Source organism: Panthera pardus, unplaced genomic scaffold (genome assembly GCF_024362965.1).
Source record: "Panthera pardus isolate Hobbes unplaced genomic scaffold, ASM2436296v1 HiC_scaffold_24, whole genome shotgun sequence".
NCBI classification, from domain to species: domain Eukaryota; kingdom Metazoa; phylum Chordata; class Mammalia; order Carnivora; family Felidae; genus Panthera; species Panthera pardus.
The window spans coordinates 4,245,599-4,315,008 of record NW_026526810.1 but is presented as its reverse complement, the minus strand read 5'-3'; the positions used below and the strand labels follow the sequence as shown (position 1 = coordinate 4,315,008).

Sequence of the window (69,410 nt, the reverse complement as noted above, 5' to 3'; positions counted from 1 at the left end):
CACAGGCAGGTGTCAGGCAAAACGGGCCATGGCTGGGACCTGCAGTCATCGGGTATGGCAGGGACAGATCAGCGCTTTTGGGGGGGGGGCGGGGAATCTGTCAGCACTGCGGGGGAGGCTGGGCTGGGGGCAGGGGAGGATTCAAACGTAAACAGACGTTGCCAGACGCTCGCTCGCCTGGGTGGCCGAAGAGCTCACTTTTGGGAGAGAAAGATGGCGAATGGGGCAGTTTCCCACTGTCCAGGGAAATGATGAGCATGGAGAGGAGGAATAGAGCAGAGTATTTGGAAACTAACCAGGCGGTGACACAAAGTGGCCCGAGGAAGAAATAGATGCAGAGGAAAGAGAAAGAGAAAGTGCCCGGAAAACTTCAGTTGCAGTAGATAAAAGGTTACAGGTTCGAACTTTGCAAGTAGAGGTAGAGTCAGGAGGCTCGTGCCAGAGGCTGGCAAACTTGTCTCTTTGGGAGATCGTCAACATTTTCAGCGTTTTGGTGGGGGGGGCGGGTGGTGGTGAGAATTTCAGACGTTTGCCCCTGGGGTACTGCAGATATGTTCAGGGCTTCCTTTGCACCTGAGTGTCAGAGAAAAGGCAAATGGGCAGACAGTGGGGTCAGGAGGACAGCAGGGTGTTGGGCCCCCGGCCTGACCCCCAGAAGAAGTGAGCGACGAGGAGGGGAGGGCTGCCTGTTTCACCTGCCGGTGCTGCAGGCTGGGTGTGTGAGTGGTGCCCAGTGGGCATTTTGGGGCAGCGCATGTCTCTGTCCAGTGAGACGCAGATGCCTTTCCTAGGGCAGGAAGATGGCCTGAAGCCTCTGTGCACTTGAGAAGACAGAGAACATGTGTTATGGAAGTCTGCATTTGAGAAAAGCAGTGTGAGTCAAGGTTTTCTTGCCTCCCTCCCTCCCTCCCGTGTGTGCTCACCTGGAGCCTTTGCCAGCCTGTGCTCCCCAAGCCCCACCCGCGTCTCGCCAGGGTCCCCCGGGGTTCCAGACCTCTCCCCAGCATCAAGGTCGTCCGCATCATCTTTGGTTCAATGTCTGCCCTCCTCCCCTCCTCTCCCCTCCCTGCTTCTGACCAGCTGCTCGCTGTGGGTTCTCGGGTTCTCGTCACTTCCTCACCTCCCCTGCCATTGTTGGCCTTGGTGGCCCTCCTCCCCTCCAGGCCCTCCTTCCCACAGTCTGAGCTCCTGTGGAGTCTCCTAACTGCTCTCTGAGAGACCCTGGGGCAGAGCCTGGGGGGCTGAAGCCCAAACACCACCCTTGGGGGGTGGTCTCAAGCACTCTCTGACCCAAGTGCTTCTGTGGTCAATAAAGCTTCACTGCCTCCCCATTGCCAACAGATTAAAAGTCCAAACTCTTTAACTTAGCTTAGGAGTCTCTCCGAAGGCTGCTCCGTCTTCTACCGTGACCCTCCCCGCCCCCACCCCCTGCCTGTCCCTGAACAGCCCTTTTGTCAGTGCCCGTGTGCGGTTCCGCGACATGTCACCTGCACCGCCCCGCCCCCCAGTCAAGGTCCAGTTCCAGCCCCACTTTTACGTGGTGCCGTGGCTTACCAACCCACGGCCCTGTCTCCCCAGAGCTTTATTCTCTGAGGTGTCCAGGCCCCGGTGAGATTTAAGATCTAAGGAGCTCAGGCAGGCACAATCCCACCGTCGTGGGCTTTCTTTGGAGGCCTGGGGGCCTGTGACCATGGGGTCGTCTTTGCCTCCTGATTTTTGCCTTCTGTACATCTGCGCTCCCCTCGCCACATCACCCTGGGTGCCAGGTGCAATCAAAACTCTATCACATAAGAGACGTGGAGGCAGTGTTTGGGTTTTCTGGAGGCCGTGGGCATGTTCCTGAGAGGCCTTACCTTGTGCACCGCAAACACATGCACACACTTTTACAAGGGTGCCTTGGACGTTCCTGCCTGTAAGCGTTCTTTCTGTCCCCCATCCCTGCCACTGGAATGTTCCCTTGGCCCCAGGCCAGCGGTGTCCAGCCTCCTACTCTTGCCAACGACACTCTTTTTACTTGCCCTCTTGCCTCGCCCTGCTCCCATCACCCTCCCCACAACCCCCAACCAAAAAATCCCAAATCCCCCTGCTCGTCCCGTGCAGTAGTGGGTTCACCCTGTTCCCTGTGCCCTCAGGCTCTGGGGCCCTCACCTTCTACCACAAGGACTGATCAAACCCTTTCCCGCGTGCCCCTCCCCCCACCCATATCATTACTTCTCTAGGAAGGTGTCACAGCTATTCCTGCCCTCCTCCCCCCTCTTCCCTCCCCAGGCACTTGTTGATGTATCTGTGACATCATCAGAGAACACTCACTGGCCCAGCCTTCCCCGTGAGGCTCCCTCCAGCTTCCAGGTGGACACAGACTGTTAATTCTCTTTGTGCTCAGTACGGGGTCTCCCACTGGGACCAGTGAGGCAGTGACCACTTTTGATAGCGACAATGACGGTAGTATGAGGACGTTGCCGGTAAATGAATTTGGGAGTGTTTTTAAAATGGAAAAGAGTCGAGCAGCACTGTCCTAGAAGGGTCCTACTCTAAAAGCGCTGGAGGACACAGGCTCCTGAAAAGTCTCGTACAAAAGGAGGAGACAGAAGAAGAGGAAAATGAAGGGAGATAAGGAGAAGGGCTCCCAGTATTCCTGGAGGAGGAGGAGGAAGTCCCCCTGAAGCAAAGGCCGGGGGAAGGCCTGTAGCTGGCTGTTCAGAGTCTCTGGGCTTCACAGGAAATGCTGTGATTTCATTCATTTGCTTGGGGAAAAAATTAAAATAAAAAAACCCCACCAAAACAACAACAAAAAACCAAACGGCTGAGCCCTCCTCTGTGCTAGGCAGTGTTCTGGGAACTGTGAACACCCTTGTGGACATAACAGTCTTGGCTTTGGTGTCTGTGGAATTCGTACTAAGAGAAGTCAGACGTCAAGCGGATGAAAGTCCTCCGTTGTTGGGAGAGTTCTAAGGGGTGGGAGCAGTGGTGGGCCCTCAATTGGATCCGAAGGGACAGGAAGGGATGGGGATGGGACAAGGGAGGCCTGGGAGTGAGCCTCAGGAGAAATGGCCAAGGGGTGGGATGTGTCCTGAGCCCATCGAAGAGGGGTACTTTCCTCTCAAAGAGGCCGAGCCCTTTTCCCAGTGTTAGACACCCTCCCCCGTCAGGGCCACCTGCTTCCCAACAAACCCTCCTGGCTCCTTGCAAAGAAGACTGGGGGAAAAGATGGTGATGGGTTTTAGTGGTTTCAGTTTTCTAAGTTTTTGCATTTCTCTTATGGAGAAGGGGCCTCCTTCATGCATGCAGCTCTGATGTCACAGAGAACCTGCATCTGGGTCCAGCTTCATCCCAGAAAAGGGCGCAGTGAGGGCTCGTGACAGCATGGGGAGCGGTCAGGTATGTTTCTGCCCCGTGGGGCGGGCACTCCAGTGTCCTTGTGAGGTGACCTCCGTGTCCTTCTCAGGGAGGTGGCCTGCCAGGAGTTCCCGGATTTCAAGGATGGCTCTTCCTGTGTATGAACGATTTGAGGCCTAGGGTGACGTTAACCTTCTTCCAGAGAAGACTTTCCCTGCTTTTCTGACAGACGCTCGCTGGCAGTACGAGGGCCGGGGCCACCATCATGCAGGCTCGAGGCCTGGGGTTCCCTGAGTCAACCAGAGGGCTCGGAGTGAAGCCACAGGCCCATGGAGGGCTGGCTCAGTTCTGGTTTTCCTTTGCTCTGGGGATGTACGCCTTCGGGGTAGTGGTTGGCGAAGGGGGGGGGGGGGTGCTCAGTAGGGCCCCAGACTGTGGTGGGCGCTGGGCAGTGACTTTTGCCCACAAGCCCATTGGAATCACAGCTTAGTTTCTAAGCAGATTCATCTGGATCCCAGTGCCCTCGAGGCAAGAGCAGATTTGAGAGCTGGGTTTTCTGTTCTGGGTTTTCTTCTCTGCGACTCTGCTCATCAATTCCTCACTAGCTTGTCATCTCTTTGATGCCTTTAAAAAGAGTCTTTCTCTTATAATATCCCATCTGTTTTTTAATTAAAAAAATAATAACTTTTTTTGGGGGGGGGTATGGTTTCAGTGACCTGATGGGCCATTTCCAGAAACAGAAGTCTTAGTTACTTCTCTAGGCTCCTCTTTGCCGGCGGGAAGTTTCATCCAGCAGAGCTCTTTGTGGGGTGGGTGCCGGGGGGGGGGGGGGGGGGGGGGGGGGGAGGTGGGAGGTGGGAGTCGGGGGGTGGGGAGTGGGAAAAGGCAGAGAAAGGCCGGCTGGGCTCTAGGGCAGGCAGACGAGGCAGGCGCATCCGGGCCTTTGGAGCAGGAAGAGCTCAGAGGCACAGCCTCCCGTCCCAAACTCCCAGGAAGGCTTGGAGGGTCCGGCATCTGAGCCACCCCAAGGGAGCCTCCAGAACCGGCACCTTTGTTCACCAGCTGGCAAGTCTGTGTTTCTCTAAGGGGTTTTGGGCATGAGGACCACCCACAAGGAGAGAGGAGGCAGGAGTGCTGGATGAGCCTGCAGACCTTGGGAGGATGGGAGAAGAGAGATCAAATTGCGTGCAGATACAAAGAGCCGGCATACTTGTAGGGGACCCCTGCTGAGGCCGTTCGGTAGGATAGTCCACGTTTTTTCTGAACTTAGGCATTGGTATAGAAAAAGAGGCCCAAGTGGAAATCAAATGACATTTACATTTCTTCACATTCGCCTCGATTCTTTTTTCATCCGTGTATGTATTTTACATAGATACAAGTACATACATACATATGTATATACAGCGCCTTCTGACAGTGGCCCGCTTCTGCCGTGCTCGTGGGTGCCTGTGCCAGTGACCCCCTATTTGGCCTGGAGCCCATCGCATTTACATCTCTCTTTTTATAAATATCTAATAAGGAAGAAGACAGAGGCCATGGGGGATGCTGGATCCAGAGGGTCTGGCTGACAGCTGGGTGCTCAGGGGCTGGACATACCCAGGGAGCCCCGGGGACAGGAGCTGAGTGTAGGTTTTTTTTCCCTTCTGTTTGGAGTGAAGTGCCATGCGCGCTGCAACGGTAAGCCATCTCTGCAAACCCCTACCCTTCGTGCATATTTCTAAAATCCTTTGCAGGCATGGTTTAATTACATTTGGAGGCTCCTGTCATCTCTTGGTCCTGCGGCATGCTGGGGGCATAAGTGGGTTTCCTGAGGACCACACTCTCATTTAACCCTTCTCTCCAGGACGTGTATGTAGCTTCCAAGTTCCCATCATTATTAATGCGTTCAAGAACATCCTTTTTCAGGTGTATTGCAACGCCTCCTGTCATCACTTCTAAGGGTTGATTCCTGGAAGTGGGTCACGGAGGGCAAAGATTCTTGGTATATTTGATAGTTGTTTTTGCCTTTACCAGGAGTTGCTACCAGTCAGTACCTCAAGAGGCCACATACGATGATGTAAATCTTGCCCAAGTGGTCCCACCCCCCGCCCCTGTTAATGTGCCTTGTCCTGATTCCACACTTCCCAGCCCTAAGGTAAACTCCAGATGCATCCTGGAGACAGCCCAGGAGGAGAGAGGAGAGGTCCAGGGTGATGGAGGAGACTCTAGACCTCAGAGGATCGGAGAGGAGGGGGCAGATCCAGGGAGGTGTGTCTGCAGGACCTGCTGGTGTCCCCTGGGACAGAAGTCTTTCTCTTTTTTTCTAATGATCACCCTTGGCCTTGGAGTTTATCTGTTTTGGATACCCAGGAAAACCAGGCTTCTGAGCTTGCAGGGGCTGGGTGGAGGGAGGTCCTCCACTTTCCTGCTGTCCTCCCGTGGTCTCTAGGGAGAAACGTGCACCTTGGTGGTGAGCCAGCTGGCCTTTCTGGCATCCAGCTTGGGCAGCCTAGCTGGCAGGGGCTCTCTTCAACTACATAATTCCACATGTCTACTTTCGGTCAGTAAGGAACCCATCTTGATTCATTCATTCATTCATTCATTCATTCCACAAATATTTACTGAGCACCTACCATGTGCCAAGTCCAATTTTGGGCACTGGGGACACACTGATCTACAAAACACACCAAAAACCCTACACCTGTGTAGGCTTCACATTCTCAGGAATGTTCTAGAATCCCTCTCCTCCAAGTCACCCCCCCGCACCCCCAGATTTATTTGTTCCTGAACCAGCACGGTCCCCGCTCTAGGACTTGTATTTGTCAGCCCAGGTGCATGGAGTTTCTTGAACTTCCATCACTAACCTTTTGGGGCTGGGTAGTTCCCTCCGTGGGCAGAGCAGAGCTCCATGCTGGCACCAGCAGGCTTTTGCCAAAGGAGGAATTCAAGCTGGGGGGTGGGCTGTGAGGGGGCCAGATGCAGCCCGTGGCACATTGCCTGGGACTCAGAGGTCAGCTAAGGGAGTGACGGCAGAAGCTTTAAGCTTGAATGTCAGGACCCCAGGTCGTGGCATTGCTGGGGTTTTGAGGTCTATCTTCAGAAGACTGTAGCAATTGAAAAAAGACTTGATCCAGTTACGGTATCTTCTGGATACTTTCATTTGCATTTTCTTTCCATTACATGGATTAAGAAATGGGATATATAACATATTTGCATGATTGCAATTTAGCACTTCTCAAAACATGTACGTGACCGAGCTCCCCTACGACGCGCAAGTCACCAGCAGGCTGCCACCATGAATACAGCGGTTAGTTGAGGGCCTTCCCCATTGCGAGCACATTTTGGGATATTTTAATTGGGAATTGGGGAGAGAGTATATATCAGGTTCTGCCGTGCAACATTTCAACAACGCACTTTGCGTGTGCTTAAAAACATAAACTCTAAAAGCATCCTGGAGGGTTCAGGAAGACATCTTAGCCACTGACAGCCTAGCCTCCGTCCCCAGCCCAGGTATCGCCTTAGGTTCCCACTGGTCATGATTGGTGCTGTGCTGACAGCAGTAGTTTTCTTCCTAAGACACAATTCTCCTCTAAAGGACAATTCTAAGGGTGGAGGGAAAGCACCGTCCCTCCTTCCAGAACACCTTGGTTTTTCTCTTTTAGACACAACATTTGCATGATGTCAGTATCCTCAGGCCTGCAGAAAGAGCTCGGTAGGTGAGAACCCATTGGGTCGCTGTATTTGATTGCTTTTCTGGAGCCCAGTAAAGGGTGCCGTTGTTTCTAGGAGGCCGCTTCTTCCATTTTGTATCCAGCTCCCTTTCTAAGAGTTGGGTTTACCTGGCAGGGGGGACTCTCGGGGTATGTTTGTTGAATTGAAAAGCAATCCTCAATTAGATACCTCCTTGGAACTGCCAACTCTGTCTTCAAATTCAAATGGAGATATACAAAGCTAAAGTTGACATCTCCAAAATGTTTTAGGGCAAGTTTATGAATGTGTAACCCTTCATTTAAATTGCCACCTAATTTTCTCTTTCCCTAAGTTATCAATACCCAGAATTGTAAGTAATTGAGTTTCATTAACCATTCTTGAGTCACTTGTTTGACTGATAAAGGAAAACTCAGGTCTTTGAGATTATGTTAGGGTAGGCCAAAGTGCTCTTAACAAATAGACCCAAGATACAATAGAGCTCAAGGGCAAGAGATGTTTCTTTCTTTCTCACCTAATAGTCCAGGCACATGTCCTGGATGGTTGGAGATGGGGCAGAAAGTATACTGCTCTGTGCATTCCTATAGGACTCACACGGAGAGTGGCTCTGCCATTTTCAACAAGTGGCTTCCAGGGTTGCTATTCTGGTCATCATCACTCCAGCTCATGGGATGTGGGAGCGTATAATGCTTTTCTGGGCTACCTGGAAGTCATCCACACCTTCTTTCCACAATGGAAAGAACGCAGCCCCGTGACTGTGCCTATTGACCATGACAGGGAAACGGTGACAGCTGGTCAACCAGACACCTGACAGTCTTGGAAATGGAGGATGGATTTGGGAGGGAGTAGAGAGATTCGTCAATCTGGGATCTGGAAGAGATCGTCGGGATCTCCTTGTCTGATGGCCAACCCAGCACAAGCATGAATCTCCCCGCTTGCAGAGCTATGCTGCCGTCATGTGTCTAGGCTGACTTTCTGATCTAGGACGTTGAGGAACGCTAGACATCGAGTCTACAGGAAGAAAACAGGAAGGGTCTCTTTCAGACACAGGCTTTTGTCACTTGACAAAAATATGACACCGAGGAGGGAGAAGCGACTTGCACGGGGAGCCCATCTTTTGTGGCCCTGGGGGACTGGGATGGTGCCATATAGTCTTTCCCTTTGGTGTGGCCGCCCTCTCTTCCCCTCAAATTCCTTCTCCCCTCACACCGCCCCCTGTCACAGCACCCCAGTCATCCCGCCCAGCTCCCACCCCCTAGAGGCCTAGCTTGGCCTCTTGCGGGCACTCATACATGGCTTGGACTGCTGTCTTCCCAGTGGCATTGTAAGCTCCGTGAGCGTTTGGAATCTGTCTTGTTTCCTTGTTTCCTTGGGCTTGAGTGCAGTGTAGGGAGTATTCTGTAAACACTTGTAGGCAGTGGCGTTTATAAGAACTTGGGGGACGCTGCAGTGACTTGAGTCGGATGGAGATGAAAGTGACTCTTGGATGTCAGGGATGGACCACACCCCTCCTGCGGCCCAGACCCTGGTGGCTTGGGGCAGAAGAGGAGAGAACAACAAAAGGAAAGGCTTCTGACTTGGCTCAGCAGCAGTGAACCCAGCTCTGGCAGGGTCAGATCCTAGTGGGCAGCGCCCTGAGGCTCGGGGCCGTCTGGACAATGCCAGGGTGCTGGCGGTCTGAGGGATGCCGCTGGAGACTTGACTACCATGTTCCTGGAAACACTAGGTTCAATGGTTAGGACAATAGCTTCCCAGAGCTGGGGATGCGAGGCAAGGCCAGGATACTGAGAATGGACCGCAGCCCAAAGCAGGGCTTTGTGTGGGAGGGCTTTGGGGCACTTCACCCACCTTCCCTGCTTCAGTCCCCCAGGGACCTTTCCGAAGATGCTTGTAGGGGTACAGGGAGAGGGAATCACTTATCTCTTGTATCCCTTGTGAAAAGATACCAGGTGAGCTCAATCTTGCCCTCTCCCAGCTGGAGTTTAAAGGAGTCCCAGCTGCTCCTAAACTCTGGTCATTTAGGGACGGGTGAATGGAGCTTGGCTCTATTTGAGATCAGAGCCTGGGAGCCCAGGATTCCCTGAGCCTCAGGCCCCATCACTTCTTGGAGCAAGTCTTGCCACGTATACTTGGGCATTTGACTGAAAGGGATTCGGCAGTTAGCTGTGAAAGTGTAAACGACATGTCCGGGCTTTTCTTCATCTCTAGAATCCTGTGCATTTCTGAGATGCCCAGACTGGAAGAAGAGGGGTTTGCCTGCTGCCGCTTGGAAGAAAGAGGAGGAGGGGGTTGGCCTGCCCGCCTCCTGCCCCTGCCCCCACCGCCCCAAGCCTCCCTCCTTTCTCCCTCCACAGGCAGGGGCAGATTGGAACAGGGCAGCCTTTGGGGAGCTGGAACCCTCCTCCGGGTAGGTGAGGCCCCCAGGGGCCCAGAAATATCCTACTGGGGCTGGGAACAGCGTTGGGGGTGGGAGGAGTCATCCAGGACCAGAGTTCATGGTTTCTGTCTGAGAGAGACAGCTGTGGCTAGCCGCAGATACAGGAGTAAAAAAGCAGAAAGGCAAAGTGGCCAGAGACGGGTCCTCAAGGGAGGGGGAGTCTAGGGGTTTCTCTAAGAGTCCAGACTGAGAGGCATGGATCTCCGCCCCCTCGCCCATGTGAGGGAGAGGCAGATGAAGCAAAAGAGAAGAAAAACAACCCCTGAGGAAGAGCCACTTCAAGGGAAGGCTGCCCTCCCTTAGGGGTGGGGACAGTTCCCCCCGGGGGCCCCGTGGCTGCCTAGGCTGCATGCACTCAGGTAGATGAGCACATGACGACTAAGCCTCAGACTCCTTCTAGCTGCTTCTCTCTGTGGGTGCTTTCTCTGGGTTTAATCTGGGGATTCAGAGGAATGGCAGGGAGAAGGGAGTATCAGTCAGCTGGCAATGCCAAAGAAACTTCCAAGGCTTTCCACGGACTGGCTTAGCACTTGAAGACTCTTTCCTGTTCTGACTTGAGCTTCTCAATCTTTCCTATTGTTTTTCTCATTAAAAAAAAACCAACCCCGTTCCCACTTCCCACTGATGGTTCAGACCATGCAATTCCTGCCTGTGGCCATGGCCACTCCAGTCATCTGAATGTCTGTTGCGGCCTTTCCATCCGGCCTGGGGCCAGGGGCCCTCTTCCCCTTCCCAGTCCATCACAGCGGATCCTGTACAATTACACTGGGCTCCTGTTCTATTGCCCCCTCTTGTTCTGGCCTGCATTTAAATCTTGTCGTTTAAAGCTCCTGACTATGAAATAATACCTACTTTCTGCAGAAAATACAAAAAACGCAGAAACATATAAAGAGGAAAAAGTCATCCACAGCCCCTTCCTCTGACATAGCCACCCTGTACATCAGGGTGGGTTTGTTGCCCGTCTTTTTTCTATGTGTCCATCTATTATTATGTGATGGTTCTTTGAAACTCATGTCATGCTGTCAATGTAGTTTCTCGCTTTAGCCAGTTAAGATTATAACACAAATATTTTCCCATCAGGGTTCTTTCCAAACCTGATGGTTCACAACCACACAATATCCTATTCAATGAGGAAACACCGTTAATTCCATCGTTGGTAGTTTCCAAAAAGGTTGTGCTCATTGACAGTCCCATTAGCAGAGTAGGACGGTGCCCACATCACTTCCTGTGTCACTATAGTGTCTTGAGAAGCAGGCACCGAGATGCATTTGGATGGGGGTGATGCCAGTGTGAAGGGGAAGGTGGGGAGGGGGGCAGGGCCAGCAGAAGAGCCTTCAGATGGAAATTTGGGAAGGCGAGAGAGGAAAGGGTAGTGTAGAAGTGGCTCAGACTGTGGCATGATTCTAAGAAAGTTTTGAGCAGAGGTAGGGAACCCCCAAACCAAAGTTTCTTGCAAGAATGGGCTGGTCTGAGGACCCTTGTCACTCTCAAGCTGTGGTTGGGACCCTTAGGGGTCACCAGGGGGCAGGCAGCTAGAGCTGTCAGTCAATTCTGCTTCCCAGGCTTCCCAGGCAGGCTCCCTGGAAGGGGACCTGAACAGCCCCACCCCCCGCCACCCCTCTTCACCTCGTCAACTGTGAATATAATTAAAATACACAGTTATTAACTGCAAAAAAGATCTCATTTTGCTGATGTGCCTTTTTCTGATTAACCTTGAGATCAAACATTTATCATGAATTTAGTTACACACTTGTATTTCTTCTAAAAATTGTATGCTTGGGATTCTCTGTCTGCCCAGGATTGTCTTCCTTATTGATGTATAAAAGTATTTGCTGTATTAAACCTTTTAGCTCTTTGTTCATTTCCTTCAAATATTTTTAACCGATGTATCATTTCCTTTTATGTTTTGTGCAGGTTGTTTTTGATATGTTTTTAGATAACTCCTTCTGTTCTGATCATCACTTTCATTTACTTCATGATCAAAAAGCTTTTGCTAGGGGCACCTGGGTGGCTCAGTCTGCTAAGCATCCCACTTCAGCTCAGGTCACGATCTCATGGTTCACGAGTTTGAGCCCTGCATCCGGCTCTGTGCTGGCAGCTCAGAGCCTAGAGCCTGCTTCACATTCTGTGTCTCCCTCTCTCTCTGCCCCTTCCATGCTTGTGCTCTCTCTCTCTCTCTCTCTCAAAAATAAATAAAACATTAAAAAATTTTTTTAAAAAGCCTTTCCTCACCTAGGCTTTAGTTAAATATACACCAATATTTCCTTTTAGATATTTTTGGATTCATTTTTTTTTACATTTAATACACTCAAATGTTTTTGAATGTATGTTATGAGATAGGAATCAAATTTGATTCCTTCCCCTTCCCAAACGGCCATATTTTCCAATTTCCCTTTTAGATAATTCAAACATTAACCATTGCTTTCTGGTATTTCATTTCTCAGATTTAAGTTTAAAAAAAACCATATAATAGGTTTCAGGACTGTGTGGTTCCACTTCTTCAATTGATTTGAGTCTTGCATCAGTAACACACTATTTTAATGACTGTATCAATAATAATATAGTTGGGTATCTCTTAGGGAAAGTACTTCCTTGATATTCTTTAAACAACTCTTAACTATTCTCCTCTCATCATTTTTTCCCCTTCCAGATCAGCTTTAGAATCTTTCATCAAGGTAAAAAAAAAAAAAAAAAAATCCCACTGGGATTTAGTTAGGCTTGCATTTCACCTAACAATTACTTTGGTGAGGATTACCAGCATTAATATATTGAATGTTTCAATCCAAGGTTACGTCTTTCCATTAACTTTTCTCTTTTATCAATCTCTGTAAAAGGTTTGTGTTTTTAATATAGGTCTTTGACATTTGTCATTAGTGTGGTTTCTGAGTTTTTTCAATCCTCCCAATATACTCCTATATTTTCTGTTTGTTGTTGGAATAGAGGAAAGAAATCAATTTGGGAGATTTTGGTATATTTGGGTAGATTTTGGTATATATTCCTTAATGTCTTATTAATACGAAGAATCTTCCAATTGATGCTCTTATAGTATCTTGATGAATAATCATATTATAGTCTACAGGACTATAGAAAGGAGTTTCCGCCTTTCTAACAGGTGTGTGGCTATTGTAGAGTGTGAAGGCAAGTTGGAGTGTTGTCCTCTTGCCTTCATGTTTGAATTTCCAGGTTATGGGGTTGAATTTAGTTTGGAATTTCAAGTAGCTGTATAAAGGATGGCCGCGATTTGGGGTTGGGGGTTGTCAAAACGCCGAGTGGGTTTAAAAAACTTGAACGGTGCTCCCCTTTAAGGCCAAGTGTGGGTGCTATGTGTGTGTATTGGTCACATCTGTGGGGTAGCTTGGGGAGACTCTCTGAGCATCTTTAAAACTTATGCCATCCTTGGGTGGCCTGGCTCTCACTGCCAGCTGCCATGATGTTTTCTGACCACCAAACAGTCTCAGTTTTTTCCCTTAGTCCTTCGTTATTTGCTTTAGACCCGCTTTGGCCTTGTTAGTTAAAAATGGGGAGCAAAGGGAATCCTGATGCTGAATTACAAGTTACTGCAGAGCACAAACATGGAAATAATTCTATAGACGTGCTGCAGGATAACCCTTTCCAGGTCCCCAAGTGGTAATCATCTCCTCAAAATCCTCAGTTTGAGCAGCATTTTGAAGGACTCTTGCACCAAGAGGCCTCCGATTCCTCAAACACCATTGTTCAAAAGGAAAATGAATGTGCATTTCAGGGAGGCAGAAATAAAAGCCTTCGTTTGCTGCAGTGTGATATATGTGGAAGTGTGGAATAGGTGTGATCGTTCTCTACCCTTCAGAAACAAAACATAAAAATCACGACAGCAAATTCACGTAATTAAAAAAATTATATCTTTCTGCAGCTTTGATCTATTTTTCAGACTGCCATGGGTAGTTAAATTTCAATTTGTGTTCTATTTTTTGATTTCTCCAAACCAAACACAATAGAGGTTGAAACATACTTGTTGACTGTGCTTTTTCTTTTAGCCGGTATCATTCTGAGAATAGGTGTAACCAGATGCCCTCCTTAGCCTATAAACACATTTCTGAAATTACTCTAAAATGCTCAATTAACTTTGAGCAAAGTAGTTTCCTGTATCTGCAAGAAATGGATGTTTTCTAAAACAAGAAAATAAATAAAAAAGAAATCCACGTTTTCAAAATGTCACCCCAGTAAATGATAGTGTCGACATGAGGCATGAGGATATTAGAGAGTGGGGGCAGAATTTGTAATAGCTGATTGAAAGTAGGGCCAGTTGTCTATCAAGGTATTTCTAATCTTGGCAATGAGGTCATGTTATTTGCATGAAGAAGAGCTCAGCTACAGTGGGGGACTTGTATCTGGTTCACCTAAAAGTGGGTCCAAATTACTCACAGATATGAATGGAATTTCAGACTGTATCCCATATTCTTGAACTGGAAATTCTTATCTGAGAACGACAGTTTCTATATGCCTTGTTTTGATGCTAGAATACAGACTTCCTACATGCATCAGTACAGGGATCTGAACTGGTCTCATTTAGTGTATTTCAAAGCCTTTTTTTTTTTTTTTTAATCAACGGAGCCAAAAATCCACACGAGCTACAGCCTTATGTTGTTCCTACGAGATGTCTCCTTGGGGTGATAATCAGCAAGCTAATTTGTCTCTAGACCACTGTGCTTAAATCCTTGTTTCTTGGGTACAGTAGTAGCCAAAGACAGCTATAGTTGGGTTTAATCAAGAAAGAACTGACATTGGAACTTTAAAAAAAAATTAAGAATTATAAAAGCATGAAAGCGACTGCTTACTGTAAAAATGTCAAATAATCTGACACTATATGTAATAAATGAGTGTTCTAATTTACCTGCTTTCTTCCTTCCTCTCCCCAGTACACCCCACCCCCCCAACCCCTCCCTGGATCTCATGGACAGATATGCTGGCCCTCCATCAAGGACGTGTATTATCTGAGATTTTTTTTTTTTTTATGGCAAAGAGAAATTGATAATAATTTGTGAAGATTAGATGTGGTTTCTGACTAGAAAGATTTTTTATTTTTTTCCTGGCTGCAGGCTCGACAGTTCGTCCTAAGCCGACCCCAAAGAGTTCAGTTCGAGGAGCCATCACTTGATAGGCAGCGAGGTAAGAAACCCTCTCTTAGTTGTCTGCTGGACAGACTCGCACAGCTCTGCTACAAAGCAGCATGTGGCCAATACAGCCTTGCATATTTTGGTTTCTAATCATCCCAGTTAGATATCTTAAAAGTTTAAAGAAGGGTGATAAACGCAGCCCGATGTGATATAATCCATGGTGCTGGCCCCTGGTAGAAACGAAGTTAGATTTTGTTTTTTCAGATGTATACTATAGACCACATTGAACACTACCCGTGCTATTTATAAGTCAGGGAGATTTTCTGCTTAGATTAATAATCTGTTTCTAGAGGAACAGCTCATGGGAAAATATTCTCTTTTCCATGTCTAAACAGGGAAGGCCCATTGCCTGGGCTAAAAAAGTCTTAGAATTTAGGTTTTGATAACTCTTTAGTGGAGTAAACAGAATCAAAGATCATTAGAGGAGACCATAGTCCCCAAGCAGACAGAAAGGACCACACATACAGAAGGAATGTAAATGTAGCTGCCTTAATTTTTTTTTAATTGAGAGAAGCTAATCTCTCCCCTTTGAAAAACCCACTTGAACGTCCCTCTTTGTTATGTAGAGAGAGCAGTGAGAGCAAGCAGTTGCTTTTTTATGGATTTAGACTGTTATAGAACCTTCCTTGACTTGCCCTCAGAAGTCTCCTGAATGCAGAGCTAATTAGGTGAGGAAGTAAATCTACTTGCATAAGAGCTAGGACCTTCTGGCAAAGACTCCAACCTCTAATTCCTGATATTCAAAGTCCTGAAGTCTTTTGGGATGGATAAAGGTGCACCACACTCAGGCATAAAATACTACCTTGACTACTGGCCCAGGCTCAATGTAAGGCCACAAGGAGGAGGTCAGTTGGGGGAAGGGATGGGATTCTAGCACACTCTGTGGGGATGGAAGCAATCCTTGACCCAGTCACTCAGGCACGCTGGACGTGCTTTGGAAATAGCCACCGAGTGTGTGTGTGTGTGTGTGTGTGTGTGTGTGTGTGTACACACCCGTGCATACTCATAGGCATGCTCAAAGGTGGGGCCTAGGTTGAGTTTAACATCATAGAAGTGGGGTCACCTTCTCTTGAAGAAGTCTACAGCCTGTTCAGGACATTGTCACTGCTGGACCAGCTCAAGTCCGGGGACCCTCCACAGGGTCAGTGTTCAATGGTGACACCATGTGGCAATCACGCCTGATAGCGAGAAGAACTGGCCAGACTCTACCTTTCTTTCCCTGAGACATTTGAGAGTCACACAGCACTCACATAGGATCCCAAGGAGCCAGGGAAGGGCAAGCCAGAGTGGCACCTGTTGAATCCCAGAATTTCTGGAAGCCAGATTTCTGGCCTCCTCCTTTCCTGTCCAAGGAGGTGCTTTCCAAGGACTCTCTCTGGAGAAAGGGTGTTGAGCAAGAAGTGAAGACCAATATTAAGCTTTGCCCACTCTGAGAGGTAATAAACCAACCGGGGTCTAGGCAGGCTGCACACCAGATTTGGCTGAGGGTTATCTGGGGCCAAATGCCCATTTAGATCCGCCCCCGGGAGCATCGCCTTCCTGCTGTGAATTCATCTGTGATTACAAACAAGGAGATTGGTCTACTTCTCAGTGTTCAGCCACAGGTAAGTGGTACGGGCTGCAAACTGGACACTGCGATGCAACTTGAGTCTCTGGAAGGATTTCTGAGCACCCCCTACTTGGGAGACAAAGGACCCAAGCTTCTTGGGGCAAATGACCCAAGGCAGCAGGGCCTCTCCACGGCGAAGGCACCAGGAGCAGGTACAAAGTGAGTTAAGTTTCCATGTTTAGAACCAGGCTCAAAATTGATCTGGCCTTTTTAAAACCAAAGGATAGAGATATGGAACAGAGAAGGACCAAAAATAAGCTAAAATCGCAATCTAGCCGCTCGGACTTACTGCATGTGCAAGGTTGTCATGTGATTGCCATGTCTCTCCAGCCTGAGGCCTGTGGGAGCAGGTCTCTGGGAGCCCCAGTAACCATTGAGACCCTCAGGGCGGCTTCTGGCTGGCATCCACACGGGAGTTACCTGCAGGAGAGGAGCTCTTTTATCTCACCACTTGGAAGGAAGTTGGGAAGAAACCATCATCTGTTCGGAAGTCAGATTCAGCTGGGGCAAGAGGGAACTAGAAATTTCTAGAGGCCTGTTCTCTACTTTAACCTCCACTATGCTTACGGCACCCTGGGCATTTTCTCTCTGCTCTTAGAATTGTAAGTACAGACTTGGGTCATCATTTGATTAATATCTGTCTCATTGTTCTAGATCACTGTTTTCCTGGGGGCAGAGATCCTGTCTGTCTGCTAGACACTTTTTAATCTTTATGAAGGCAAGGAGGTTGAAGTGTCCACACAAACTTTTGGGGACGTGACCACCTGTCAGTATCCAGGCACAGAGTAGGAGGTGGTATCTGGGGCTATCGGGGCCACTTTGTTTTGAGTTGGGATGCTGCTTAGAGTCAGGGGACATGTGCTCAATGGCAGCTTCAAAGCCACTGTAGAAAAGATCCCCCCACCGCCCCCCACTGACCCTGCTTTGGCCCCACTGACATACTTCTAAGCTAGTTTCAGACTGTAATACTTCTAGGCCTTCCTTGTGATGATTGACTGGGGAGAAATGGACAGAAAGAAAGGTGGGGGTCTCCCAGGCCCCAGGAGAGTTTGGGCCAACCTGGGGGACAGTTGCCATGGCTTAAAAACATCACCCAAACATACAAGCTGGTCATTTGTTTCAGAAGGAACCTGGCTGAAGAGAAGGGCAAAGAATAAAGGGGTGATGGGTGCTCCTTTGGGGGGTCCTGGGGTGAGGGCTGGTGACAGTTTCTGCCACCATCTCTGGTGTCCCTCCATTTTCCCAGTGCTGAGAGCACCATCATCGATACTCCAAGATTTCCTGTCTCATGTGGAGTTGGGGCTCCCAGGTGACAGTGCCCATCAGGAAATGGGCGGAGACTCTAGGTTCCAGGAAGAAAGAATCAGTGTACATCAGCCAAATTTATAAAAGTTTCTTAATAGTCAAGATCCTAATCACCTGCAAACCAAAAACAAAGAAAGTGCCAAAGCATAAAGCAAAAGCTAAAAGGGTGTTGGGGCTACGGGGTTGAATTGGGAGTAACATTATTACCCTCTCTCCCCACTGCCTGATTCAAAAGTCCATCATCTCATGCTAACCGGGGAGAAGGCAGGGCCTTGGGCTGGCTCGGACCCACCAGGAAAGGCTACCTAGTTTAGATTTTCTTGTTTATTTGTTGGTCCCTCTCCTCCTACTGAGCCGTGGGCATCTGGAGGTGGGGTCTGCCACATGTTCCTGGTGTCCTGTACCCACCAGATGCATTTGATCCATGCTTAGGGGTGAAAGCGCCTTCAGAGCGGGGGTCCTTCCAGAGTGCTGTCACCTGGTTTCTATTCAGGCAAATGTTGAACACAATCAAGATATAATCCCCAGGACATGGCACTGGGCCGCCTCGTGGGGGACTCCCGCCTGCGTCATTGACGTGCAGGAGGCAGGGAAAATTGAGTTGTGGGGTGAAGAAGAAAAAGCTGATGGGTTTCAGACAATCATGGACCGCTAGTACTGGAGGGCCACTTCCAGGCCCCCAAGTTCAAAGACCTCATTTTACATCAGAAGCGACTGTGGCCTGGAGGGCCCTGTGTGTTTCCTTTGCTCAGGCCTTTCTGGGGCTGGGTCCAGGGAGCCTCCACACTGGACAAGGTGGAGCCTGCAGGGGTGGATCCCTGGGGCTGCTTGGTCACAGCCTACAGTGGCTTGCATGGCTTGGGCAGCTGCCCTGTCTTGCATAAGCCCCCTCCCCAGGTGGGGCCAAAGAGGGTTTCACAGCTGAGGGCCCAGGCACAAGGGACCTTTCGACCCAGAGTCAACAGGAGCTGCTCATTTTTGGTGGTGTGACCAAAGTACAGAGGGAAAGATACAGGAGGGCTTACTCCAGAGCACTTGACCCTCCAGAGAATGAGCCCTGGACTGGGGAACCCCGCCCCCACCCCCCAGAGGTCAGGTTGGCCTTCTCCCCTCTGATCATCTTCTGGAGCAACCCCTACCTGATCTCACCCTTGCTGCAAAGTCTGCCCCATCCCCACCCCTCCCACACGTAGGAAGTATCAGGGACCACAGACGCTATTCCAGAGGTAGAAGCTGAGGGCCTTAGGAAGCTTCGACAACATCAAAGAGGAGAGAGGAGCAGGGGCCTCCTGTACACATCGAGTATGAATAGAAATGGCACTTCAGGGGAAATAGCCAGACGTGGGCACCAATAGAAAGTGGCCCTCACGTCTGGGCCAAGGTAGACTTGGCTGTGTGCCTTGTGAGGAGCACCAGTAGATAGATGGATCAGATGGTGGGGAAATAGGATTGGCCTCATTCTTGGTCTAACACACTTTTCTGCAGAGATCCTCGTCACTCTCTGCAACCTACTCGTCAAGAAGAAAGGCCTGAATCACAAGAAGTAGGAACTGGTGGGCCACTGAGCCAACAGAAGGACAAGTGGCACCATTTGTTCCCTAAGCACAAGTCAGTTCAGGGGTCTGGGGGTCTCTAGGCAGCACACCAGCCGTCCTCTGTGAGCTGCCTTCTGCTTGAGTCACCTGGTTGGTGGAACAGCTGGTTGCAAATCTCTCTACTGAGATGCACCAGTATTGCTTAGGGCACGATGACCCAGGTCCAAGGAAAATATTCTCTGATGCCTGAAGAGATGTGGTCTGGGGGGGGTGGGGAAGAGTGGAGAGGGAGAAAAGACGTGTATAATCAGACTCATCCCTCTGGTGGGATTTCTATTCTGCATCCAGGATATAGTCCTTTCCTATAACCTGACTGCAAATGAACTCTTTGCCTATGCTCTCAAATAATGGCCAGCCCCCCGCTGTGGAATGGCACCCAGTTCTTCCAAACCAGAAACTCAATGTCATCTTTGACCCCAGCAAAGTCAGTCACTACTCCCTGGTGCCTTCCCAATGTCATTTGCTGACTCGTGCGTCCCCTAAGTCTCCAGATGAGCTCCGATCCTGGCTGCCAGGCACCCGAGCCTGTGCAAACGTTCCCAACTGGTCTCCCAGACTGAGGACACAACCCTTCCAGTCCTTTCCATGCACCACTGACAAGCGATTCTCCCCTGCCACCATTTCCTCCCCGCTAGGCTCACAGAACCTTCAACAGCTTCCCATTGCCCACAGGTTAAAGTCCAAACTCTCCAACTTGGTGTGAGTGACCGGACAGTGTGTGGCTCCCTGCCTCCCTCTCTTGCTTCGTCCTTCTTGTCTTCTGCAGGTGCCCTCCATCCCTGTCCAAATGTTCCCTCAAATGTTCCTGAGCACTTGGTGTCCCCCCACCTGCTCCCCCTAAGCGTTAAATTTCACTCAGATTCCAGCTGAAACTGGCCTCTGCAGTCATGCAGACTTCTTTAGGAATCTTAAGAACCAATTAGTCCCCCTCCTCCCTGCCTTCAACGGTTCCCTGTATTTGTTCACCTCTTGCTAAAGACACTGTAAATTCCTTGAGGGCACGGATTGGCTTTTATGGTTCCGAGGCCTCGGCCTTGACCAACGGGCCTGAAGACTGTGCCTGCTGCCTTACGATGTCCCCTGACCCCCCAGGACTGGGTTCCAGGCGATTGCAGCATGCCATTTGGAGAGGTGCATCTAACTGTCGACGCCATACTGACGTCCAGGGTGGGCTGGAAAAAACTTGGACTGAGGTGAAAGAAGCAGGGAGAAAGGAAGAAAGGAAAGGAGAGTCTGGAGGTGCTCCTTGTGTTCTTGAGGGAAAAGGGGAACCTCTCTGGACCCATCAACAAGGAATACCAACCCTGCCCCAGCCCCAGAGTAGAAATCACTGTCGCCGTGTGGAGCGTTCATCACATCCCTCCCGGACTTCCTGGGCACACACAGACGACACGGCTATAGGTCATTGGAGAAGCTGGTTGGTTGGACATAGTCCCATGGACGCAACAGATACCATCGCTTTCAGGGGACTGGGCGTCTCAAATGGACACAGAGCGACCCTTGCCATCCAGAGAAGAATGGAGAAAAAGAGTGTGGGTAAAGATGCGGGCAAGCGGCTGGGGCTCCTGCTCTGCCCACCCGGGGGGCGGGCAGTGGCAATGTGGGGAGGCCCAGAAGATGACAAATTTCTTCTGTCAAAACTAAAAGACTGTCAAGTGATTCCCAAGGTCACACCCTCTTTAAGCTGGAACTGAACACCGTTCATAGATGTCCTCAAACCCCAGCCATTGGGGGTGTGAGTGGTAACCCACCCTTCTCTGGATTCTCAGGGTCAGGGAAGGCCGGTGACATGGAAGGAGTTTTCTGAGTGGAGAAAAGGGGTTGGGGTCTGAAAGATGGGGGTCCTCTGCCTGGCGGGAGAAAGGGAGGGGGGCAAAGGCCGGTGCCCAGGATGTGGTGCCGACAGGCGTCATCCCGGCGATAGGGTGGTGCCTTTTCTTTCTCTGCCTCATGCCCACCTCTCCCTGCCCCTTCCCCTCCTGCCGGGGCTCAGCAGCCATTCACCTCAACAACTCATAAACGTCATGGAGAGAGGGGTGCAGGGGTTCAGGGAAGACAGCCATGGAGAGGGAGGCAGGCTGGGTCCTCCCACGCCTGGCCTGGCCTCCCTGAGACTTTGCTGGGCGTCCAGCTCCCTCCGCCTCCCTGGGGGCAGAGGGGTGGGGGATGGCGCGGCTCTCAGATCAGTTCAGATTTGGAACTTTCCTTGGTACCCCTTGAGAATAAAAAAGGCTGTCGGGGGCAAGCTGAATAAGGCACATCACCTATCTTACAATAGTGTTTTTCACACTGTGGGTCGCAAACCGTTAGTGGGTTGTGAAATCAGTTTAGTGGTTTACAGCCAGCACTTTAAAACAACAAGATTAAAAAAAAAAAAGCCTCAGTGTATCATTTACAGAAAAGGTAAGTGGGTTTTTTTGTTTTGGTTTTTTTATGATCATAGGTACATCTATCTGTGCCTGTATCTCAATCTAGAGTGTATAAAAATATCTGTACTGGGTGGGGGTGAAAAGTTAATTTCTTTCCATGGTTTTGGGGTCAAAAAAAATTGAAGAACATCGGCCTACCCTAGGATGTCACTGTTGGGCCCAGCTGACCCTGAAGTCGTGCAGGGAGGCCAAGTCTGAGGCTCAGGGCCTACTTTGGCCACATGGACTGGACAGCCTGGGATTAGGTGACCACTTCATTGGGCCCCGTCTCTCCTTGGAGTGAGGACATGTGGGGCAGCTGGACGAGGAAGATTGAAGACAAGAAGCCTCCTTGGGAGGCCTCTGAGTGTGTCTCTAGCCGTAGCCAGATCCCTCAGCTCTCCCTTACTGCGGATGTTCATGTTAGCTTCTGAGATGTACGGACTGGAAAAAGAGAGCCCGGAAGAACTGGGTGATGGCGAGGCAGAATGGGAAAACAGGAGTTTGTCAGCATGTGTCAGCAGCCTTCAGGGCCCTGATGCTTATTTGAGCTTAGGGGCTGGGCAGGGACAGGCCCTTGCCTTAGCTGAAGGCATGACATCCAAGATATGGAAGAGTTGGGAGGCCCCAGGGCTGGAGACCTTTGTCCAGGCAGATCAGTCCCAAAGGGCCCCATGGGGAGACCATGAGCTAGAGCACGAGGGTCTGGGGAGGGAGCAGGTCCCACCAGACTCCTCAGTCAGAGCGCTCACCTCTGCTAGCTGTGAGCTGCGTTGGAGAAAGACAAAAGTGTGTCAAACTTTGATCATTCACTACAGGAATGCTTTGCAAATCACTAAGAATTAGAGACTAGCATCCAGAACACTGAGAGGAGAAAATATTTGAATGTGTATGTGTGTGTGTGTGCGTGCACGCACACACACACACACACGTGATGCCCTGAGTGGTTGCTAGGGGTGATGGCACAGCTAGGAGGATGTCCTGTGTCGAGCATCCCTGAATCTGGGTGGTAAGAATGCTACAGAGAGAGGTGGCATGTTTTACTAAGGAAAAAATTACGTAGAATCTAGCACACTGCCCTGAATATAGATTACATGCTTAATTTCATTGGGATGATTTTTTACTAAAGATTTCTGAATTATTTGTGCTTGCTAATCACTGTGGAGATGCGGAAGAGGGTGGGTCAAAGGTGTCAATGCCCAGGATGTGGGCAGTGTGCAAAAATAAAGGAAATTGGGATTCCAGTGTGAAATTAAAGCTCTGGCTTTCGAAGCTTAGAGTGTGCGCTGCTCTTTGCTTCCTTCAAAACCCCTTTTATTTCCCCACTGAGAGAGAACCTTCTCTCATTTCCCCCCTCCTCCCTTGTTCCTTCGTGCGCCCCTCCTCCCTGCTGCCCAGGGCTACCCACGTCCCTGGCTTTCAGTGCACCACATAGAGGGTAGAAAAATGATCTGGGCTAAGAGGAGCTGTGGATTTGGGGGTTGGGTCTAGTCTATGCTACTTTCCAGGTCTGGGCTTCCAGAAGATTGCAGCTTCCGTTTACTCCCATTTCGGAGTACCAGTAAAGGATCCTACCCGCCTCGGATTCATTACTGAGCCCACGTGAGACAGCGGAGGCCGTCTGGAAGGCACTTAGCTTGTTATTGTCATCTCCACCATCCCCGGGGACACCCTGAGGTGGCAGTGGCTGTTCATTAGTGGCCATGTCCCACGACTATTTCCACAAGCACTTTGGAGAGCCCCTGTTGGCTAGCGTTGTGCCTGGGGCAGGGTGGAGAGGGGACCCACAGAGGCCGGAGGCCAGAACGTCCGCCCTCTAGAAGGTTCCTGAACTTGTCTGGGTACAAACAGAAGCACACAATGGATGTGAAGGCAATGCCAGCTTGGATGAGATTGGGAATCCAACCGCCTGAAATGGGATTTCGCTGCTATTGTTGCTTTCAAATGGGATGCACGTTGCAGATTGAACTTCTGTGTGAGTGAAAACCCTTCCTGAGGCCCCTGGAAACGTCTTCCAACTTCCACTGTGTGGACTTGAGTCAACGAAACTACCCTTTACAGGCAAAGGTTCCCAAGAAGACTTAGTATTAGAAGGTGGTTGGAGAAAGGAAACTCACTCAGAAACCACACGGGCGACAGAGTGACCTTTTACAAAATAAGATCTTGCAAAAATTTGAGACCACACACGCCTACCGTCTCTTACTCTGCTAGCAGGTAGTAAGTGCTGCAGGACTCTTAATCCAGGGTTTGTGTCACTTCTGCGCCCAGGTGTCCCAGGGCATGGCAGCGAACTCACAAGAGTGCCACAGGATATTTTTAAAATGTTCAAAGTGAACACAGGGACATTTGCCAGGTGCTGTGCTAGCAAGTAGTTTGGACCTAAGTACCTATTAATGGGGCCATCAGGTGTATCTTTTAGCCTGGGGGGTACTGCAAAGCATCACTGAGACACCAAGGGCACCTCGAACCAGGAATGTTTGGCAGCCCTTTATGGGTTCGGGTGGCATCATCATGGACACCATCTGATGGACAGAGGGCAGTATGCTGGCTCACAGACGTCTCTTCGGCGTATCCCCTGCTCAGGTTTATCATTGGCCAGCAACTCTGAACGTGCCATTGCTGATTTGTATCTGTCAAATGGTTGCATGTTCGGGACAAGCTTGATCGTGATTCATAGCACCCACCGATAGTTGGGCCCTACAGGCAGCTGGGATCCCTCTGCCTTTTGGGCTGAGAAACAGCCAGTTAGCACAGTGGCTAACTGTGTCAAATGGACACAACAGAGGTTGGCAGAGTTTGCCTTTAAGCCATCTGATAACAGAGCCCGCTCCTCCTCCTTCCAGAGCTCGTCACATTTCTCCTTGCTGCAGGTGCCAGCTGGGATCTCTGCTCACTCCTTCCTCCCTCCCATCAGCCTTCTCCCGCAGGCCCTCAAGGGGCCTGTCCCCGCTTAGCACCCCTCCCGGAACTGTGCATTCTGCCTTTCTGGGGCTGCTCTTGACCGTTGCCTTCAACCGCCGTTGGAATTTTCTCTCGCTAAAATTCTCAGCAGTTGGTGTCCTGGTTCTGCAGCCAAGTGGGCTGGACTATCATGCCTCAAGGACGCGGTCCAGACCTTCGTGTGGGGACCCAGCAGCGAGCATGCTGGAAATGCCCAGTGAACTTGTTGATAAATGATTCAATTATGAACTTAATTCCCAGCATGGGTTCTGAGCCAGTCAGGGCTGCATATGACACCCTCTTGTCACTGCCTGATGATGGTTTTCCAGGGGCTCTCTCTGCCTTAGCTGAGGAAAAACTTGATGTAGTGGCCTTGCCAGGCCCAGCAGATCAGGTTTTTGGGGCCTGGGAGACTTTGGCCCCCTCGTATGGCCCCTCTCCTGTCCTCCCTGGGCTCTTGTGTGTGTCTTTCCCAGCAGGCACCCGGCCAAGTGCATTCAGCTCAGCGATGGGGCAGGGCTGTATGGAGATTTATGTGCTGAATTTAATAACCTTTCTCCCTTCTCAGGGCGACAGAGGAAACCAGTATCCCCAAGGTGGAGGTGTCCCCTTCCCCTGGGAGCCCTGCCTCCTCACAGGCTGCCATGCTTTGTTGTCCCTGTGACTCACCAAGTGTGTGCAGAGGCTGGAGGGTGGGCAGGGGCTGGGAGGGGCTGGAGAAGAGGCCGGTCTTGCTTCTGACACTCGAACTCCTCAGAATTGCCACCCGCCCTGTGTGTCAGCACTGAGAGGGCATTTTAGAGATGGACAGAGGCCTGGCCTTTTCCATTTTTTGAGTACCTTGAATATTTGAAAAAAGAAGAAAAATGCCAGAATTGGTACAAAAAATTGTAGGTGGTATATTCTATTTAGATGCTTAATAAAAAAATGCTTCTAAACACTTATAAAAATACAATGGCTACGAGGACCCTCATTTGGAGAGAATGATTCCATAGATCCATAGACCATAGATTCACAGTCTATGATTTGAGGTCGTTTGTGGATGAGATTCAGAACGCGTGGCTCTCCTGGTCCTCTGCTCCCCTTCACCTCCGTGTTAGATATGGGTGCCTTTGGCGGGGCAGGGTGGGGGGTCTCCTGCTGGAGGGCTCGGGGCCCCACTCTTCTACGGGACAAAAGCCTTCAGATCAACCTTGTGCCCCTGGGGAGAGGAGTGGTGCCCTCAGGCTGGCCTGGCCTGGGCAGGGAGGGTCTCCTTGCTGGGCTGGGGTGAACAGCAGGTGGAGGGACACAACCTGAGTCATCCGTGGGACACGATGCCCCCTTCTCCTGATGTCCTCCTCCTCCAGCCAGGGGCTCATCACTGGGGTATCTGGGTTACCTTGGTTACGACATGGGAAAAGGAAGTTTTGGGAATGGCTTCTCCTTGGGTGCTTTCAGACTTAAGAAATAGCTCCATCATTTGTGGCCAGCTTTCTGCTGGTTTCCTTCTGTGATGATAGCAGCCGCCAGTTCGCCTCATGACATGCCTACATCAGCCAGGCATTGTGTTAAGAGCTGAAAATACAGCGGTTATTCACGCTGGCTGTCCTGGGGGCAGGGGAGCTGACCGTTGATTTGGGAGAAAGTCACAAGTGTGTGAGTCACCTCCATATAATGAAGTGAGCACTCTTCTTGGATTATGACAGAACCATAGAGGAGAGCCGCCCACCCAGGGCGGGGCATTCCTGAGAAGGTTCTGGAACAGAGAGGGAGGCTGAGCTGAATCCTGATGAAGAAAGGACTTAGCCAGGCTGGAGTGGGTTGTGAGAAGATCCAAGGGACGGGGGCACCCAGCTTGGGTCGAGGTATAGAGGTGTGACAGAGCAAGGGTTGAGAAAATGGGGGCCTGAGTATCCAGGAAACAAGTAGGGGTGGATGTGGAGTGGGAATGAGGGGGCAGGGGTCTTATCTCTCAGACTGGTGAGGAGCAAGAGAGCGAGGGGGTCCGGTGGGTGTTTTGGATGAAACTCTTTAGTTGCAGTATGAAGAGACAGATCTCAGTGGGGGAAGGGGGGGTAGGGCTTGACTGGAGGAGGTAGATGATTGTATGTGTAGGGGTGGCCCTGGGGAGAAGCCATCAAACTAAGAAAGGAACAGAGTTGGGTGACAAGGTGTCTTGTGGCCTCAGGGGCAATGGAAGGGAATGTAGCTGGGTCAGGCTGATGTTGGGCATCAGCACTCAAGACCCTTCCATAATAGGAGTGAGGCAGCTGGGAGGGTGAGAGGAGCAGTGGAGAGGAGAAATCCATGGGGACAGATGTGTAAGGGACACAGGTAGGAGCCAGATGGGGGCAGGGGCTGGGAATGGGGGAGAGGAGAGCTTGGTGGAGAATCCAGAGGGCACGATTGGGTGGGCTGTCCCTCGTGTACCCACTTGGGCATTCTGTCCCACCAGCAAGTGCAGGAACTCTGGGGTCACTGACCTGAGGCTTCAGGGTTGATATCTCCCTCCAGTGCCTGCCTAACACTGTGCCTGACACACAGTAGGTACTAAATTAATGTTAAGTCCACTGAACACAAATACAGCATGGAGGCCAGTGAGAGGAGGGCTGGAAACATCCAGTGGCTTTGGCAATGGAGGCGGGGCATTTCTGGGGAGTGTTTCTGGGGGACAGGTGGAAGCGGAAACCAGATTTCTGGGGAGTAAGGGAGGAGGTGGAGGAGGCAATTTTTTTGGGTGGAGTTGGGTGAGTCAAGGGGTGAGGAAATAGAAGACAAGGAGTCTGTCTATTCTTTCTAGAAGCTTGGCCATGACAGGAAGGAGAGGAAGGGCAAGACTCATGGTTGAAGCACTTTTCAAACATTAACAGTAACTTTCATTGCTTCCTCCATCCCTACAAAGATTGGGCGTTCCTTACAGAAAATCTAGGAAATACATATAAGGAGGCAAAAAAAAAAAAAAAAAAATGAAAATCACCCGTTAATCCCATCCATTGGCAATATACGCTGTTAAACCTTGCAGTCCTTGCCTTCCAGACTTTGTTGCTGTAGTTTTTTTTTTTTTTTTTAGTAGAAATGGGTGTCGTGCAGCACATTTCTTACTTTGCGACATACCTTTTTCACTATCTCTTGTATAACTTCCTCTGTGCAGCTACTATTCCTCCAAAACATCCTTTAAAATTTTATCTATCTACCTAAATGGTCCAAATGGTTCAAACCTCAACACATACAAAAGAGGGTTGATTCAGTGAGAAGTTGCCTTTTATTGCCTGCCCCTGAGCTACCGAGTTGGCCTTGGAGGCAACTGGTATTTCCTTCTTTCGTCCAATATGGTGATTAGATACTATTCCAATGCATGTGTCTTTCAAAACTTATTTAAACAACTTCTCATCTTAGATATTTAGACATGACTTAGTTTTATTTTGCTATTATACATCAGGCTATAGTAAGTCTTCTTCTAGCTAAATCATTGTGCACATACCTTGTCTTCCTAGACTACATTTCCAACAGTGGGAGTTCAGGGTCAGAAGGTAGAAAGACAACTACAGAAAACTTTAAATACCAGGTTTTCCCTCCAAGGAAATCAACGTCCATTGGCGTTCCTCTCCACAGAGCATGAGAGTCTTTCTATCCCCACCTGCCCCTCCACCCGTGTTATTAAAACTCACTTCCTCCACCTGTGCCAACTCAGTGTTTTTTTTTGTTTTGTTTTTTTGTTTTTTTTAAAGGTGCACGTGAGGGCCTCTAACCGTCACTGTGAGTTGCATTTTGGGAGAAACAAATGGCAGCATGGGGACGATAGGGGACCAGGTGTTGCAAAGGCAGTTCTGAGCCTGGAAAGGGCTGACCTGGCGGGAGGACAGAGAAGATTGAGCTGAGGAGTGAGCTGGCTGGCTTGTCAGTGAGCACCAAGCCCGGGGACAAGGCCCTTCTTCATTTCTAGAAACCCCGCCCTGGCCATGAGGAGCAGGAGGGCCTCCAGAGACCTGGAAGAATTTGTGGGTGAGGTCCAGGGAAAACTGGTATATGGTCTGGGCTGTTTTTTGTTCTTCTTCCAAGAGGCAATCCTGTGGGTTCTTTGCTGACAGCATCCGGGGCGGGGTTCCAGGAACAGCACGGAGCTGGGTGCATGCTCTTGGGTGAGCAGAGTCCGCCTCTCCCTTGACTTTGCCTTGGGGTGACTGCATGTGGCCTTGTGCTCCCAGATGCAAGGCTGCATGATTCCCGATTGGGGAAGAGAGGCAAAGGGCTGTTAGAGACATGCACCCAGCTGGAGCGAGCGCGGAGAAAATCTGCCTCACCCTCATTCATACATTCCCGGGCTTGCAAGGTCAGCACTGGGTGTCGGATGGGCTGTTTCCTTTCGCATTCACCCTTCCTTAGGGACCCTCTGGAAAGTCCCTGCTTTTCCCATGCTGCCCCCAAGGGGAGCTGCTTCTCTCTGGTTGTTTTGCATACAGCAGACATCAGGCCTTTCTCCAGACTATTTAGTGTGTGTGTGTGTGTGTTTCCCCAAAAGAGAAAGAAAGAAAATCGTTTGGTTTACAGTCTGTAGTTACTTGTCTCTGGGTTAGGATCGCTGGAGGTTGCCCCCGCCTCGCGTCCAGCTTGACTTCCAAGTTTCTGAGGCCACATTTAGCCCCTACTCCCCACCCCTGAGCTCCGTCAAGGACTGTCAACTCCCTTGAAATTGACGCCCCAGAGAGTTGGAATGGGAATCCTCACTCCCTGTAAATTTGGAGTTGTATTTTGTTGCTGCAGCTTGCTCATTTCCTGGTTATTCTCATGGATAATTCTTGAGTTATCCTTGAATTGGATATATATGTATAGATATATCTTCTTTCCCCCCCCAAGGCCCTGTTTTTGTGTGTGTCAGGCATCATTTCCAGAGAGCCCACACTCCACCTAGATTCTATATTGGTCTCTGCATGCGGGGTTTAGGGCCGCTGTTACCCAATTACCACAAACCAGGTGACTTAAAACAACAGAAATGTATTGTCTCACAGTTCTGTGAGTCAGAAGCCAGAAGTCAGGGCATCAGCAGAGTTGGCTCCTTCTGGAGGCTCTGAGGGAGAATCTGTTCCATGTCCCTCTCCCCGCTTCTGGTCGTTGCTGGCAACCCGTGGCTTTCCCTGTCTTGTAGATATATCACTCCAGCCTCTGCCTCTGTCTTCATATGGTGTTTTCCTCTCTGTATGTGTCTTTGTGTGTCCTCTCCTTATAAGGACAAAAGTCACTGGGTTTTAGGGCCCACCCCAATCCAGTAGGATCTCACCTTAACTAATTACATTTGCAAAGACCCTATTTCCAAATAAGGTCACATTCTGAGGTGTTCTGGGTAGATATGGATTTTCAAAGGTCACCGGTAAACCCACCACAGTCTCTTCACCTTCCGACCCTTCCTTCCACTGATCCGTCCCATGCACCTCGCCAGAGCCATTTTTCTCAAACCTCCTTAGCAGGTGCAACCAACTCTTATGCCAAAAATCTCCAGTGACTTCCCGCTGCCAACAGAATAAAGTCCTATCTCTTTAGCTCAACTTCAGAAGACTCACCATAGTGTTGCTCCAGCGATCTTTTTCACGTTCCTTGTCTCCACTCTCCTTCACACATTCTCCAGCTGCATCTGGAAGGTCTTCTGTGGCATGGCACATACTGTAAAGGGCTCTTGTCTTCTGCTAGGGCCTCTGTCCCTTGCCTAGATGCTCTCCTTTTCAAGCATCCCTGTCATGTCATAGCCTTTTTTCTCTGATGAGAACATCCCTGGCCAGTCGAGATCAAGGGCTCAGCGCTGACCACAGACCGACTTCGATGCCACCCCCATCCTCAGTGGCGAGGATCCTCCTTCCCCCATCCTCAGTGGCGAGTGATGCTACTCTCTGCCAAGTGGAATTTTTATCCAAAGATAAGCCTGTGTCTAATACGTCTTTGGGTCTTTGGATTGGAAAATGATGCATTGAATCTTGCGACTTCTTGGCAAATGACTGTGGGTGCCACTGCTGTGAGCACATGAGGGGGGTGATTTGAATCTGAAGTGACCAGGATGCTCATGGGTCAGTGCATGAACTCCATGCCTATAGCCCCACTAGGTCTGAAGCAGATGAAGATCCCCTGTGTGGAGATAAAATGAGGGGAAGGAGAGAATGGCTGCTGTATTGAGAGTCAAGGGCAGTGGTCTTTCAAAGGAAGACGTAGGAGAAGCAGATCCCTAAGGTTGGGTACTGAGGGGCACTGGGCTCAGTGGGAAGGGTTGTAGTGATATCCAGCAGGCCCCCTCCCCATCCTCCCTGATGGACGGTTGGTGAGCAAGATGGCAGGTGGGACAGGGCTAGGGAGGGAGGTAAAATGGAGACATAGGGTACAATGAACAGAATGGGTTCCAACACCTTTCACTTCCAGCTTTCACAGATGCCCTGAACACTTGAAAGCAACAAGGAAGTTTTCATTGCAAACAGTGATGCTGGCATCTTTTTCTAGCCCCTCCCAAGTGGCACTGATTGACCATTGACAACTGGCTCTTCAAACTCTCTTCCAAAGCATTGCATCTCTGTGGAGACACATGAGGAATGTAGTTCATCTGCAAGTAGGTTTCCTCTAAACTGTCTTGCCTCATGTGCTCTGTCTTTTTCCTCTGCTCATACCTCAGTTGCATCAAAGCCCCATAGGCATTGTCCCTGGGGATCAAGAAGCAGTCCACCCCAAAAGGAATAGCAGAGACATAAAGAATTGGAGTGAGAGAGAGTTCTGGGCAGATGCTCAAGGTGTGGGTGGCAGGTTGAGCCCACTGATTTGTGACATTCTGCATTTCAGGTACTGGGACATTTCTAACATCAAAATCTTTGAAGCCACCAGGGCTCTTTCTTGCTGGGTCTTGGCAATACTCCTTCATGTCATAGGTTTAGAAACTCAGGCTAAAGAAAGTACCCAGGGAAAAGTGCTTGCCCCTGGAAATGTTTATGATAGCTCTGCTCCTTCCTCTATTGACTCATAACTCCGCATGCATGGTCTCACCTGGCTGGGTTCAGAAAATAGTTATCTTATTATAAAAACAGTAAACCTTGACTCCATTAAATAATTATAGCTTCTTAGACATCCCATCTAAAAAGTTTCCCATTTTTCTTCCTGACAAATTGCCAATTTGTGCATTTTAAAGCAGATGGATTTAGTCAAATTTTCTTTGTCAGTAAGTATTCTGTGCAACAAATCTGTTTCCAGGTCCTAAAGGCGACTTTGCTCAGGTTCAAGCCAACAACCTCCACCCCCCAACCAAACAAAAAGGAATGACCCCAGTTTGAGTTAGTTGTATCCATATACATGAAGAATATCCATGAGTTTGAAATGTTTTAAGAATCATGAAGGGCGGGGGAGAGGAGAAAAGAGGAAAAGGACGAATTGCTTATGATTCTGCTCTTAAGGAGTGATTTTATGTCACTGCTCCCTGCTACTGGAAGTTGCCATCCACCTCTGACCAAAGTACAAAGAACATTTGACACAACATAAAACATGAAAAGAACTTTCAGTGGCTTAGTGTCCTGGCTGTGACTCAAATGTGCATGCCCAGGCAGGCTCCACAGTGGAGGTCCGGCTCCATTGCTCTACTCTAGGAGGCTGAAGCAGATGTGGTCCATTAATATCACTCTCTTGCCAATAGCAGTTTCCATCGATGGAAGCTGGACTGATCCAACTGTAGTCTTACTTCTGAAACATCCAAGGATTCTAGGTAGCTGCTTCTGTGTTTCTTTTTCCAACTAGACAGTGAATTCCTTGAGGGAAAGGATAATGTCCATTTGGTTTGCATCTGTAGACATCAGCTCAGTAATTGGCACATAAAGGCACTCTGATAAAAAAAATTTTTTTTAATGAAATGGTTTAAAAACAGCAAGATCCTCTGTAAAAGTAGGACATTATACTCCTCTAGTTTTCTTCAGAGCATATAAATATTTGATAGGAGGTTGCACCAGGACTGGGATTCTGACTCCTAGTGGTGCCGGGATCTGGGGCTCTGGGACTTAGAGACAGAAGAGATGGAACTCTGGTTCCGTCAAGGACAAAGCTGATGGGAAACTGTGGCATGGGTGTTAGGAGGGAGGGTGAATTAGTTTCCTATAGCTGCTGTAACAAATTACACCAAAAGATGAGTGGGTTAAAACAACACCAACTTATTAGCTTAACCATTCTGGAAGTCAGAAGTTCAAAATGAGTCCCCCGGGCTAAAATCAAGGTGTTGACAAGGCTGTGTTCCCTGGGGAGGCTCTAGGGGAGAATAGTTTTCCTGCATTTTCCCATTTCTAGAGGCCATCTGCATCGTTTGGCTCATGGCCTCTGCCTCCGTCTTCAAAACCAACATCTTCAAATCTCTCTCTGACTCTTACCCTGACCCTCCTGCTTCCCTCTTTGACTTATAAGGACCCTTGAGATTACATGGGGCTCAACTGGTTCCCCATCTCAAGGTTACCTGATTAGCAGTCTAAATTCCATCTGCAACTTTAATTCCCCTTTTCCATGTAACATAACATATTCACAAATTCTGAGGAGTAGGGCATGGATGGCTTTTGAGGGGAGGCATTATTCTGTTTACCACAGAAGGGCACCTGGGTGGTCATGGAGTCCAGCATCCTCGTGTATACTTGAGGAAACTCAAGCTCCAAGAGTTTATTGGAATTCCAACTGTTTTCCTCCACAGGAGAGTTAAGCTCACTCTAAGGCCCAACCGTCTGCACCCAGAGCCCTAAGCAAGACTCAGCAGGAGGCCCCTGGCCTCCTCTTCCTCCAGTTCTTTCTTCTACACCTGTGCCTCATTGCTTTCCCACACTGTCCAGGGGAGGGTGCCAGGGTGTGTGTGTGTGGGGGGGGGGGGGGGGTCACAGTACACCTGACCCATGTCCAGACTGGATGGAGAGTGGCCATTTCATGGGGCCAGAGAATGGATTGGACCCATCCATAAGAGCCCTGTCATTTTTGCAGAAGCATGAGCTCTTAGAAGTACAGCTTCTGGAGAGAGGGGAGGATAGGTGATGGGTATTGAAGAGGGCATCTTTTGGGATGAGCACTGGGACTCACTGCTGTCAGCTCAGAGCCCACTTCAGATCCTCTGTATCCCCTCCCCCTCGCCCCTCCCTCTCCTCTTTCTCATAAACAAATAAACATTAAAGAAAAAAAGAATGGGTGTCTGCATGGCTCAGTTGGTTAAGTGTCCGACTTTTGATTTTGGCTCAGGTCCTGATCTCACGGTTTGTGTGTTCGAACCCTGTGTTCGACAGGGCTTCTGCACTGACAGCGTGGAGCCTGCTTGTGATTCTGTCTCTCCTTCTCTCTGTCCCTCTCTCTCTCTCTCTCTCAAAAATAAATAAAACGTTTTTTAAAAAAAAGAAAAAGAGAAAAAAAAGAAAAAAAAAGAAGTACATCTGCCAGTTGCCTAACTAGGACACTGAACTCAAGGGACTTGGGGCCTCAAGAATCTGAAAGTCTGTATTGTCCTTACTAGGAAGTCCATAAAAGGGGGAACTAGTGGGTGATCCCCAACTGGCTGGTTCACAACTGACACTGATATTGCTGCTGGGGCCGCTGCTGTGGGTTTCTCAGCCTGGAGACCCTGTTGGACCATGGCCCATTCTTGGCAAGAGAAGGTTCCGGCTGCCGAGTGTCCTTTGAGTAGATGCTGGTGATTCTGGCCCCAGAGCTCAAGTTTAAGGCAGTAGGTGGTCCAGGAGGCACAAGAGCAGGTCCCCGGTCAAGGCCGGGGCCAGAGGAGAAGACACAGGAGGATTTACTGCATGAGACATTTACTAGGAAAGAGCAAACCACCATCTGGGGGAGCAGAGGACCAGGGGACGGGACAGGTCTTATTCCTAAAGTTCCCTCCTTTCATGTCACTCCGTTCTGTGTAGCTGGCCAGCCCCTTTACCTTCACCACAGCCAACAAAAGCCTCTGGCCAAGGACACGAGGGCCCAGGACCTTGCTTGGAATTCCTCAGAACCCTGGGATGCAGCCAGTCTGGTGGGGGGAAGATGGGGTGTTAAGGGTGGATGGGACCACTGAGGAAGGCAGGCCAGGCCTTTGGAGGCAGTTGACATGGCTCCGTGAAGCACAAGGGGACCATGGCCCCCTCAGCGTAGGGCTATAGAGTTCCCCATATGTCCCCTGGCAGCTGACAGGTGGAGACAAGAACCCTGACCTGAGAGGTGAGTGAAAAGAGAAGCAAGGTATCTTCACCCAGGGGAGAGCCCATGTCCTCTGGCTGAGTGCCTGGCGAGGTTGGGATCACCATGAGCAAGTTCTACTTTGATTGAAAGTCTCTAACCCAGGATTCTGGACCAAAACCTCAGCATCCTCTGAAGGAGACACAGCTGAGGATCCGAAAGGGCAGAGAGAGCTTGCGAGGAAACAGGTGCAGGTGAAATTGGGGAGAACAGGTGGAAATGGGTCAGGGATGTGGCTGAGGCTGAGGTTGGCGGTTCCAGTGATGATGGAGGTCGAGGAAGATGACGCGTCGGGGATCAGGATGTGCTTCTGAGACACAATATCAAGGAAGAATGAGGTGGGGGTATCGATCAGCCTGAGGGATATTCCTTTTGCAGATGGGCAGTGTTGATGGAGCCCTGCCTTTTCAGTGGTGCTGAAAACTGGGCAGCCCCAGGGAGGAGAGAGGCCTTATATACTTTGTCTATGCCTACAGCTGCAGACAAGAAGGCAGGGCACCCGCCTTTCCCCAGAAGAATCAGTTGAGAAGGACATAGCCGCCGCCCCTAGGGAAGCCCCTGCTTCCTTCCCGTCAGGGCCCTCCAAAGGCTGCACAACCCAGGCCCCCAGAAGTGAGCCCCCCTAATGTGTAGTGGAAAATGAATCCTAAAGGAAGGCCAGACTGCCACCTGACGAGCACCCTAGACTGGATGTCACTTGAAGCCTCCTGGGGCTCCGGTGCCCTGTGAATCTCTTCCTCTTGGAACCTGGGCAACAGCTATCTAGTGCCTTGCTGGGCCCCAGGCTCTCCTGCCAGCAGTGCCTGAGATGGGAAGACTGAGAGCTAAGATTCTCCTTTAGGAACTCAGTGTTCAAAAATGTGCCATGACCCATGGTGGCCCTTTTTCTCTTGGGGCTCCAGAGAGCTTCTGAGCTGGACAGACTGGAATAAGAGAACCCAGCAGAAATGGAGGGAGAAGCAAGAGGTAAGATCTCTGGCTGAAACGAGGCTGTTGGGGGGCAGCCTCTAAGATACTCTTCCTGGTGGGTAAGAGCTGAAGTACTCCAGAAAGCCCACCCAAGGAAGTCCCTGACCCCTGGGCACGGGACGACCCCTTTGGGACTGATGAGTTCATCAGGCTTTGGCCAAGTTTGTGTTTCTCAGAGGGACCATGGCCAACCTCTGGTGCATAACTGTCTATGAGTGGAGACTGGATCTTGAGCAGAGAAAAAGTACTGTGGGCTCTGGAGCAAGGAGAACCCCCAAAGATATGGGATGGAGTCTGGCATTTCTGGGAGCTGGAGCAGGCCTGGGTGGGAAATGCCAGTGGGTGGCATGGTGTTACGAAGTTACTTCTTCCCAGAACTTATGAGACATTGAATTCATTTCTAGAATTTCTGTCCTAAAACCATGAGTTAAATGTTCTGTGTTTTTTGTTTTTGTCTTTTTGTTTTGTTTTGTTTTGTTTCTAACCCAGTTAAGCACAGGAGTTTGATAATGGCCATCAGGTAATGTGTTTGGAAACTGGTCTGCGAAGACCAACATCATTATATTTTAAAGCGCTGACGTGTACCTAAATGGCTATATTTTCAGATGAGCTTGAGTATGATTTGTCAAGATCTATAATGTCGCCATGAGAACTGTAACCACATCAAACCTATGGATTCACTTGGGAAGTGAAGCCATTGTTGTTGGATCTAGCGTTTTCAATTCAGAGCAGCTTGCGTAGAAAGGCAGAAGGTAGTGGTTAAGAACACAACCTCTGAGCCTCGCTGCCTGGGTTTGGGTCTCTACTTTGCCTCTCTGGCCTTGGGCAAGAGCCTTAAGATTTCTGTCCCTCAGGTTCCTCATCTGTAAAATGGGGATTAATCCCAGGGTTATTGTGAAGATCAGGTAAGTTAATAGATGTAAAATATATAGAACAGTGCTTGGCATGTACTAAGGACTCAAACGTTAGCTACTATTATTATTTCTAATTTTATTTTATTTCAGTTCTTTAAAAACTGCATTCCATTTTTGTGGATTCTACAATGCTTATTTTATTTTATTTTATTTTATTAAGGAAAACTTACTCCTTCCCTTTTTTCTGACCTGACAGCATGCCCAGGAAACAAGGTGGTTTGTTTTGGGGCTGAGGATTCTGGAAAGATGTTAGGAACAATACACGGGAATGTAATTTTTCAGTATCCCTAATCTACGCTCAGCCTTAAGCCCTGTGCCCTTTACAATGGTGTGAGCTTGGTAAATGGTCGATAAATAATTTCAATACATTCACCAAAATCATTTTTGGTTGTTTCTAGGTCCAGAGTCTGGGAAAATGTCATTGGAAAGTAGCTAGCACGGAAATGTGAGTTTCCCGCCCTCTACTATTCCGATATTCTCAGGAGCTGGGAAGCTGGCATAAAAAATAGTCAAGGCTTTAAAGCTGCAATGGACTATATTCTGTTTCTTTCAAAATTCTTTTCACATCTTCCCTGGCAGAGAGGCCTGCCTGCTTTCCTATCAACACTGAAGAATGTATAGCAGCATCTATATATACAGCCTGAGGTGTGCTCCCAGAGCCTGATGGTTGGAGCTGCCTCCCTGGCTCTTTCTTCCAATTGATGGAATGGTGTCTGTAAAAATGTTTTGAAAATATGAAAAGTGGCAAATTGGCCTTCATGACAAATAGAACTTAATGTAGTATATTTTACACATTAAATCTCCACGAACAAAAGCGATCTCTTATGTTTTCTTTCTCAGGGCAAATTCCTTGGCATTTACATACCTTCAGTGTTTTACTGTGATCCTGGCTGGTGGTGGGGGGGGGAGTTATCATAATAAATAAAACAGCTTTCACCTGTATGGAGCTTATGATTTATCTGATAGCAACCCATTGTATCTCACCCCCGAGAGAGGTGGTGTGCAGGTGATGGGGAAGAGGTCCTCATGTTGCAGCCCCCAGATGGAACCTCTTTGACTCCCTCCCCTAATCCCCCAACTCCCTGCTCCTCCAAACCCTGGGCTGTTAAGTGCTCCTTTGAAGGAGAGGGAGTCAGAGGTATAGGAAATACCAGCTTCTGAGACTTTGATGGCTGAGCCCAGTATGGTCTGGGGTGTCTCTCCCTGAGTTAATGGCATGGGGACTCCCCAACAGCAGTTGACCCAACTGATCCACTCCACTGTGGGAAAAGTAGGCTCTGCTTCTCCAGTGTCCCAAATGGGGTGTGGGGTGGCAGTGGGCACAGGGGACAACTGTTGAGGCAACTTCGACCCTTTGACACCCAGGGTTGCTTTGGACAGAAGCTGAAAGGAGGAGAATAGAAATGCACAGGGTTTGTGTTTTGCACTCCCCCCCACCCCCCATTGAAACAGTGAAATTGGGAGGGGGAGAAAGAAAGGACAGGGGACAGGCTTGTTTATTTTAATTTAATTTTTTAAAGTTTATTTTGAGAGAGAGAGAGAGAGAGAGAACAATAGGGGGAGGGGCAGAGGGAGAGGGAGAGAGAGAGAGAATCCCAAGCAGGCTCCTCACTTTCAGCCCAAAGCCTGACTCGAGGCTTGATCTTACGAACCGTGAGATCACAACCTGAGCCAATATCAAGAGTTAGATGCGTAACCAACTGAGCCACCCAGGTGCCCCCAGGCTTGTTCATTTTAAGGAGAGTAGAGTGGAGTCAGAAAAGATAGTCTCATCCAGATGGTAGTAAACACGATACTGTTTTTGAGTGCTTATTGTCTGCCTGGGACTGGCTACCTGGTACTCATCCTGGGTGTGGATTTCTCAAGTTGCAAACCATGGCACACATGAAATACTTCCTACAACTTGATTTCTACCCAGAGTTGTCATTTCATCTGACAGTAGAAATTTAATGATTAATTCGCCATAGTTCAGCCACTCTGGGTTTTCTGAGCATGCTTGGAATGTAACAGCTTAATTCTTTCAAAGCTCATCCATCACCCTTATGCCTCCCTCCCCTGGGATTTTCACCCAAGATCTGAGAGCCTTAATGGTCACTGGGGGTGGGGTGGTGGGGTAATGACCAAGGGGAGGGGAGTGGTGCTCTTGGGAGCCATTCCCTGTGGAGTGCCTGTGGGCCTTCTCCCTGACACTTCTGGCTGTGACCCTCTTGGTCTGTCTGCCATCCCAAGCCAGCTCTAAAATGAATGCACTCATGGTGGGGGCAGTTTGTGGTGCCTTGAGCTTTTTCTTATTCTTCAGTGCTCCTTTAAAAGTAATGTTATTTTTTTTTAACAACTAGAAGTTTGTACTTCTTAACGCTATTTTGCCCATCCCTCCTACCCCCTCAACCAGCAGTTTGTATTTAAGAGTCTATTGGTATTTTGTTTGTTTTTAATTTCATTTATTTTTAAGTTTTTAAAGTTTATTTTTGAGAGAGAGAGAGAGAGAGAGACAGCAAGCTGGGGAGGAACAGAGAGAGAGAGAGAGAGAGAGAGAGAGAGAGAGAATCTCAAGCAGGCTCCATGCTAACAGCCCAGAGCCCCATGCAGGGCTTGAAACTACGAACCGTGAGATCATGACCTGAAATGAAATCAGGTGTCGAAGGCTTAACCGACTGAGCCACTCAGGCTCCCTTTCCATATATAAATGAAATCATATGGTATTTGTTTTTCTCTGACTTATTTCAGTTAGCATAATACCCTCTAGCTTCATCCATGTTGTTGCAAATGGCAAGATCTCATTCTTTTTTATGGCTGAGTAATATTCCATTGTATATACACCACATCTTTATCCATTCATCTGTTGGTAAACACTTGGGGTGTTTCCATCTTTTGCTATTGTAAGTGACACTGGAATAAACATAGGGATGCACCTATCTTTTTGAATTCATGTTTTCATTTCTTTAAATAAAATTTTTTTAATGTTTATTTTTGAGAGAGAGAGCGAGACAGAGTGCAAGTGGGGGATGGCAGAGAGAGAGGAGACACAGAATCTGAAGCAGGCTCCAAGCTCTGAGCTGTCAGCATAGAGCCCGATGTGGGGCTTGAACTCACAAACCATGAGATCATGACTTGAGCCAAAGTTGGATGCTTAACCAACTGAGCCACCCAGGTGCCCCTCATTTCCTTTAGATATATCCCCAAAATGGAATTGGTGGATCATATGGTAGTTTTATTTTTAATTTTTTGAAGAATCTCCATACTGTTTTCCATAATGGCTGTACCAATTTACATTCCCACAAACAGTACATGAGCATTCCCTTTTCTTCACATCCTCATTGACACTTGTTATTTCTTGTATTTTCTATTGTAGTCATTCTGACAGGTGTGAGGTGATATTTCACTGCAGTTTTGATTTGCATTTCCCTGATGATGAGTGATGTTGAGCATCTTTTCATGTGTCTGTTGGCCGTCTATATGTCTTCTTTGGAAAAATGTCTACTCATGTCCTCTGCCAATTTTTTAATCAAATTGTTTGTTGGTTTTGGTGTTGAATTTTAGAAATTCTTTATATATTGTGGATATTAACTCCTTATCAGCTGTATTGTTTGCAAATAGTTTCTCCATTCACTAGTTGTTTTTTGTTTGTTTGTTTTGTTGATGGTTTCCTTGGCTGTGCAAAAGCATTTTATTTTGGTGCATAAAAGTAAATTTAATGATTAAACTAAAAATCAATCCTCTGTAGACTTCACTAGGAATTTTAAAAACATGCCTCTAAGGATTCCGAAGTCCCACAATTTCTCTGTGCGCACTCTCTGGTTAGACCTGCCTTTCCTTAAGTAACTGTGTTCAAGTTAATAAACGATTTTCTACCCATTCTGTTGTGTTATGACTTAGTTACTAAGTTATTGTATTATTTCCCACTCTTCAAATGCATTGCTGGTAATATTATTAGTTTAGTAGGTTTCTATGGGCTGTACTTGGACACCTACCATCAACCAATTGCATTATTTCTTTGGGAAAATGTATTTTGAGTTTCTCACCCAAAGTGTAGACATCTTTTTAGAACTCAAACCAGTTTTGGGGAAACTTCTTATGTACTATATTAAATTTTGAAAAGTGTTTCTCTGGTGCACAATTTGAGAAAAATGTCATATTTTTATTATTTTGTCCTACGAGTTTAGCTTCTTCAACTATTCAAAATGGCAGGCAGGAAGTTGATACAATAGGATGGATTGTAAGAAAACAGGTTAAGAGACATGGATGTCTTTTCTCCTCCTCAGCCCAGGAAAGAGATGCTGGCATTGGGTTTCTTTATTTATCTCCTTTTCCTAAGTTTTTTCTTTAGCAGTGATGATTTGTATTGTGCGTTTTAGGAAGACCAAAGGGCTTAGGCGAAACTGAGCCCCTTAACGGTGAGTAAATGAAGTCCACTTTCAGCAAGTGAGCAAGTCAAGCTGCAGGCCTTTATGCCTCTAAGGCCCCTGGGGGGATTACTGCTGATGGCTGAGGGGTCTGGGATGGCAAGAAGGGCTCAAAGAAGGCTTGATGAAATCAGTGGAGCAACCCAATGACAGTGGGTATTTCCTTCCAAGGTGGGGAAAGAAGATGGTGTCACATCGTAAGACCAGTGCCCAACTGGTTGGGGTTTGGCCACATATTTGGAGAATTTCGGCTAGTGTGGAATTTCACTGTTTTCTCCCAACATTCCCAGATATATTGGATATACTTGATGGGTCTAAGTCACTAAGTTCTTCCTCCCTCCCCCTCATCCCGAGTTGGGGGTAGTAGACAACTCTCAATGTATTGCCTGTGTGCCCTGGCATACCTTTGACTGTTTCTGTGCATCATTCCCTTCTCTCTGGCTTTTGTGTGCTAGGAGTTTACATTCCCCTACCCAGCCCAGAGTCTGACTTGACCCCCCACATTTTTCCCACACCAACCAAGGGTTTAATAGAAATACAACCAGTATAGGAAAACAAACTCCATAAACCCAAACCAGAATGCCAAGTGGTCAAAGCAAAGCAGAATTTCTGACCCTTTGACTTAGCCAGCACCCAAATAAAAACCAATAAAGATGATGAAGTTAAGAGTAAAGTACTTAATAGAGATCTTTGTCGGGAGCATTGGGAGCTGTTCTGTCTCCAAATGAGGAGACAAGGTCATGCTGTCTTAGTTACTATTGCTGTGCCCAAAATTTAGTGGCATAGAATAACAAGTTATTTATTTTGCTCATTAAGTCTGCAATTTGGGTGGGGCACAATGGGGACAACTTGTCCATTTGTCAGCTCTGATGACTCTACTGGGAGGAAGTTTCACTTCCAAGATGACTTATTCACATAGCTGGCAAGTCGGTGGTGGCTTTCAGTTCTTCTCCTCATGGATCTCTCCATGGAGCAGAGCATGCTTCCTCACAGCGTGGCATCTAGGTTCCAAAGCAAGTGCTCGAAGAGTCAAGAAGTGGAAACTGACATTTTCTTAAGATCTGAGCCTGGAAACCAGCACAGCATCACTTCTGCTGCATTTTATTGGTCAAACAGAGAGTCCAGATTCAGGTGGAGGGGTCAGTATTAACACATTTTGCTGCCATGTTTTCAGACTTCAACAGCATCTTCCACCAAGTTGTGATGGCTGACAATCTGAGAGTCATCTTTGTCCCTCCATTTCCCTCACCCCTTATGTTTAATGTTCCACTAAGACCTGTTTTTTGCTTCTTTTTAAAAAAGTTTATTTATTTATTTGGAGAGAGAGAGCACAAGTTGGGGAGGAACACAGAGAAAGGGAGAAAGAGAATCCCAAGCAGGCTCCATGCTGTCAGCACAGAGCCTGATGTGGGGCTCAAACTCACAAACTGTGACATCATGACCCGAGCCCAAATCAAGAGTCAGATGCTCAACCGACCGAGTCACCCAGGTGCCCTGAGACTTTTTTTTTAGTTCTTTATTATGTTAAAATATACATACTATAAAAAGTATACAATCCAGTGGCATTTGCTACATTTACGATTTGTAATTGTAAGTCATTGCTGATTTCCCTCCCCTCTGCCCCATCCCCTGGTAATGACTCATCTGCCCTCTTCTAAGGATTTGCCTATTCTGGATATTTCATATGAATGAGTTGTACAATATATGGCCTTTGTACATAGGCTTTTCCCACATAGTGTAATGTTTTTAAGGTTCATCCATGTTGTAATATGTATCAGTATTTCATTTCTTTTTATGGCCAAGTGATAGTCCATTGTATGAATACACCACATTTTGTTTATACACTTACCAGTTGATGGACATTTGAGTTGTTTCCATCTTTTGGTTATTGTAAATAATGCTGCTATAAATATTTGTATATAAGTTTTTGTCTGAACACGTGATTTTAATTCCTTTGGGTATAAGTCTAGGTGTGGAATTACTGGGTCGTATGGTGATTCTATGTTTAACTTATTGAGGAACCTTCATACCGTTTTCCATATTGGCTTCACCATTTCAAATTACCACAAGCAATGTTTGAAGCTTCAAATTTCTCCACATCCTCACCAACACTTGTTATTTTCTATAGTTTGCATTTTCCTAATGACTAATGATGTTGAGCATATTTTCATGCATTTGTTGGTCATTTGTATATCTTGTTAGAAGAAATGTCTATTCAAGTCCTTTGGCCATTTTTTAAATTGGGTTGTCTTTTTGTCATTGGCCTGTAATTGTTTGTTACATATTCTGAACAGTAGATATTTACCAGATCTATGATTAAAAATATTTTTCTCCCAGTCTATGTGTTGTCTTTTTACTCTGTTTGTAGTGTTCTTTGGTACGTTAAAGTTTTTAATTTTGATAAAGCCTGATTGATTTTTTCTTTTGTTGCTGCTTTAGCTGTCATATCTAGAGTCAGTTGCCAAATTTAAGGTCATGAAGATTTATTACTATTTTCTTTTAAGAGTTTTTGGCTCTTATATTTAGGTGTTTGGTCCTTTTTGAATTAATTTTTGTATGTAGTGTGAGTTAAACATCCAGCTTCATTCTTTCACATGTGGCTATCCAGTTGTCTAGCTAGCACCATTTGTAAAAAAAATCATTTGCCCATAGATGTATGGCTTATATTCTGGGCTCTAAATTCTATTCCATTGATCTCTATGCCTACCACACTATTTTGACTATTCTTAGCATTGTACTAAATTTTGAAATTGGGATGTGTGTGTTCGCCAATTCGCTTCTTCTTTATCAAGGTTGTACTTGGGGTCCCTTGTAATTTCATATGGATTTTGGGATCAGTTTTTTCATTTCTATAAAAAGGGCCATTGAGATTTTAATAGAGATTGCATTGAATTTGTAGATTGCTTCAGGGAGTATTGCCATGTTGACCATATTCTTTTAATCCATGAACATAGAATGTATTTCCATTTATCCAGCTCTTTAATTTCTTTGAGCAATATTTTGTAGCATTTAGTGTACAATTCTTGTACCTTCTTGGTTAAATTTAGTCCTAAGTATTTTATCCTTTTAGATGCTATAAAAATGAAATGAAAAAAAAAATGAAAAAAAACTTTCTTATTTTCCTTTTTATATTGTTCATTTTGAGTGTATAGAAATACAATAGATTTTTGTGTGTTGATCTTGTATATTATAACTTTGTTGAATTCATTTATTAACTCCAATAGTTTCTTTGGTGTGGATTCTTTAGGATTTTCTCTGTATGAGATTATGTCATCTGCAAATAGAGTTCACTTCTTCATTTCCAGTTTGAGTGACTTTTGATTTTGTCTCTTGCCTTATTTGCCTGCCTAGAACTTACAGTACAGTATTAAATAGAAGTGGTGAAAGTGGGCATCCTTATCTTCTGATTTCTTAAAAAATTTTTTTAAATGTTTATTTATTTTTTAGAGAAAGGAAGAGACAGAGCATGAGCAGGGGAGGGGCAGAGAGAGAGGGAGACACAGAATCCGAAGCAGGCTCCAGGCTCCGAACTGTCAGCACAGAGCCCAATGTGGGGCTCAAACCTGTGAACCTTAAGATCATGACCTGAGCCAAAGTTGGATGCTCAACCGACTGAGCCACCCAGGTGCCCCCTTATCTTCTTATTTCTAATTTAGAGAAAATCTTTTCCGTTTTTCACCATTGAGTCTATTAGCTATGGGTTTTTCATAAATACCTCTTATCATGTCGAGGAAGTGTCCTTTGTTCCTAGTTTGTTGAATGTTTTCATCACAAAAGGGTACTGAATTTTGTCAAAATTATTTTCTGTATTGGTTGATAATCATATTTTCCTTCATCATATTAATGTGGTGAATTATGTTGATTGATTTTTTTATGTTGAACTGTCCTTGCATTTCTGGGGTAAACTCCACTTGGTCATTGTGGTTAACCATTGTAATGTGCTGCTAGATACAGTTTTCTAGTATTTTATTGAGGATTTTTGCATCTATATTCATAAGGGCTGTTTGTAGTTTTCTTTTGATGTCTTTGTCTAGCTTTGGCCTCATGGAATAAGTTAGGAAGTATTCCTTATTCTTAAATTTTTGGGAAGGTTTTAAAAAATATTAGCGTTAATTCTTTAAATGTTTGGTTGAATTTACCAGTGAAGCCATTTGGTCCTCAGCTTTTGTTGTTATTGGAAATTTTGATTACTGGTTCAATCTCTTTACTGGTTATAGGTCTGTTCAAATGCTCTATTAAGTCAGTTTTGGTAGTTAGGTGTGTTTCTGGTAATTTGTTCAATCTCACCTAGGTCACTAATTTGTTGGCATACAATTTTTTCATGGTAATCTCTTATAATCCTGTTCCTTTGGTTTCTTTTATTTCCTTATAAATGGTCTCCTTTAGCTCTTTGAGCATATTTAAGACTTTATTTAAAGTCTTGGACTGGTAAATCCAATGTTTGGCTTTTCTTAGGGATGGTTTCTCTCAATTTCTTTTTTTCTTGTGAATGAACCACATTCTCTTGGTTTTTGTTTGTTTGTTTTTGTTTTTGGTTTGTTTTCTTTACATCTCTTTGTCTCTCTCTATCTCTCTCTCTTTTATTGGAAACCGAATGTTTTGAATATTATAATGTGGTAATTCTGGAAATGAGATTCTCCCCCATCTTCAGGATCTGTTGTTGCTACTTAGTATGGGATGTTGTTGTTTGTTTAGTGACTTTTGTCTTTGATTTTTGTCAAGACCATATTTTTTGTCATGTGTGACCAGTGGAGTCTCTTTTTAGTGACTGGCTAATACTTTGACAGAGATTTCCTTAAAGGCCTCGAGCAGCAAAAAAAAAAAGGGGGGGGGCGTGCCTAGGTGGCTCGGTTGGTTAAATGTCCCATGTCCGACTTTGGCTCAGGTCATGATCTTGCCATTTGTGAGTTCGAGCCCCGCATAAAGCTCTGTGCTGACAGCGTAGAGCCTGGAGCCTGCTCCAGATTCTGTGTCTCCCTTTCTGTCTGCCCCTCCCCAACTCATGCTCTCTCTCTCTCTCTTTCAAAACTAAACATTAAAAAAAAGTAAAATAAAAAGAAAACTTTCCCAGGGTTTGCTGGTTGTCTCTGTGTTGGGGCACTCTTTCCATGCTTAGTCAGACCATTTATAACTCTGCCTTAGCCATCACTTCCTGCTTGTGTGGAGCCTAAAGGTTAGCCAGAGGTGAAAGCTTAGGGTTTTAGGTCTTTTCTGAGTGTGGGACACACACACACACACATTCCCCCGATTCTCTGGCATATGTAGAAGTCCCCCAAAGCCCTCATCTCCCCAGGTATCTCCCTCCTAAGCTTCCTCTTCCCAGTCTCCTTAGTCCATCCATTAATTACCTTGTTTGCCATCTCCTGCCCCAGGAAGCTGTGGATAGAACATTTACCTTCAAGTGCTTTTGACAAACGCCACCTGGGAGGCTGCCCTAGCCCTGAGAAAGTGCTAAGACTAATTCCTCAGGGATCCACCAGCCACGTCAAATCATACAAACACAATTCCTGGAGAATGAAACAAAGATTTCCCCCTCAGACACCAGCCAGCCACAGCACATATGTGGGACACCATCCCTCATCCCTATAGCTGCTGACGAGCTGGGGACATAGCAGGTGGATAAGTTAAAATGCCATAGCACTCTTTTGCAAAAATTTCGTAGTTGCTTTCTTTATTTAACATTCTTCTTGTTGTTGTTAAGTTTTTGATTAGTTTCCAGAGTTCTAAAAAAGTTGATTCTGATAGTTTTTGCCAGTTTTAAAATTGTTTTTTGGAATTTCTTACTTTTCCATTTTCAGTGACATCATCTGTTGATTTTAGTTCTAAAATATCTCTAGAATATAGCTTCTTTTTATCCCTCCCTACTGCCCTCACTCTGGTCCAAGACATCATCTGTGTCACCTCATTGCAATGCGTTCTTAACTGGTCCCCTGACTCCCACCCTTGTTTCCCTATAAGCTAGAGTGAGGTTTTAAAACACAACTCTGCTTATATTACTCATTTGCTTATTGTAACCATTATTTTTAGAACAAAGGCCTAAACGTTCATCTCTTCTGCTCTCTGAACTTTAGCCCCACCCCCATCTGCAATGGACTTTGGGTGGAATTTTCCTTGTGCACAAAATGCTTTATCCATCATTCCACTTGTTAATCCATATTCACTTTTTAGGTCTCAGCTCAAGCGTCACTTCCTAGTGGAAGGCTTCCTTGCTTGGCCCAGGCTAGGCTCCTAGCACCCTGTATTTTTCTTTTCTAGCATTTGAAGTGAACAGTTATTTATGTAATTATTTCATTAACAGTTATCTCCTTAACTAGACTGTAAGCTCCACAAATGCTTTGTTTTGTTTACTACATATATCCAGTGTCTAGCATCATGCCTGCTATAATGGGTTTAATGGTGGTCCCCCAAAAGATATGTCCATGTTATAATCCCTCATAACCTGTGGATGTGATCTTATTTGGAATATGGATCTTTTTTTAAAATTAATTAATTAATTAATTTTTAAAAAAATTTACATCCAAGTTAGCATATAGTGCAACAGTGATTTCAGGGGTAGCCCTTTACCCATTTATCCCATCTCCCCTCCCACAATCCCTCCAGTAACCTTCTGTTTGTTCTCCATATTTAAGAGTCTCTTATGTTTTGTCCCCCTCCCTGTTTTTATATTATTTTTGCTTCCTTTCCCTTGTGTTTATCTGTTCTGTGTCTTAAAGTCCCCATATGAGTGCAGTCAAATGATATTTATCTTTCTTTGACTAATTTCGCTTAGCATAATACCCTCTAGTTATATCCACATAGTTGTGAATGGCAAGATTTCATTCTTTTTGATTGCTCAGTAATACTCCATTGTGTATATGTACCACATCTTCTTTATCCATTCATCCATCGATGGGCATTTGGGCTTTTTCCATACTTTGGCTATTGTCGGTACTGCTGCTATAAACATTGGGGTGCATGTGCCCCTTCGAAACAGCATACCTGTACCCTTTGGATAAATACCTAGTAGTGCAATTGCTGGGTGGTAGGGTAGTTCTATTTTTAATTTTTGGAGGAACCTCCATACTGTTTTCCAGAGTGTCTGCCCCAGTTTGCATCCCCACCAGCAGTGCAAAAAAGATCCTCTTTCTCCTCATCCTCGCCAACATCTGTTGTTGCCTGAGTTGTTAATGTTAGCCATTCTGACAGGACAGGCATGAGGTGGTATCTCATTGTGGTTTTGATTTGTATTTCCCTGATGATGAGTGATGTTGAGCATTTTTTCATGTGTCAGTTGGCCATCTGGATGTCTTCTTTGGAGAACTGTCTATTCATGTCTTTTGCTCATCTCTTCACTGGGTTATTTATTTATTGTGTGTTGAATTTGATAAGTACTTTATAGATTTTGGATACTAACCCTTTATCTGATATGTCGTTTGCAAATATCTTCTCCCAGTCGGTCAGTTGCCTTTTAGTTTTGCAGGTTCTTTTCTTGGCCGTGCAGAAGCTTTTTATTTTGATGAGGTCCCAATAGTTCATTTTTGCTTTTGTTTCCCTTGCTTCTGGGGATGTGTTGAGTAAGAAGTTGCTGTTGCCAAGATCAAAGAGGTTTTTCCCTGCTTTCTCCTCAAGAATTTTGATGGCTTCCTGTCTTACATTTATGTCTTTCATCCATTTTGAGTTTATTTTTGTGAATGGTGTAAGAAAGTGGTCAAGGTTCATTTTTCTACATGTCGCTGTCTAGTATTCCCAGCACCATTTGCTGAAGAGGCTGTCTTTATTCCATTGGATATTCCTTCCTGCTTTGTCAAAGATTAGTTGGCCATACGTTTGTGGGTCCATTTCTGGGTTCTCTATTATGTTCCACTGATCTGAGTGTCTGTTTTCGTACCAGTACCATACTGTCTTGATGATTACAGCTGTGTAATACAGCTTGAAGTCCGGGATTGTGATGCCTCCTATCTTGGTTTTCTTTTTCAAGATTGCTTTGGCTATTTGGGGTCTTTTCTGATTCCACACAAATTTTAGGATTGTTTGTTCTAGTTCTGTGAAAAATGCTGGTGTTATTTTGATAGGGATTGCATTGAATATGTAGATTGCTTTGGGTAGTATTGACATTTTAACAGTATTTGTTCTTCCTATCCAGGAGCATGGAATATTTTTTCATTTTTTTGTGTCTTCTTCAATTTCTTTCATAAGCTTTCTGTAGTTTTCAGTGTATAGATTTTTCACCTCTTTGTTTAGATTTATTCCTAGGTATTTTGTGGGTTTTGGTGCAATTGTAAATGGAATCAATTTCTTGATTTCTCTTTCTGTTGCTTCATTGTTGGTGTAAAGGAATGCAACCGATTTCTGTGCATTGATTTTATATCCTGCAACTTTGGTAAATTCATGGTTCAGTTCTAGTAGTTTTTTGGTGGAATCTTTTGGGTTTTCCGTATAGAGTATTATGTCATGCGCAAAGAGTGAAAGTTTGACATCCTCCTGGCCAATTTGGATGCCTTTTATTTCTTTGTGTTGTCTGATTGCTGAGGCTAAGACTTCCAGTACTATGTTAATTAAAATGGCGAGAGTGGATATCCCTGTCTTGTTCCTGACCTTAGGGGGTAAGCTCTCAGTTTTTCCCCATTGAGGATGATACTAGCATTGGGTCTTTTGTATGTGGCCTTTATGATATTGAGGTATGCTCCTTCTGTCTCTACTTTCTTGAGGGTTTTTATCAAGAAAGGATGTTGTATTTTGTCAAATGCTTTCTCTGCATCCATTGAGAGGATCATATGGTTCTTGTCCTTTCTTTTATTGATGTGCTGAATAACATTGATTGTTTTGCAGATATTGAACCAGCCCTGCGTCCCAGATATAAATCCCACTTGGTCATGGTGAATAATTTTTTTAATGTATTGTTGGATCTGGTTGGCTAATATCTTGTTAAGGATTTTTGCATACATGTTCATCAGGGAAATTGGCCTATAGTTCACCTTTTTAGTGGGGTCTTTGTCTGGTTTTCGAATCAAGGTAATGCTGGCTTCATAGAAAGAGTTTGGAATTTTTCCTACCATTCCTAGTTTTTGGAACAGCTTCAAGAGAATAGGTGTTAACTCTTCCTTAAATGTTTGGCAGAATTCCCCTGCAAAGCCACCTGGCCCTGGACTCTTGTTTTTTGGGAGATTTTTGATTACTGATTTGATTTCTCTACTGGTTATGGGTCTGTTCAAATTTTCTGTTTCTTCCAGTTTCAGTTGGTAGTTTATATGTTTCTAGGAATTTGTCCATTTCTTCCAGATTGCCCATTGTATTGGCATATTATTGTTTGTATTTCTGCTTTGTTGGTTGTGATCTCTCCTCTTTCATTCTTGGGTTTATTTATTTGGGTCTTTCCTTTTTCTTTTTGATCAAACTGGCTAGTGGTTTATGAATTTTGTTAATTCTTTCAAATAACCAGCTTCTGGTTTCATTGATCTGTTCTACTGTTTTTTTGGTTTTGATGGCATTAATTTCTGCTCTAATCTTTATTATTTCCTGTCTTCTGCTGTTTTTGGGTTTTATTTGCTGTTCTTTTTTCCAGCTTTTTAAGGTGTAAGGTTAGGTTGTGTATCTGTGACCTTTCTTCCTTCTTTAGGAAGTCCTGGATTGCTATATACTTTCCTCTCATGACTGCCTTTGCTGCGTCCCAGAGGTTTTGGGTTGTGGTGTTATCACTTTCATTGGCTTCCATGTACTTTTTAATTTCCTCTTTAACTTCTTGGTTAGCCCATTCATTCTTTAGTAGGATGTTCTTTAGTCTTCAAGTATTTGTTGCCTTTCCAAATTTTTTCTTGTGGTTGATTTCGAGTTTCATAGCATTGTGGTCTGAAAATATGCACGGTATGATCTCAATCTTTTTGTACTTGTTAAGGGATGATTTGTGTCCCAGTATGTGGTCTATTCTGGAGAACATTCCATGTGCACTGGAGAAGAATGTATGTTCCACTGCTTTAGGATGAAATGTTCTGAATATATCTGTTAAGTCCATCTGGTCCAGTGTGTCATTCAAAGCCATTGTTTCCTTGTTGATTTTCTGATTAGATGATCTGTCCATTGCTGTCCAAGTGGGGTGTTGAAGTCCCCTACTGTTATGGTATTATTACCAATGAGTTTCTTTATGTTTGTGATTAATTAATTTATATATTTGGGTGCTATAGCATTTGGAACATAAATGTTTACAATTGTTAGCTCTTCTTGGTGGATAGACCCCTTAATTATGATATAATGCCCTTCTTCATCTCTTGTTACAGTCTTTATTTTGAAGTCTAGATTGTCTGATATAAGTATGGCTACTCTGGCTTTCTTTTGTCAACCATTAGCATGATAGATGGTTCTCCATCCCCTTGCTTTTAATCTGAAGGTGTCTTTAGGTCTAAAGTGGGTCTCTTGTAAACAGCATATAGATGGATCTTGTTTTCTTATCTTATCCATTCTGTTACCCTATGTGTTTTGATTGGAGCATTTAGTCCATTGACGTTTAGAGTGAGTACTGAAAGATATGAATTTATTGACATTATGTTGCTTGAAGAGTTGAAGTTTCTGGTGGTGTTCTCTGGTTCTTTCTAGTCTTTGTTGCTTTTGGTATTTATTTATTTATTTATTTATTTATTTAATCTTTTCTCCCCTCAGAGAGTCCCCCTTAAAATTTCTTGCAGGGCTGGTTTAGTGGTCACGAACTCCTTTAATTTTTGTCTGGGAAACTTTTAATCTCTCCTTCTATTTTGAATGACAGCCTTGGTGGATAAGGAATTTTTTGCTGCACATTTTTCTGATTCAGCACATTGAATATATCCTGCCACTCCTTTCTGTCCTGCCAAGTTTCTGTGGATAGGTCTGCTACAAACCTGATCTGTCTTCTCTTGTAGGTTAAGGACTTTTTTTCCCTTGATGCTTTTATGATTCTTTCCTTGCCTGAGTATTTTGTGAATTTGACTATGTTGACTATGTGAATTTGACTATATTTAATGTGAATTTGGCATTGTTGATGGTCGGTTTTTGTTGAATCTAATGGGAGTCCTCTGTGCTTCCTGGATTTTCATGTCTGTGTCTTTCCCCAGGTTAAGAAAGTTTTTCACTATGATTTGCTCACATAACCCTTCTACTCCTTTTTCTCTCTCTTCCTTTTCTGGGGCCCCTATGATTCTGATGCTATTCCTTTTTAATGAGTCACTGATTTCTCTAATTCTTAAATTGTGCTCTTTTGCTTAGTCTCCCTTTTTTTTCCTGCTTCATTATTTTCCATAATTTTGTCTTCTATATTGCTGATTTTCTGCTCTGCCTCATCCATCCTTGCCGCTGTGGCATCCCTTTGAGATTGCAACTCAGTTATAACATTTTTTATTTCATTCTGACTAGCTTTTACTTCTTTTATCCCCACAGAAAGGGATTCTAATCTTTTTTTGACTCCAGCTAGTATTCTTATTATCATGATTCTAAATTCTGGTTCAGACATCTTGCTTGTATCTGTTTGTATCTGTGTTAGTTAAGTCTTTGGCTGTTGTTTCTTCCTGCTCTTTCTTTTGGGGTGAATTCCTTCATTTCATCATTTTGAAGGGAGAAAAGGAATTAATGAGATTAAACATTTTTTTTAAAAATTAAGATTAAAAAATTAAAAACAACAAACACACAAAAAAATCAAATAAGTGATGCTAGATCCTAGGTATGTTTTGGCCTGGGTGTTGAAAGGGGCTTGATAGATTAGAGAAAAAAAGGGGAAAGAAAAAAAAAGGAAATTGTTTGAAAATTTGAAAAAATGAATACACCGAAATAGAATAAAATGAAATAATGGAAGTAAAATAGGATTTGAAAAATTTACACAAAAGTAAAAAATATAGTAGAAAAAAAAGAAAAATACTTTTAATAAAAATTGAAAATAAAAATAAAATTTTTTTCTGTATTCAAGAAAAAGAAACGAAAAAGAGCAAAAAAAGGGAAAAAAAGAAAATTGAATAGATGGACCAGCGAACAGACTGAAATATGATTGAAATTACTTTGTTTTCCCCTAGAAGTTAAACTATGAAGCGCTTGATAGTCTGTAAACTAAGCAGGCGCAGAGACTTGTGTTCTGAAGAGCGAGGCTGGCCCAGTTGGGCGGGGCTTAGTGTAACAGCTCTGTTCTCCCCTAGATGGCGCTGCTTAGCCCTGGGGAGGGTTGTTTAGGCACGCCTAGGTGTGTATGCGCATGCGCGGGAGCAGTGGCAAGTGCGTCTCCCGTCTACCCAGTCTCTGTTATTGGAACTCTGTTCTCTCGGATCAGCAGTCGTGCAATGTCCTTTGTACTCGGCTTCCCTGCACTGCCTGCTTTTACACCCTCCGTGACCAAGCCGTCAGGTTGCCAGGCGGCACCTCCTTCCTGAGTTTTACCTCCGATGTGGCTGTGTTTCGCGACCCCTCACTTCTGAGCGACTGCGGCTTTGACCCGCTCCGCCCCTCTGCGGGAGGGTCTCCCCGAGCACCGGCCGGGTGCCCGCCGCCCCCAGGAATGTTTGTGGGACCCTGATGCCGCCAACATCCAGAGACCGCGGCCGGGTGCCAGCCGCCCCAGAAAAAGTTCCCGCGTTTGTGTAGCAGCAGCGTTTCAGGGACTGTGGAAAATCACAACATACACCTGGCACCGGACTTCACCCCAGCGACCTTGTTCCAGCACCAGCCAATGTGGTTGTTCTCTGGGGTCTGCTGGGACCGGGTGGCTGCACGGCCTCTACCGAATGTCCTTCCAGCAGGGGAACCGCTTCTCCCCGTGTGGCCCCAGAACCTCCCGGACCCCACTCTGCTCCTGAGGATCCGCCCTTCCCACCAGAGCTCCACCAGGTAACGAGCTGCGGAGTTGCAGACTCTGCGCTCCCCGTTTATACAGTCTTAATGGAATTCACCCCTCTCCTTTCTCCCTTCTCCTTTTTTAGTTAAGTCTCTGCGGCTGTTTCCACTTTTCCACGTTCTCTCCAGCTGCTTTTGGGGGCGGTTGCTTTTCCCCTATTATACCCCCCGCCCTGCGCCGTCTCCGTCCTCTCTCCACAAGCAAAAACAGCTCCCTGTCTTCCGAGGCTTCTCTCTCCCCAAGTTCATCTTACTGCGCCGCATACCTGCTGAGTTGTGTGGTTCGGGTTGTGCAGACTGTTGTGTTAATCCTCAAATCAGTTTTCTAGGTGTGCAGGATGGTTTAGTGTTGATCTGTCTGTATTTCATGGACGTGAGACACAGAACTTTCATGCTGTTCCCTGGAATAAGGGTCTTTGCAGATGAAATTAAGATTTTGAGATGTGGAGATCATCCTGTATTATTTGGATAGGCTTAAATTTGATGTTAAGTGTCCTTATAAGGGATCCACAGAGGACAAGACAAAAGAGAAGGCAATATGACTACAGAGGTAGAGATTTGAGTGATGTGACCACAAGCCAAGCAATGCCAACAGACACCAGAAGCTGGAAGAGGCAAAGAATGGATTCTCTCTTAGAGCCTCCGGAGAGTGTGGCCCTGTTGACACCTTGATTTTGGCCTCTTGGCCTTTAGAACTGTAAGAGAATAAATTTCTCTTGTTTGAAGGCACCCAGTTTAAGCCACCTAGGTTTTATAGCTGCCACAGGAAATGAATGCACCTGACATACAGCTGGTGAGCAGCAAATATTTATTGACTGAATACACAAAAGCAGGAAGTGTTTTCATCATTTTGGGGTCATTGAGCTAAAATAAATGTTTCAGGATTCTGAGCCAAATCTAGGTTCCGCAAGAGAAGGTGTTGGAATTAATCGGGGATTGTACTTGTATAGTTAGGCCAGATTAATAACAGGTTACCCCCCAAGTAGCAGGAGATTAACACAATTAACATCTACTCTGGGCTCACGTTCCATGTGCAACATAGATCTGTGGGGGTAGGGTTGAAGAGTGACACTGCTCTAGGTGGTCACTTGGGGATCTTGTAGCCACACCATCTAGAACATGTGGCTTCTTTAGTCACTACAGATGGGGGAAGAAGCACAGGGGACTTCACATCAGTTCTGTGCTTCAGTCTGGCAGTGACTCACATCAACCCAGTCATGGCCCTTTAACTGTTACTGGTCACCTGACTGTGCCTAACTGGGAGGCCAGAGCGTCTAGAGTAGCATCTGGGAATTGGATAAAGAGCAGGTGTCTCTGCTGTGATGATGTTTGCCAAGAAAGTAATACCTTGTTCTTTCACTCAACATGTATTTGTTAAGCTCCTGTGATGTGTTAGGGCATCGTACCAGGGTCTGAATGGTGCCAGCCATTGGTCATCCATTACCATGAAGTTTCAGGAACAGAAAGCATGAGTCTGAACCTCAGCTCCTCCATTAAAGTAACTATTTCACCCTGAACAACTTTCTTAAACTGTCTGAGCCCCCTGGTATTCGTACCCGAAGTGCGCACAGAATGGGAATCTTCTCTAAGCAGCAGAAAGATTCTCTTTTGGGGGGAACTCCCCTCCTCCATGATTCCGCATCGTATTTTGGGTGGGATCGCACCCCACTGTCATCTTCAGTGTTTGACTGATCTCAGGCAATCCTTGTAATGTGTTCCTGTGGCCAGAGTGGTTGGTTCAGGGGAGCATGTGATCTAAAGGAGGCTCAGGAGTTGTCCTTAATGGCTGGGGAAAGACGCTCTCCCTGTGGGTATGAGTGAGGAAGCCGGAAGCCCTCTTCCCTCTTTGCTGTTGGCAGTCATCCCGTAAACCTGAGCCCAGCCAGCCTTGAGACGACACTGCGTGGTGGATGGTAGAGATGGGGTTCTTGGGACATCCCTGAGCCCTAGGATCAGTCCTTGCCGAAGTCTGCCCCACCTCCAGAGCTTCCAGTAACATGAGCCAATAAATTCTCCTGAAAGGCTGAGCCAGTCTGGGTTGGGGTTTCTGTTCCCTGTAGCTGAAGCACCCTAATGGGTCCACACCTTCCAATGCTGTTATGAGGGTGTTTGAGATCTTCCTGGTTTCAGGTATGATAAGTGATTTTGGACTGAAATCTGGACATTTTGGGTACTACCTTGTAAGACTCTGGATCTTATTTAAGTCTTGCATTTTAGCAGCCGCCTCTGACACCCTTCTGGTGGGTGAAGGGGGCACCACTTTGTTCCTGCCAGGCCTCTGCCGATACCTCCCTGGCGGGGAGGGAAGTGGGAGGAGCAGCTCCTTACTGCTGCCCATGTGGCCTCCAGTGACACCCTGGGGAGGTGATCTTGTCACCACCGAGCCGTGAGAGGTTCTGGTTCTCCACTAAACATCCTCTGATACTACCACTAGTGGTTGTCCAGGCTGCTCCCGCACAGTACCGCAGACGGGGGGCTTGAATATCAGAAATTTATTTTCTCATAGTCCTGGAGGCTAGAAGTGTGAGATCAATCAAGGTGTCACTGGGTTGGTTCCTTCTGAGGCCTCTCTCCTTGGCTTGTACATGGCCATCTCCTCCTCCGTATGTCTAGACATGGTCTTGTGTGCGTGTGTGTGTGTGTGTTCTAGTCTAGTCTCCTCTTCTTAAAAGGACACTAGCCATACTGGATTAGAGCCTACCCCAATGACCTCATTTCACCTTAACTGCTCTTTAAAAAACTGTCTCCAAGGGGTGCTTGGGTGGCTCAGTCGATGATGCCTCTGACTTCAGCTCAGGTCATAATCTTGAGGTTCGTGGGTTCAAGCCCGGCATTGGGCTCTGCGCTGACAGCTCAAAGTCTGGAGCCTGCTTCAGATTCTGTGTCTCCCTCTTTCTCTGCGCCTCCCCCTGCTCACACTCTGTCTCTCTCTCTCTCTTTCTCTCTCAAAAATAAATAAAACATTAAAAAATAAACATTAAAAAATTAAAAAAAACCTGTCTTCAAATACAGTGACATTCTGAGTCACCCTAAAGAGGATGAAGTCCTGCTCTGCATACAGTCTTTTATGGCCTCACCCTGGTTGAGAAGGGAGGTGAATGGAGCATCTTGTTACAGCCTTTTGAGGGTGGCTGTCCGGCTCCTCATGTGGCCTTTGCTGGCATGGGTGGGGTGGGGTGGAGCCACAGGTTTTTTTTTTAGGTGTGCTGTTTGGCTGGCCAAATGGGTTATTGTCTGAAAGTTTTCTGTCTTTCGAAGACATCCCTCTCTTGGTCCTTTGGCTAGAGAGAGTAGACTTTCGTTGGAGTTCGTATTGTCTATGGTTAGCATGTATGTAGGGCAGGGGGAGATCAGCTACAGGATGGTTTTCCTCTACCAAAGGCCACAGCTCAGTTGGGATAGCCCCCTCCTGCAGCTACGACTCCAGGTTTCTCTAGGGTCCAGGAACAATCCCTCCCATGCCCCTTCGGGCCTGCGGTTATGATGGGTCTCCACTGTCTCTAGCTCTATGCACCACCACCCTTGTGCGTTTCTCTTACATGTACCCACACCTTTGAATGTGGCCGCTTTCCTAAACTCTCTCCAGTTGCTCTGCTCAAGGGCTGCATCAGTATCTTGTCAGCAAACCGACCAGTCATGGGAATATATTCGTGTGATGTTGGCAAAGTGTCCTGTGGAATTTCCTGTGACTTTTCCCTAAGAGTTAGCCTCTCTCCATGGCCTCTTTTTCCACTCTCTGGCTTGGGAAGTGACACTGCCATCCATCCCGGATGATGAGGCCCAGGGCCACCGCCTAGGATGGCAGTGTTGTGAGCTGGAAGGAGCCCACACATCCTTGAGGGTTTGGTGGGAAGAGGTGCTACACTGGTCCGGCACTGATGTCACTACTTACTGGCTGTGGGATATTGGGTCAATTGCTTAATCGTTTTGAATCTTAGTCTCCTTATCTGTGAAGTGGGTTTTAAAACGAGTTGCTCCCTGAAGGTGAAATGATTTATATACAAATGCCTAGCAAATGCATGCAAACAAAAGGGGCTCAATAAACATTGTGAATTTGCCTTTAATGAAAACTCCGAACCTTTATACTCCTGCCGAGAAGATGTACAGCCTATGTTTACTTTCTCCAAGGGAATAATAACACCTTAGATTTGCAGTTTACAAAGCACTCTGACATTCATTATCATATTTAATCCATGCAACACTTCGGTGAGGAAGGAGGCAACTCAGCATGACTGTTCTTTTTTTATATTAAAGAAGGAAGAGCCCCAGAAAAAGAAAGACTGGCAGAATGATACTGACCTAACTAGTTAACTAGTGAGTGACAGAATCAGGCCCAGAATTCTGGCACCCTAGCTTCACCAGAGAGATCTAGAGATATGTCCAGTGGAACATCCCTATTGGGAAACCTTGTTATGTTTTCTATTTAAATTATTAAAAAATGTCCTGTGGTAAATATCAGGCCTCAGACAAGAGATTATATAAGAGGCAAGTTTGCAAATTGTTCCCCAAGGGAACCTGTTGCGCCGTCAGTATCGGGGGCAGCCGGGGGGGCTTCCTGGGACAGGAAAACAATGGATGAAATTCACAAGTAATTAGGAAGAAATCAGGAAAGTGCCCTCAGAGCCTGTCGTGCTCGGTATAAAGAGGTCCACGTGGCTGCAATGATTTTTCTTTCTAGTTGGAAACTCAAGAGGAAAGAAGTGGAGAAACCAGAGTGTTGTCACTTGTAGCCAGAAAGGAGACTTTGAGTCTCTCGCTGACAGTGTGAGCCAGGTGATGCCTGTGTTTCAGACAGCAGAGAGAAGTCAGCGCCTGAGCTAAGTGGACCAGCAAGCGGACCAAAGGGCCGACACCCTGGAGCTGTGAGCTGTGAGAGAGATGCTCGCCACTCAGTTCTGGATGGAAGACTATGATTAAATCATGCCCAGTTTGCAGTCAAGAAGTGGAGGGAGAAAGGGGTGCTTGGGTGGCTCAGTCGGTTGAGTGTCCAACTTTGGACTTTGGCTCAGGTCATGATCTCACAGTTTGTGAGTTTGAGCCCCATGTGGGGCTCTGTGCTGACAGCATTGAGCCTGCTTGGGATCCCCTGTCTTCTCTGTCTCTACCCTTCCCCAGCTCGTCTCTCTCTCTCTCTCAAAAATAAACTTAAAAAAAAAAGAATTGGAAGAAGAGGGTTTCAGATAGCACCTGGCTAACTGTCCCCAGAGTAATCTATCCTTACTAAAATATCCAGAAGCTGTGGGAAGAGAAGAGAGCTCACTGCAGTGGAGAAGGCTGGGGCTGGGATCAACCCAAAGGCTGAATTAGGGAGAGCTTGTTGCTAACTGCAAGGCGGGGGGAACCAGCTGGAGAACAGACCCCTGGTCTCTTGCAGCCGACGGGGTGGATGGAGCCACTGTTCCAGGAGCACTGGTCTGGTTGGGGCCTCAGCCCCAGGTTTCTCTGCTCCACATCCTCTCCCACCCTACTCGGTGACTCATACATACTGTTTTCACACCCCTTGGACTTCTGACTCAGTCTCTCCTTCATACTCCTCTCTTGCTTGCAACATTTACCCCTATGCCCACTGCAAGCATAAACTTACTGTGTAGGTCACAGAGGAAGAAGTCACGAAATGGTAAATCCCTCAACTTGATGTATCAGACTTCCAAACCCACTTTGCCGTATTCCTGCCTATTATGAGGGGATGTCCTGTCTCCTACCTAATCGGAAAAGTTCTTCATATTAACAGAGGTAAATTAATCCATCTTATATAGAGTCATATAGGGCTATGGTGTCAATCTTACAGTCTATTCTAGATATCCAGGCTGTCCTTTATTTTAGCTTAAGTACAGTTGGTTCTACTTCCCTGCACCGTTAGCCCATGTACCACATGGAATGTTAGCTGTTGTGCAGACTTACCTCCTCCCCTGACTGACCAAATGAAAAAGAATTCTATTATTTAGAACTACCTGGACTAAAGAATTTAAACTTGCTTGTTGTGATCCCAGGGAGTGGCTCCCTAAATCACGACATCAGCTCAATTAGAGGAAAACTTTTTGATTGTTCCAAATTCCCCAAATTCTATTCAGGATATTGATATCATTAGGGATGCATTCCACCAATACCTCCAGGCAGAGATATTATTCTTTAGGAATATTTAAAAAAAATTTTTTTTTTAACATTTATTCATTTTTGAGACAGAGAGACAGAGCATGAACGGGGGAGGGTCAGAGAGAGGGAGACACAGAATCTGAAACAGGCTCCAGGCTCTGAGCTGTCAGCACAGAGCCCGACGCGGGGCTCGAACTCACGGACCGTAAGATCATGACCTGAGCTGAAGTCGGCCGCTTAACCGACTGAGCCACCCAGGTGCCCCTAGGAATATCTTTTAAGGAGACATAATTTACTGAAGATATTGAGGAGTCGTAAACTTGGAATGATCTAACTAATAGCTCCACAGGGTAATTAGCTATGGTCCTTGGTTGGCTTCTAAGAGCCTGATTTTTACACGGGAAGAATAACTGAGGAAATGCACAGTAGTGTCACAGTATGTGGCAAATCTTAGTGGAGCCAAGGTGTTGTCAGGGCTATTACATCACTGTTACATCCCAAGAAATTCTACATCTTCTTTTCCAAGCAGAAGTACATTTTTCTTCATTGAAAATGTCTACTAGGACTACTATAATTAGTGAGGTCAGCATAATTTTATGAGTATGGCTTTGGATGTTTTTGTCTACTAGGGGATTTGACCTGAAATATTAACACTAAGGAAACACCATGAGTAGCTATGAAAGAAGGGGTAAAGAAGAGGGCTGGACCAGTTTATATGCTCAAGTTGAGTCATGGTCATTACATAAATATAGTTGTAGCAATCCTATCCTGGATGTTCATTAATAAATATTAGTCTAAAAGCTATTTGTTGATTAGAATATTCTTGAGCAAAATTCTCTTTAGGAGGATGAAGACTGATTGCATGTATGGCTATTATTTGGGGGTTTTTAGGAGTTGGCCACACTGGTAATAACTTAGGAACACTGTATTATAGAGTTGGGGTAATTTTACCTTCATTAAGGCCTAGACAAAGGAAATCGTTATTAGTAGGAACAGCAACATTATAGGCTAAGTCCAAAGTGTATGATGTTAAATCAGTAATGAGGAAAAGTATGATCAAAAGGTAATAGAGGAGAGTAACAAAGGGAAGTGTAGCATATAGAAAAATCTTGTTCTAATCATCTTCATGATGGGCATCAACTTGTTCTGAATCCCTTGAGTTAGAAGCCAATTTCTATGGACTGCTTCCTTCTGGAAGCTTTCTTTTTGGGGGAAATCTCAATTTAAGATATTTAGTAGATATGAATTTCTGTTGTGTGAGTGTGTGTTTTGGAATACCTTTTTTCAATTTATTTTTTAAATTTACATCCAAGTTAGCATATAGTGCAACAATGATTTCAGGGGTAGATTCCTTGATGCCCCTTACCCATTTAGCCCATCTCCCCTCCCACAACCCCTCCAGTAACCCTCTGTTTGTTCTCCATATTTAAGAGTCTCTCATGTTTTGTCCCCCTCCCTGTTTTTATATTATTTTTGCTTCTCTTCCCTTGTGTTTATCTGTTCTATGTCTTAAAGTCCTCATATGAGTGAAGTCATATGATATTTGTCTTTCTTTCACTAATTTCACTTAGCATAATACCCTCTAGTTCTATGCACGTAGTTGTGAATGGCAAGATTTCATTCTTTTTGATTGCTCAGTAATACTCCATTGTATATATATATATCACATCTTCTTTATCCATTCATCCATCGATGGACATTTGGGCTCTTTCCATACTTTGGCTATTGTCGGTACTGCTGCTATAAACATTGGGGTGCATGTGCCCCTTCGAAACAGCATACCTGTATCCTTTGGATAAATACCTAGTAGTGCAATTGCTGGGTCACAGGTAGTTCTATTTTTAATTTTTGGAGGAACCTCCATACTGTTTTCCAGAGTGTCTGCCCCAGTTTGCATTGCCACCAGCAGTGCAAGAGAGATCCTCCCTCTTTGCATCCTCGCCAACATCTGTTGTTGCCTGAGTTGTTCATGTGAGCCATTCTGACAGGACAGGTATGAGGTGGTATCTCATTGTGGTTTTGATTTGTATTTCCCTGATGATGAGTGATGTTGAGCATTTTTTCATGTGTCGGTTGGCCATCTGGATGTCTTTTTTGGAGAACTGTCTATTCATGTCTTTTGCCCATTTCTTCACTGGATTATTATTTATTGTGTGTTGAGTTTGATAAGTTCTTTATAGATTTTGGATACTAACCATTTATCTGATATGTCGTTTGCAAATATCTTCCCCCATTCTGTCGGTTGCCTTTTAGTTTTGCTGATTGTTTCCTCTGCTGTGCAGAAGCTTTTTATTTTGATGAGGTCCCAGTAGTTCATTTTTGCTTTTGTTTCCCTTGCCTCTGGGGATGTGTTGAGTAAGAAGTTGCTGTGGCCAAGGTCAAAGAGGTTTTTGCCTGCTTTCTCCTTAAGAATTTTGATAGCTTCCTGCCTTACGGGTAGGTCTTTCATCCATTTTGAGTTTATTTTTGTGAATGGTGTAAGAAAGTGGTCCAGGTTCATTTTTCTGCACGTCAATGTCCAGTTTTCCCATCACCACTTGCTGAAGAGGCTGTCTTTATTCCATTGGATATTCTTTCCTGCTTTGTCAAAGATTAGTTGGCCATATGTTTGTGGGTCCCTTTCTGGGTTCTCTATTATGTTCCACTGATCTGAGTGTCTGTTTTTGTGCCAGTAGATAGAACTTTCTGATTTTTGTCAGATGGATGATGTCATTTTGATTGAGTAACATGTATCTAAGGATAATTCCTTGTTTGACAGATGCACCAGGAGTTAAGAGCAGTTTATAAGGTCTTTTTCAGTGAGATTCAAGGACATCTTTGTCTGATGTCCTTTCCAGTGCTCTAGATGACCTTGTTTTAGGTCAAAGAGGGGCTAGTTAGGTCATTGGAGGGGGAATAGCAGCCTATGTAATGATTGGACTGAGTGATTGAGGTAGTCCCTTATAATATTTAGCTTGATTAGCTTACAAAAAATTGGAATCGAGTATGGATGGAGATACTCCTAGTCACATGGATTTTCCAGTCATCCTTTTACAAGAAGGTAGTGTAGGAGTTCCTGAAGAACAAGAACTCAGGACTATAATACCTAAAGGTGGTGAGGTACTTTCAGTTTTAATATTTAATTTGTTCTTTCTATTTTCCCAGAGGATTGGAGGCAATAAGGACAACGGAGATTTTGAGAAAAGAGCAAAGCTTTGCATAATTTATAATTAACTATTCCAGTAAAATGTATTCCTTTATCCCTGGATGGATTAAATAAGAAGGTCCCAAGTAGGTCACACAAAGCTAATAGTATTTCGGCTATGGTGGATCCTAGGTTTGTATCAGAGGGATACTTCAAGTCACCCACAACAGAAATATACTATTACTATTATACGTACATAACCTGTAGAGGAAGGCAATTGTATAAAATTCATTTGGAGATTGTCCAAGTATCCCTTAGGACGTACTTCTGGTCCATATCCCACTTTTACAGTATTCCCTAAATTATGTTGGTTACAGATAAGGAATGAACTGGATAGTCTAGAAGAGTTTCTCAATCAATGTTTGTTTAATATTGTAGTAGGCTTGTTCCTACTGTGATGAGTTGTTTCATGGTATATTTTAGAAAGTAGCCCTTTGAGGTTGTCTGGTGTTTCCATTCAGGCATCCTGGCCTCACCAGATCTGCCTTTCATGCATCTTCCTCTTCAGTTATTCACAGCATTTGTTTTCCTAGTTGGTAGCCAAATTTTGTGCATCTATTATGGAATTCTTTCTTTCTTTCTTTCTTTTTTTTTTTTTTTGGATTGTGGAATTCTCGAACAACTCTATGGATATTTATTTTTTCCTCTAAGAGATTCTTGCATAAGGATGATTATCAGGGCAGCTTGTTTAGCATGATGATGTACTAAAGCATTTCTTCTGATTTCTGTAGTATCTCATTTGCTTTTACAAGAACAGTTACCTTAGGTAGCATTAAGACATCAAGTAATTTATGTATTTGTTGTCCTTTGTTTGTTTAGGAGTGTTTGAGAAGGTTAAGACATTTACTTGCTTCCATGTCATTTCTAAGTCATGAACTACTCCAAAAGCATGTCAGCTCTCTGTGAATATATTTACCCTCATATTTTTTGCAATAAAAATGAACTTAGCTATGCCCCTGAAAGAGCTATGTATTTGATTACCTACACTGATTTGACTTTTAGTAAGGGACTGGTAATGCCTTATGGTATTGAGGTGGCTGTTAAGGGAATTTTCTTTTTTTAAAAAAAATTTTTTTTAAACGTTTATTTATTTTTGAGACAGAGAAAGAGCATGAACGGGGGAGGGTCAGAGAGAGGGAGACACAGAATCTGAAACAGGCTCCAGGCTCTGAGCTGTCAGCACAGAGCCCGACGCGGGGCTTAAACTCACCGACCGTGAGATCATGACCTGAGCCGAAGTCGGCCGCTTAACAGACTGAGCCACCCAGGCGCCCCTGTTAAGGGACTTTTCAAGGGAATCTGTGATAGCTTTCATATAACCAGCCTGGTCTTATCTCTTCTTATTTTTATTTCTTATTGTGGTAAAACATCTGTAACATAAAATATACCACTTTAGTCATTTTTAATTGTACGGTTAAGCAGGAAGTGGCATTAAGTGGCATTACATTCACAGTGAGCACGCATCACTCTCATGCGGCTCTAGAACTTTTTCATCTTCTCCAACTGAAACTCTGTACCCAATTAAACACTAACTCTCCATTCCCTCCTTCCCTCAGCCCTGGAAACCACCATTCTTCTTCCTGTGTCTATGGATTTGGCTCCCCTAAGCAAGTCATATAAGTGGGATCATACAATATCTGTCCTTTGTGTCTGGCTTATTTCACTTAGCATAATGTCTTCAAAGTTCAACCACGTTGTAGCAGGTGTTAGAATTTCTTTCCATGGTAAGGCTGAATAACAGCTCATTGTATGCATATACCACACTTTGTTTATCTCTGCCAGTGGATTCCTGGGCTGCTTCCACCTTTTTTCTGTTGTAAATAATGCTGCTGTGGACATGGGTGTGCACCTTTTCAAGTAAGACCAATCAACAAACGATATGTAGTTAGGATTTGGTGTGGAGATGCCCACGATATGTGTTCTGGGCATGGACAATTCTTAAGCAACAGAAACACCGTTATAATATTCCCTTTCCTGGAGTAAGGATAATAAAGTTGCCGGGTGGAGTTGTCAGAATAGTGTATGGTTTTATGAGAAGGGAGAAAGTAACAATATTTTTTTATTAATAGACTAGAAGAAAAATGTTGGCATTTTCAATTAGCCATGGGGATTGTTTTACGTGTAGTCCCATCAGGTTTAAAGGCAATCCAAATACAGGATCTGAAGTACTTTGTTTAATTTAGCTGAGGGTACACAGTTGCTCTGAGGCAAGTAGGAAAATCTCTAGCTAGCAGACCAAGGGGCCAGATATAATAAGCAAAGGGTCTTTGATGTGAGGAATGTTTTTGAGTTAATACCCCTAGAGCAGGGCCTAACCTTTCAAGCACAAACAAAAGATAAGGCTTATGATAATTTGGGAGATTTAGTTTAGGAGGCTGTCAAAGGGATATTTGAAATCACTGAAGGCCTTTCTAGTTGTTTTTTTATTTTGTTCCATGGGAGGGTGTCTGGTATTTGATCCTGTCAAATCATATACAGCCAGAAAAACTTTGTGCCCGTTCTCCACAATACCCAGTTAATGCCAGATATATCTTGTTTTTTTTAGTAGTTGGTCTTGGGTAATTTTGCGCAATTTATAATCTCTCTTCAGATAATGCCTTTCCTGCAGTTGATAGGTCACCGTCCAGACAATGAGTTATTTTTTTCAGAATTAGAAATTGTCCCTTACAGCTCTGTTTGCTGTTTTTGGTAGCTCTGTGAGTAGAAGTACAGAGTTGGTTTTAGAATCTCAAGAATAATGGGACATAAAAAGTAGTCATCTATACATTGGATCCAAATGGACCCACAAGGAAACAGTATATCCTTCAGATCCTTTAAGACTTGAGAAAAGTAGGATGGAGCTTTGGTGAATTCCTAGGGCATAACTATCCAGGAGAATTGTTCCTTTTCTGAAGTGAAGGCAAATACATATCCGGCTTCTTCATCACCTGGGATACTAAAGAACATTGAACAAAAATCTATTATAGTACAGAATTTGCCTTCAGGTGGGACCAAGGAAGGTGTGGTATCTGAGTAAGGCACTGCTGGGAAGCAAGCCTATTTTAACTACTCACAGACCTTCGACAAATCTATATGTTCAACTGTTAGGCTTTTAAACAGGTGAAACAGATATTACAGAGACCAGCTCAAAGAGTAATTAATTCTTTTTCAGTTGAGCTGGTTGTAATTGGCCTAAGACCTTTGCATTTAGTTTCAGTAGGTTATTGAGAAGTTTAGGTAAAGGTGTAGAAGAATAGATCTGGACTCTTGTGGCTCTGCTCCAACTAGTTTACTTGTGGTGAGGGAGCATAAGGCAGGCTGTGGGCAAAGCACCAGCGAGCACAATCCTCCCCCTCCCCCCCTCCTTCCCCACCCCTGCCCCAGGTGAGATACCTGGGATTATTCCTCAGGCACTCCTGGCTGCCCAAGGACAGAGGAAAGGGAAAAACAAATGGTTAATCGATAGAGATCACAGTCCTGAAGGACCTGAGTCTTCATCAGTTTGCGACTCTTTTAATGATTTACACAAGAAAAAGCCAATCACCAGAAACCTATAGACTCAGTTTCCTGGAGTCCTGACATCATCTTCCCTTCCACGATGATGTGGGGGAACAAAGGCAAGAAGAAAATGTAGATCAAATTACATTTCTTTATAACCTGCAGCCCAGTGACAAATACTTGAGGCAAGTACAGAGTATAACATTCCTCCAGGAACTCCCTACTGTCTTAATGTTAATGCCTTACTAGAGGGAAAAATAACTTCAGCTCAACAACAGCAAAGCCTCCAGTATCTGATGAGTCCCCTTTGGCATAGGAAAGTCCTTTTGTCTTCCCTCTTTCCTTATTCTCCCCTAGCCCCCCCCAACTCCATAGTATATAATCAGTCACTCCTCACAACCCCAGTGAGCTCTTTCTGCCCACAGGTCCTGTCCCCATGCTTTAATAAAATCACCTTTTCCGCACCAAAGATGTCTCAAGAATTCTTTCTTGCCATCGGCTCAGGACCCCCACCACCACTGATGAAGTTTTTGAGGTGATAGTGGGGTCTGGAGCTGATGGCCAAGAAAGAATTCTTGAAGACATCTTTGGTGCAAAAAGGTGATTTTATTAAAGCACGGGGACAGGACCCATAGGCTGGAAGAGCTGTCTTGGGACCCTGTGGAGAGACTGGTTATATACTTGGGAGGTGGGGGAGGTAAAGTCAAGGAAAAGTTTCTAGTGAGATTTTCATCTGCTAAAGAAGACTCCCAGGATGCTGGAGGCCTAGCTATTGTCAGGCTAATGTTGTTTTTCCCTCCAGCAAAGCATTAGCATTAAGGCAGTAGGAAGTTCCTGGAGAAATATTTTACTCTGCTGGCCTCAAGTAGTTGCCAATGGACTGCAGGTTATAAGAAAATTTAATTTTACCTGCCATTTCCTTCTTGCCTTTGTTCCCCACATCACTATGGAGGGGTGATGTTGGGGCTCCAGGAAACTGAGTCTATAGGTTTCTGGAGATTAGACTGTTGATAAGACTGCCTTTTTCTTGTAATTTACTAAGATATTTGTAAGTTGATAGAGACCCATGTCCTGTAGGCCTGTGATCTCTATCAGTTAACCATTTGTTTTTCCCCTTTCCTCTGTCCTTGGGCAGCCAGGAGTGCCTGAGGAATGTCACACATACCCCACCTGGGGCAGGGGTGGGGAAGGAGGGGGGAGGGGGAGGGTTATGTCCTTGTGTCACCATGGGAGACAAAGAAGTAGAAATTGCATTGAAGACTATACCCCTCTACACTCAGGGCTAAGCCTTTTTGAGATCTTAGCCCGCTGAGCCCATGCCGGCATGAATAAAGCTGCTTCCTGGAAAGAACGGCCTTGGTGTCCTGTCCCTCTGTGCAAGACTCCTGTTACGCGTAGAGCAGCACCCATGTCAATAATAAAGATGAATTGTTGTCTGTATATATTTATAAACCGTTACCCTTGGGAGTTTAGGTGAAGGGCAGGGAAGTAATTGGGTACGAATCTTTCTCCCAGCTGCAGCACCACTGGGCTGACTTTGGACAGTTCTTTTCTGTTTCTTAACCAACATATGACATGTGTTTTTCCAGTGGCCCTTCTGCCTGCAGTATCTACAGGTGTCCTTACTCATAGACCCTTGGGATTCTCAGAGAATAGAAAACCTCCTGCTTTTGTTTTCATTTCAGGGACCAGTTGTTTAATTGGGACGGCCAGAAGTTTGTTTTCATTCCTAGCTTGTTTATTTTCTAGGGCTTTTTGAAAATGTTAAGCCACATGTTGGAGATCTTCTAAATTGGCAATTTCCCAGTCCAATTTATTTTTCTGACTAAATTTCCTATTTCAGATGTGAACCTATTTACAAAAAGAGAGGGCAAGGCTTCTTTTGCTTCAGCTGCTAGGTATATCTCAGAATATTGTTGAAAGGATTCCTAAAGTCTAGTTTTCAAGTCTCCTATTGAGACATATTTATTTTATTTACAACTTTGAAGTTTCATCCAATCTTCTCTCAAGGGGAAGACTCCAATAAAGGCTGTATGTATTTCATTTCCTATTTTTTTGTCCTCTCAAGGCCAATATCTGAAATATCTGAATTGAGCACAGTTGGCTTATTTAAATCCCATCTTGGCCTTTCCCACCCTATTGCCTTTAATGATTTTCCCCGTGTGAGGGGCTTACAATTAAGTGAACTAGTTGGTATGGATCTGGCAGTCCAGGATAGTAAATAACTGACAAAATCCATAATTCTGCAGATTACTTTTGTCTGTGTTCCTGTGGTTTTGGAATCCTTAATTATAGCCCTTAATTCAACTTAAATTTGACTTCTAGATCAGCATGTTGGCCTGGAAATTTTGAGGGGATATTACAAACTGTGATCCTTTTCTGAGAAAAAAATCTGGGAAAGGACAGTTCATTTAGGAGGTCAGGAGAAGGAGCCAAAGTACAGCTGGGTGTCTGTGGCCCAAAGATAATTTGGAGTAGAGAGAAAAAGGTGCAAGGAGAGTAGGTTTCAGAAGGTTGAAATGAAAGTGATTTCGGTTTGCTGGCTTCTGCCAAAGAGTCTTTCAGAAAGGCTATCTTGAAGTCAGTGTTTCATTTGGAGGCCTTGGCCAACCACTGAATGTCTGTCTTTGCTAGTGTTCCTGTTCAATGCATTATTTTTACCACACTGTAAGTTACGGATAGTTGAGGTGGGTAGATCATGTGGTCTTGAGGCTGCCCCTTTCCTGCTCCTTCCAGTGGTGGTGGGAAAAGGGAGTGAGCTGGATCTCAGCTGGGAATAGTGGAAGGGTGAATGTGGGCTGGAGGGAGGAAAGTAGCAAGGAAGGGGTTCTGCCCACCCTGGACAAGGTGTATACCAAGGTGCTCAGCCAGCTGAAGGGATATAAATAGCTTGAGTAAAGTG

The 69,410-nt window shown here is 45.7% G+C and overlaps 2 long non-coding RNA genes across 2 annotated transcripts; both read left to right on the top strand.

Annotated features, from left to right (window-relative positions):
- Positions 1-25,199: 25,199 nt before the first annotated feature.
- On the top strand, positions 25,200-28,138 carry LOC109273385 (uncharacterized). The gene is made up of 2 exons (XR_002083017.2): positions 25,200-26,317; positions 27,947-28,138. It is a non-coding gene; the product is annotated as an uncharacterized LOC109273385 (long non-coding RNA).
- A 5,682-nt stretch (positions 28,139-33,820) lies between these two features.
- On the top strand, positions 33,821-37,477 carry LOC109273386 (uncharacterized). Its single transcript, XR_002083018.2, has 2 exons — positions 33,821-35,618; positions 36,934-37,477. It is a non-coding gene; the product is annotated as an uncharacterized LOC109273386 (long non-coding RNA).
- Positions 37,478-69,410: the final 31,933 nt, after the last annotated feature.